This window comes from Zingiber officinale, chromosome 8B (assembly GCF_018446385.1).
Source record: "Zingiber officinale cultivar Zhangliang chromosome 8B, Zo_v1.1, whole genome shotgun sequence".
NCBI lineage: Eukaryota > Viridiplantae > Streptophyta > Magnoliopsida > Zingiberales > Zingiberaceae > Zingiber > Zingiber officinale.
The window spans coordinates 4,592,048-4,661,446 of NC_056001.1; the positions used below are offsets into that span (position 1 = coordinate 4,592,048).

The window sequence follows — 69,399 nt, forward strand, 5'->3', positions numbered from 1 at the left end:
TCGAGATCCAAATAGGCGAGCTGGTTCGTTTACACCTAAGTACATTGTAAGATGGCTAACATCATTTAACAATATCAAGCTCAACACTCTCTTCTCTACTTCTGCATATTGCTCATCTGATGGTAATGTCGCCAAATGGACTTAAAGTAAACTTCAGTGCAGAAATATCAGAAGTCTTCATGACCCTCAACCTCTTAATTGCTGAAGAAAACATGCTGAAATGTGATAAGAAAAAAAGTTACAGAGACAAAAATATGAGCTGCTAAAAGAATGTGAAACCACACTTTAAATTGCTTACGTCCAAGGAGCATCACCAACAATCATTCTGTCACCTTCGTTGTCTTCATAAACCAAAGTGTATTCACCAGTACCATCTAACAAGCCCCTAAACATTTGTTTTGCTGCTTTGCCTTCACTGCGGGGATCACCTGTCGTGGACAAATTTATGAACTGCAGAGTCAAGAACTATACTATCTCTTTAATTTGCATGATTTTACCTGCAAGCAGCCCTGCAAATAGCTCTTCCACAGCCAAAGAGAGCTTCTCATAGCTATCATGGACATTCAAGTCTACTTTCCTTCCAATCGGGACGCCGTCCATGTTGATCTTAACAAGCAAATTCTTCTTGCTGTTGCCCGGTTCCTCAACTTTCGGCGCAGCGACATCTTCGTTTTCAGACTCGATGGGCGGCCTATGTGAGCTGCTCCTAGCCAGGTTCTTTCTGAAGGAACTCAGAGGGGGCCAGCCAACAAGTAATACAGTGGTGGTCCTGCTAAATGATTCAAGGTGAAGTACATATTTGCTGAAATAAAGTAGAAGGCGCATGCAGAATGGAAAGAGACATGAACCTGCTGCTCTGCAGAAACTAGCAGGCAGATTCATGGAGCATCGATGAATTCAAGCCAAAATAATATGGATATGATCATGCATGCCAACCTTGTCAAGGAACCATATGCGCTTCATCTTTCACCTCCATGCTCTGCAGTTGAAGGAATCCAACTTGCTGCTTCAGCTTCGGACCTAAAGAGACAGGAAGATGATACAAAGTGATGGACACATTTTTAAGTGGGAAGAGGAAAAGGCAGGCCCTGGAGAAAAGACCTTTGAAAGTTGAAATGGCTCGAGGCTCGTCTTCTCCTCTGGGAAGCCCAAGCCTCAGTTCCAAGTCTTGCTCATATGGAAGCAGCTGCGGACGCCCTCTGTTCTTGAAATCTTCGTCCATGTTTCTCTCTTCTCGAAAGTACCGAGAACAGAGATACATTGTACATGAGTGAATAATTTTACACAAAATTCATGAAGAAATTGTAACAACACACTAACAAATAACTAAAACACTACATGCTCTCATTGAGCAAAATTCAATCTTGGAACTACAGGAGGAGAAGAAGAAAAAATAGCAATAAAGCTAAAAATGGATACCTTTTATAGCACTCTTTTGCTTCTTTTTATTCCTTTCTCTTTCGTGAGGGACTGGAGCTGAAATATGATCAGAGATCTCTAATACAGCGGAAAGAGAGAAAAATGGTGATATCAGGAATGAGGTGATGCCCGTGTCAGACATCACAAAGGAATTTGACTTGGGCTAAAGCTGGCAACTTCACAGAAGGAAAACTGAGGACCTTATTCCATGCACTATCATCTCTCACGGTGGCGGCGGCGGCGGCGGCATGAATCCGGAGGTGGTGGTCCTCCTCCATGATTAGCCCACAAGTCTACTGATCAGATATTATCTTTATTTCATTGTCGAGAAGAAAAAACAATAGGAGACAGAAGATATACATAAAGAACGATGACAAATATTATCTCCCATGTTTGGAGATGAGAGAGGTGACCCAATTCAATTCATTCTACTGCTAGCTAGGAGAGGTTCACACTACTGGTCGCACATGAAGAACAATGCAATAGAGCAATCAATCATTCAATCCTGCTGCTATTGTCACTGTCAACCAAGTTGCAGATACTGCGAGTTCCCTATTCCACTCAGTCCATGAACAATGAACCTCGTGGATGTCGCAAAAAGTTTCTCACGTTACCATGAGTTTTCATTTTGCGTTTGATACCCCCATGCAGCCTAATAGCCCAAAAGGTAGCCTAAGACTCGATCAATTGTATTGCCCGGTCTAACCCGACATACTCTTGCATCTCTTTAGCCTAACCGATAGACCCAACTAACTCGTCTTGACCAATTGAATCAGCTTTTGCAACTGATTCATTGGGATAGAAAAATACTAACTAAATACACATAGTGAAACAGAAATCCATTAGATAATGGTTGTAGTGCTAGTTTACTTTTGCCATATCTTTTGATCCTCAACTTGAAGATCAGACTCAATGATAGGGATATCTATGAGATCCGATTAAGTGGCACATCAAATTCACACTAGTTCTAGGATCCATGTACCATTTGAAATAGATATTTAATTAGATCAGATAGTAAACTATTAATCGAAGTCAAATTGGACCGCCAGAAATATAGGGATATTTAATTAGTGACAATGCTAAGTTATCTGATTATTCTCTGGGTTGGATTGGGACACTGCCATTTGCCAAAAGCCCAACATTTTTCCAAAAGCTAGATAATGGTTTTGTAAAAAAAAATTTCAAGGATCTTCGATATAAAAAAGGCAATGGTTAGTATCGATTTGAATTACAATAATTAAAACATACCATGAGGGTAGATTATGCATGTTTTAAAGTATCATTTATTATATATCTTGTTGTATTTCATAAGCATAATTTGTATTCGCATATCCTATTCCTTTGGATTTTGTTACTTTCACTCTTCTAGTTCGGAAAACTGTTCTTTACTTGTTTTTATTGATAGAACATGAATCTAGAGATAAAATGGATCATTAAACATTTAAGTCTCATTATCGAGCTGAGCACATGAAGCGCCCATGAAAAAAAGGATTCAAAAGACTATCAAATTGAAGTTTTAATCAAGAGACACACTTCGACAATGTCCCCTGACACAAATGGGTCCATATGAAAGAAATCAGACGCAAAACAACCCCAACATACCTCCCAACGACCCATGCCCAAATTGACCGTTATCTAGAGCCAAACATGGGTACACGTGTCAGGCACCACGGGTCATACTTGGTTCGGCCTACACTGCGGACCAAAAGTAAAATGACCATAACTTTTAGCACAGTTCGAGTTACGGGTCGAACCACCTATGAAAATATAGATAATTTCAAAATCTACAATTTTGATTTAGGATCCAACTTGAGAAAACTGAGTCTAACAATTGAAAAACTCATTTTGGTGGAGCTATGCAAACTTGTAGATATGGACAACTTGGGAGGAGGTAAAAAAGGGTCAAGCATGTTGGGTTACAAAGTTATAAGTATAGTCTCACATTGAAAATATATGAGAAAGATCATGAGTTTATAAGAAAAAAGATATCTCTTGGTATGAGACCTTTTGGATAGAGCTCAAAAGCAAAACCATGAGAGATTAGACTCAAAGTAGACAATATTATATCATTGTGGAGATATCTAAATTCTTTTCGATCTTACAATTGTTCATCAGACTAACCACCTAAGAAGCCAGAGTCGTAGTCCAAGATCGAACCATGTGGGTGAAAATCTTTAACAAAGTAGGGGAGGTCCTAAGTAGGTCAAGAGTGACTCGACGTTTGAGGGGGGATCTGGTCCTAGAAGAAAGATGGTAGAAATATCTAAATTTTTTTCGATCCTATAAAACAAACCCTTGGGCGACTAGGCCACAGTAACTGAGCGATGGATTAATTAGCCATTTGAATGCACTGCAATGGCAACCCCACGATCATTGCAATTCATTATGGCGGCCTGGCCCCACCCTCCTCCCTTGTGTCTCCTTGGCCATTGACAGTTCATTCATTCGTTAGGTGTATACATTATTTTAGACTGTAAATTTATATAATTACTGTATTTTATGAGATCTAAGAGAGCGCTCGGTATACATTCAGCAATAGGAATGATAATAAATTTTGATTGATGGATTAATGATAATAAAAATGAATATTAGATTGATGGTGCTTGGTATAAATACTGGAATTAGTATTACTCTTATTACTGTTGTTTGATTTATCTTAAATTATAGAATGAGAATAAGCCAAAATTCTCATTTTACCCTTATAAATAAAATACAAAAATGATATTTATCGACAAAACCATTTTATAAAAAAATATAATATAGTGAGTATTTTTCGAACATACAAAAGACATAATAGAACACGATAATTATCTTCAAAATAAACTATCGTCACATATTAAATAATTATGTTAATAGTTTTGCATAATCAAAACATATACCAAATAATCAAAATAATGAAAGTCATTCCATATCAAATAATTCATTTCCCTAATTGTTAACATTTGGAGTGCTAAATTATTCTTAAATGTAGTCCACTGATTAGTTGGGTCAATTATCTATATGTAGTCCATTTTAGTCTCGCGTTTATTGTCATCATTTTCACTTTGTTCATCTTCATCTGGGATACACTCTAGAGGATCATAGTTTATGAATTTACGGATCAAGTTCACTAATATCCTGAATGTTCTTCTATCCATTCGAAGTTCACTAATATTTATTTCATCACTCTCTTTTGTAATGCTGAACATCCATTCCATACACTCAATCCGTTTATCCTATTGATAATAGAATTCACTCATATTATTAATGATAACATATAATATATATATAAATATCATTACAAGTGAAAATAGGAAAAATATATAAATTAAGAAAACAATAAGTATTTCCTAATAATAATTATTCTCTAATAACTAAGAAACAAATAACTATTTTCTAATAATAATTATTTCCTAATAACTATGAAATAAATAACTATTTACTTATAATAATTATTTCCTAATACACCCTCTCAAGATGGTGTCCTAGAAATGACACCAATCTTGTTACAAATAGCAAACAGCCGAGATCTAGAAAGCGACTTGATAAGTGCATCAATCAACTGATCCTTAGTAGAAATATAAGTAACTCGTAGTTCGGAGGCTCAAATTATCAGTGAAAAGCACAGCATACATGGTAACGGAAAGAAACAGATCTGTCAAAAGTGACTTAATCCATTGGATCTCAGATGCCGCAGAGGCAATGACGCGATATTCAGCCTCAGTCGAAGAGCACGCAACCGTGCGTTGTTTGGAAAATGAATCAGGAGTATTTGTGAGAAATAGCCAGGGAATGATGTCATCAGTAGCAACCATTGTAGAAGGCGGCCAATGGGTATTCTTTTAGAGCAAAATCCACCAATGCGATCAACGAAACGATGATTTGTTAAATTTTGCCTTTGATGAAAGAAGACAATAACTAGAAGGAGACGAAGTGTTGTTGTTTGAAGGCTGAAATCTGACTTGTCATCGGAATAAGAGCAGCAGAGAGAGAAGGCTGCATTTTGGTGGCTGCATATGCTGGAGCAAAAAAAAAAACTTACTATTTGGCCTATCAGAAGATGGCTAAAACAATACTTATGAAGAAAAAATCGCTATAATACGGCTGCTTCTTATAAAAAACAAACAAACGAAGGAGAGGAGGAAGAGAAGGATGAAATTTGATGTCTTTAAACTTAAGAAAAAAGATAATAATATTGTTATTGCTATGAGTAAAAACAAGAAGAGAAAGAGAAAAGAGGAGGAATTGAACCTCGCTATTAATGGACTTTTTGAAAGAAAAAATAAAATTATTATACGGTGGAAAAGAGGAAGTCAGAAAAGAGAATTTTCTTTAGGACAAAAAAAACATAAGAAAGGAAAATAGGGAAGAAAGAAGATTCTAAGAAAGCTAAAGAGATCATAGAAGCGGCCGGACAGAAAGCTCGAGAAAAGGAGACACCGATGAAGGAAGTGTCACAGATGGACTTGAACCCGTGAAGCAGAAAGCGAAGGAAGCGGTGGAGTCGCTAAATTTGTAGGGAAAGGGGGGCTGATGATACAAGGACGGCGGCGGCGGAGGGACAACAAATTTTTTTTTTGATGGCAATAAGGCCGATGATGGGCGCCTTTGGACGACGATGCCTCCTCTGGCCGTAGTTGGTGTCAATGTCAGAGAAAGGAGAAGAAAGCTAAGGTTTTTTTTTGAATCGTGAGAAAAGTAAACGCCGAAGAGAGGAGAAAAAGAAAGGAAAAAAATTTAAAAAAAAGATTGCTGTTAAACTTATCGCTGATAATAGAATTCATTAATATTATTAATGATAACATATGATATATATAAATGTCATTACAAGTGAAAATAGAAAATTAATAAATTAGGAAAACAATAAGTATTTCCTAATAATAACTATTCTCTAATAATTAAGAAACAAATAACTATTTTCTAATAATAATTAATCTCTAATAACTAGGAAATAAATAACTATTTACTTATAATAATTATTTCCTAATATATTCTCCCCACTTTTTATTTGATGCAAGCATTGTAATTTGATAAAGTACGACAATCAACAAATCATTAGCCGTTTATACATATTCCACAAAGTGCACATTAACTCTAGTCTTGCCATTTTCTTTTTCGGACAATCTTATCATTATTTACTGCCCTCAAACCCCACGAATACAGGAATTTGTATACAGCGGATTACGTGACGCGATTCCATTTTACTAGAAAAGAGTAAAATGAGTATCGCCATCAGTGAATGTTAGATTATTTGATTATTGGAAGATGTTATTTCCAAACTATTATTGAAGCTCAAACTAAATGAGTATGAAAAGTTTGATTATTTTTTTGCTTCTCAGTAAGAGAAAACTCTGCTTGTTGGATGAATTTTCGTATTCGCCCAATATTAAATGCACTACCTTCTGTGTTGTGTACACAACACTTACGTCTTCTTTGACGTACACATAATGGTGTTTGTTTTCATTCACCTTAAGTCCTTGTCTAAGATCTTTGGCATATGGAATTAAGATTGATTAATACTGATACAGACAGTTAATTCTTTGGTCAACGTTCAGTGTTGTCTTTCCTTTACAGTTGTGGGTCTTCCTTATTCTGCCGGCATTCGGATTTCTCCTCTTGCTCCTGCTTCCTCACCAACATTGCCTACAACTTCAGGTATGGCATAATCTCATTTATTGTTATCTTGGATAGTTCTATCTTCCATCATTCAGATGAATTTTACATTCTGCAAGATTTAGTGTTGGTATTTGATTAGATAAGAGATGTCGGAAGAATCCTGCCAAAGCTTCTCAGGTTTTGATTCATATTGGCAAAGTGTCAGATAGTAACACCTTATATCGGATTTTTTGTTATTTTATTTATCATAAAATCTATCTTATTCTACTATATGAAAGTCAATTTCTGAGTTAGTAATAATTTTTGCAGACAATTCTGTTCATCACTCTGCTGGATTTTAGGGACCATGGTTGTTTCTCTTGCTCTGATTATTGTGGCTTTGATGTCATTCATCTCTTTCAAGTCCTTTAAATCAAGGATTCCAACAAAAGATCCTGATCAATCGCCATCTCATAAGTTTCATATCCTTCGCAACAGCAGCTTTTGTCAGGCTTCAGGAAGTCATCTCTGTTGCAATGGAAATGTGAAGTCATCAGCAGTGAATTCAGGAACTCACCAAATCGATATTCCCAAAAGTTAGTTTGCAATAAATTTCAACGGGCATTGTTCAAGATTTTCTGATCGACATTATTTATGAAACTCCCTTGTAAATGTGTTAAGTTTTACATGCTTTTACATAAACCTTCTGGATTCTGCCACAAACAGAGATTACATTAGCATACTCACTCTTTTCATAACTATGCATTCTTTATGATAGGCACAATTGTTTCTTGCAAACAACTGACTTTATTGATGTTACGTAACAATCTTGTCTACTCATAATGTGGTTGCTTTGATCTTCATGCTTTCGAGATGCCGAATTGGCTGATTCTATCAACTCAAAGTTTCATCCTTCAACAGGTACTGCAGGTGATTCCTTTGACATGGAAAAACCTATTGTTTTCGAACATGAAGAAGTACTTTCATGTAGTGATAACTTTTCTGATGTAAATCGATTGGGCCATGGAAAATATGGTTCTGTTTATTATGAGGTCCTCCGAGACCAGGTGTGTAGAAATTTTTGTTTTCTTGAGAAATTCTGACTTTTTCTTGACTATATTCTTGATACAACCTTGATGTTCAGGAGGTCGCTATCAAAAGAATGACTGTTATGAAAACTAAAGAATTTGTAGCAGAGATGAAAGTTTTGTGCAAGGTTCATCATTCTAGTCTGGTAAAAGATAAAGCAGTTAGGCATTTTTTGCTTCTTTATTCCACAATCAATTGGCTTCTACGTCTTTAACCTTTTTCTCTTTATCTTAATTAATTTTAACAAGGTAGAATTGACTGGTTATGCTACAACAAATGATGAGCTCTTCCTCATTTATGAGCATGCTCACAAAGGTTTACTCAAGAATCATCTGCATGATCCCCAAAACAAGGGTATAGTCTCTTTTGATAAGGTTGTTTTAGTGCACAGATTGCTGAAACTACCTTCAAAGTTTCTGCACATGCCGTGACCGAATTTATTAGGCTGAGATCAATTCAAGCAACTAGAGCAACCTATATCTGTGCCATGTAACATAACTTCTTTCTTATTTCCACCTACAGGACAGACATCACTATCATGGATATCAACGCACTTGATGCAGCTAGAGGTTTAGAATACATTCATGAGCATACCAAAGTCCAAAGATCATTACATTCATCGAGATATTAAGACAAGCAATATTTTGCTTGATAATTCTTTCAGAGCAAAGGTGTCCATTAGACTTGTATTCAATTCTCATTTAGGAAGATGAGTTTAAATTTTTTTTTACCTCCTTTTTGTAGATATCCGACTTTAGCCTTGCAAAACTTGTTGCAAAGACTTGCGAAGTGGAAGCTTCTACTACCAAAGTTGTTGGTACATTCGGCTATCTGGCTCCAGAGTAAGCTGATTTATAGTAGTTACATGTTTCTTACAACTAAATATTGACTTTCTATGACTCTTACAGATATTTGCATGATGGTCTTGCATGATGCTAAGCTAAACAAATCTGGAATTTATTAGTATTATACTTCCTCTTTTTCTCAAATAAGAAAAGATATATAGTCACATACATTGTCAATGGTTTTGTGCTACCATGATCCTGAGTTAAAATGCTAAACGACTGTATCATTAGATAAGACTTCACCAATGCTCACATTAAGTTCTTCAACTGGGGTACCTTAGTTATGATATACTTAATTTTACCTTGTCATGAACTAGATGGCCATATTGGCGAAGCACTGCATCGACGAAGACCCCGTACTTCGGCCAGACATGAAGCAAGTAGTGATTTCTGTCTCAAATTCTTTTGTCTTCAATTGAGTGGGAGGCAAACGTTGGCCGGGAACAGCCAAGTTTTCAGTGGACTTGTACAAGGAAGATGAGGGCAAGTCTCTTTCTGGCTTAGTAATTTTGGTTCTCCTCTTTGCTGCTCATGGTGCGATACGTACCAACGGAAGTGTGTATGTTGGCTTCTCTCTGTTGTGCCTGGTCTCTAAGGAATTCCGATTATATATTTTTGAAGAGCATCTCTGATAAACCATGTATCTGACTAAGTTACTATATTACTTCAGCAAAACGTATTGTTAGTTCTTCAAATGAATCAAATTGGATGTTTTCCACTTCAACGATGCGTCTGATCTGAAAAGTGCAAACCGTGTTAGATCAGACTTGGACTATATTAAAAATAATTAATAACAATTTTAAAATTCAAATCAGCATTACTAAAAAAAAATATTATTATTATTAAGCTTTATCAACTATATTTAATATTAAGAGATAAATTTATAAACTTCAATTTTAAAGTCTATTTGTAGAAGTGGGTTTCCGAGCATACCATTTTTAAAAGAAATATAATCAATAAAAATGAGCAGTTTTATTGACTTTAACAGAATATGGATATATTTTAATATCAAGTTCCTAAACCATTTTTCTTATAATCACAATAGAAGAACAATTTCTCCACAAATTATTGTAGAGGCATCACATTCTATCCTTGTGAGACAGTCAGAACACAGATTTTACCTTTTTAGAATGTTATATTTGTAAATTCCACTTCCCTATAAGAAACATATTAAACTTAAGGTGATTGTCCCCTTGGAACAAATAATTCCAAAATTAATAATCATCCATGAATTATCTTTTTTCATCCATGAGTTACTTCTTAGACGAGCAAATTATCTTTTACCATCGTACGTTTGGGATAAACGATATCACTTTTGCTCTAATAAGTTTTTCTTTTTTTAAAAAAAAAAAATTGTTTCGGTTAGGAACGATGAATAATAAAAGGATTTATAGAGATGGAAATTACAAGAAAAGATTACATATTGTACAGGAATAAACATTTACAACCAAGCAACGGCCAAAAACGAATCGAGACCGATGCTGACGCCAATAAACACTGTACAGACTTGTAAGTTCTCTACAAGAAAACGCCCGACAAAAAGTTTCATGCATCATCAACACGCTAGAAAACTCCGAAGACGGTTTGTAATTACCGTCGGGAAGAGTGCACCAAGCCTAAAATAGCTGGCAGGACCAAACTTATGTACTTGCATATAAGATCTGAGGAAACTAAAGCTAGATCATAATCTTCTCACAGCATTGCCCTGACGCTGATTGCGGAAGTAGCTTAGAAGAGCTTGAGCCTGAAAACAAAAACCAAAAAAGAAGGAACATCAAATGTTAATTTTCGTCCATGCATCAAGCACCAGTAGGCAGAGATAGATTCTTCTAAAACCTAAAAAGCTTCTTGTGTGCAACCAATTAAGTCACCTGTATTAGGCAAACCAATCTTGTCCTTGACACAGACAGAAATTGTCAATGGACCATATCTCAACATGACACGTGAATTTATAATGCATCGCAGTACTAGCGAGTTCTATTGACCTTAATCCTGCGCAAGCAGGTACCAAATGGATTTCCTTGCCCTCCCTTACAGATATAGATAGATTGTCCTAAAGTAACTCAATGCATGCCATTTAATCCTTAAACAACTGGAGTGTAGATGAAATACATGGCCAAACATAAACCGCTGGAACTATAAAAATTCAAACAGTAAAAGAAATTCAGGGCGTGCGAAGGGATGGACAGGTAAAGGATTTAGTGAGCATAGAAGTGAAATGCGTATTCATCATCTTTGATTCAAAATTTAAGAGCAAGTTTTGTAATCCAAATAACAAGAAAGATCTTGGCTAAAAATCCAAAATAATTTCTGTAAAATGAATAACAAGACAAGCACACTACTAACAGGATCATATAAGTGCAAGCATATGGAGAAAATATATATATAGATAGCAGAACCTTTTCTTTAGCTCGTGGGGTACCAGACTGTGACAAAGCTACCAATGGGGGCACAGCACCTTCTTGAATAACTTGGCTACAAAATCTACCACTATTAGTACATAGCTGAAGTAAAGCTGCAGCAGCATTTTCTTTTCCTCGTGCAGAGCCCAATTCAACTACCTCCACAAGTACAGGGATGCCATTATTATCTCGACCAATCGCATTTCTCCCTTCTGGTATAGTTGCAAGGTTTGCTAAAACAGCAACAGCCTTGTCAACCATACCAGCGGCCGGGTCCATCAGTTCAACTAAGTGTCTCACAGCTCCAGCTTGTACAATTCGTGACTTGTTCTCATGAAAGATTGACAAATTAAATAATGCTGTTGCTGCATCTTTCTTTCCTCGAGGGCTCCCATTTGCTAATAAGTCTACCAAAGGTTGGATAGCACCCGACCGCCCAATCCTAACTTTGTTCTCTTCGATCACTGACAGACTAAATAATGTTGCTGCAGCATTTTCTTTTGCTTCAGGGTTGCCTATCTCAAGCACATAAATCAAAGGATCTATGGCATCGGCATTTGCAATGGCAATCTTATTGTTGTCATTAATCGACAAGTTTAAGAGGGCAGTAACAGCATTTTCCTGAGTCTTGGAATCTGCTGAATGAAGCAGCCCAACCAATAAGTTAATAGCTCCACAATTTGCAATAACAATCCTATTTTCCATGTTATGCTTAGCAAGAAGGCGAAGTTCCTCTGTGGCAGTTCTCAATTTAGCTATGGAATCACTTTTCAATTCTACAATTAGCTTACAAACTTCAGACTCGACACCAGATAAATCACACCTGGATTCCATGGAGTGGGAAGATATGATTTGGGGGACAGATGGACGTGTCCAAATATTATGGTTTCTAGGATGAACCTCATCCAAGTTTGGTGCAAACTCAGTTTCTCTTTGGGAGGAGGAGGATATAGTATCCTGTACAACTTCACCAGAAGCATCACTGTTGTAATGTGTCAAATCACTCGAAACTCGTGAGAGTTCATTAACATCCCTAGGTCTTTGAACATTCTGTCTCGAAACAGCATTGGGAGCAGATTCAGTCTGCTCATGACGTGGAGATCGCTCATCATCTGTTGAGGGTTCTGAATCTTGTGTTGATTGGTTGGTATTTTGGCTGCCAGAAATTGTATTCCTCTGTTCCAAGTTAGGTTCCCTTGCAGTACTAACTAAGGATAACCTTGAAATGCTTGCATCAGATCCATTCGCAATTTGCAGGGTGGGTAATGAATCAGAATCCAGATAAAGCGAAGTTGCATGGTAGACGCCATTAGAAGAATGGGAGTCCCTTTCTAAAGTAATCACTTTCCCATGTTCTGGAGATCTTTGATGATTCACCTTGGCAGAATTTCCAGATTGAAGAACACTAAAGTCAGTAACACTTGCTTCAGTGGGTTTAAGAAAAGCAGAAGGAACATTCAAGCCCATCATGGACTTCACTGGATCAGGAAGTTTAATGTTGTTTGATTCACACCAGTTTGCAATTAATGCCTTCACCGTGTAGTTTGGAATCAAGTTAGTATGTCCAAGTGTTTGATGAGTCCTCGGACAGACATTAAAACCATCATCAATCCATTTCCTGATAAATGCTCGCTCATATGTTTGTCCAGAAGCCACAATAACTGGATCAGACATTAAGTCCAATGAAAGCGGACAGCAGAAATCAGTAGGGACAGGGACACCATTTATACTATGCAATTGCTTAACTTCAAGGAGGCAGTAATGCATATATTTGACAAGGCCAACCATGTGGCCAATCTTCTCTACTTCTTCCTGATTGTCACTGCAGTCGAGCTCAGTTTTGAGCTTCTCAAGTGCGACATCCTCCATGAGCAATTCTTGATTGCATGACAAGCTTAGAAAGTCAGAAATTCTATCCAAATCTTCAGGTCTAGGCCTATTATTTTCCCTTTGGTCAGTAATGGCCTTTTCAATGACAACTGATATGTATTCATCTGTGCACCGCGTTTCCTGTGCAGTGATAAAAGCAAAATTATCATGTTGGCTCATAGCGAAAAAGGCATGGAATATTCTAAATAGCTCAAAACATTATTTGAATTTGAGAGGTGATAGCATATTCATATATACATTTACCTCAATGCACTTTAGTATGGTACTGTCTATTGGACTCAGAAGCAGAGGAGTAACCAGTTCACTTATTTCAAGTGTGGATGCAGATATCTTGATTACACGAGCTTCTATTTGCAAAACCTGCAAAAAAATAATTCAGTGAGCATGTTGGTAACCATAACAGATATGAAAACAGATTGCATATTATGTCGTGAACTTTTAATAGATTTAACATGCTAGCTTTATTCATCTAGAAGAAAAATAATTAAACAAAACAAATAGACAACTGTATTAGCAGCTCGTATGTGAATAAATAACTATAACACAAGTATATCATCAAACATCATATAGAACAAACAACATGGCTTGTATGTCTCCTGCACTGGCAAAAAAATTTAAATATGTTGTTTTTTTGTTCTTCCTTTAATTCTCATTTGTCCTTGGAGTGCAGATGCCCTGCCTTGGTCTTTTATTAAAAAATCATCCAAAATGGGAAAGAACTATACAAAAGCATAGAAGCAAATGAAAGAAAACAAACTAGGAGTAGGTCTGGTAATTTAGGTATGATAAATTTGATAGAAAAAGATAAAGTAACGGTGAACTCATGATATAATCTCTAAGGAGTAAATTGGTTAATTATTGTGCATCAACAATATCCAAAATTTTGAGGTACAAGGACTCTTTTGTCACAATGTTCACATAAACTTTGTTTATAAAGTGTATAGTCTGGGTTGCTTTCCCAAATTCATTTGCCATATAAATATACAGGAAGAATACTTGATGAAATTTTTGCACCATTTCCATCCAACAAATTTATGATGGTTTTATTTAGGTACAAGAACTGTACAATTGTTTCATTCAGGTTCAACTTTCTAACTTGATCATCAAGTTGCCTGTCCCTTAGGGCCATTAGGACCAGATTCATGTCATTTAAAATCATATAAAATAATATACAACTAGTTAAAATTTTTAATGAATATGATGTAAATTAGTTATACTATCAAGATGGTAATGTGATCAATCCACTACATAGTGCATATGCAATATACGGAGGCATCTGTAGTCTATATTAAATATTATGGATAAAAATAGCTAACATACAAGAAAATGTATTTATTAATGCATCCAATTTATAATTCCACATAATATATATATGTGTGATAATTATAAAATGAACAACACAGAAATATTACAACCAATATTAGTCAGCAATGTAAAATAAATTATAGATATAAAGGGTATGCATAAAATAAATATTCAAGGTGTTTATCACTTGAAACACTAATGTTTAAGTTAACACTTACAAGCTACAAATAGTGTAGTTTAGATCTCAAGTCAATTTGGTTTAGATTGATTCAAATGAACCAAATAGAGTTTAAATAAAATCATGCAAACTGCATATGCCATATGAGATGGTATACAACTGTAACAGTATACTTAATAGTCTAAGGCAAGCATACACTTACAAAGTAAATTCTACTCATCATTGAATGCCAACTTTCAAGAAATTTCCCAGCTTCATTGACTGCAACATCTAGCTCTTTCAACATGTTGACCAGCTGCTCGTCCAAAGATATCTCAGAAGCAGCAATTTCATAACACAGTTGTTTAAAATGCTCAAGGATCTGATCAATTGTTCTACAGTATCTTTGAACCATATCATGTTTCGCATTTTTGCTAGCAGATAAAAGATGAAACTTTTTGATGCTTTCAAGCAGTTCCCCTAGCAATGATGTCCTCATTGTGCCTAGTAAAAGCCAAAGATAAGAATATTCCACAGAATTCGCAACAAAAGTGTACCTTCTTTAACTATAGATGTGAATAGCATTTTTCAAGCACAATACAAGTAATTCTTCAAATATTTGACTTCTAGAACTAACTATGAACCTGTTCTGATGGGGAAAAAAAAAGGAAAAGAACCAAAAAATCAACTTATTGAAGGACTGTTGGACAAAAAAAAAACACTAGAATGACCATCATATGACCATTAGATTGAAGGTACAAAGAATAATGTCATCACCAGAATAATAGATTTTCTTTATTCAAACATGGTGCAAGAAAGTAGTGTCATGCATTATACAGAAAATTCAACACAATGTTTACAAGACAAAATTCCTAGAACCAAGGACAAAATAAACACAATGTCCTAAGTAGGATCCAGCACAAACTTGACTGGACAAAAGCCTGATGTCAATACATGCTTCACATGGGACAATTGCATGAAATATGTAGTGCCCAGGATAAATGAAGGTGCTGTGTGCCACAAGGTAAATAGTCAAGATACAGTCTACCTAACCCCAAAAAGAACATTTCGTCAAAGTCATGTAGTTGAAGACACCATGCTCTTGATGATCAGCTTTCTGTCAAGGCCTAAAGGGCATCATTTGAGCTGGGGTAAACATGAACTACTGCATTTAAAATTTCTGATCCTCTAGATGTTCCTACAATTAGATCTTTGTTGACCACCTCAGACAAGAAGGCAACCCTGCCATGAACAACCACCTCCTTAGTCCTAAACAAATATATGGACTGGCACCCAAATAATCTGAATAACTGGTGTATGTGTGCTTCACTAGGTATCAAGCTTGCTCTGAAAAATATATTTTTTACCCTCAGTATAACCAATTCCATCCAATGTTTTCTAGATTTATTGTTCTTCTTGAACAGAGCAGTTCTCTATCAAATGAGCAAGGACCAAGTTGCTTCAACCATTTGGACTTAGTATTACCACCAGTCATGGCCAAGAGTTAACACAGTCAATAAGAGAGCATAAAAATTGCATTGTATGAGTCAGCATTATGAATATCATTTTTCACATCACATGTTGCAGATGAAAAGACGACCAAGCACTTCATGCAGGAGTTATGACATCATCTTATTAAGCATGTGACTATTCTGGAATAATCTACTCATTGTGGTAGTCGATAAGGCCCACATCAGAGAAAAATCATAACAAGAAACATCTCAAGTCAAATGACCAGGAGAAGTCCTTCAATTTTCAGTATTTCAACGAAGAAGGCTTACTAACAAATTACAATTTCAATTCTAGGAAAGATTCATAACAATAGAAAACAAAAAAGGGACTATTGCAGTTGGAAAAAAAAAAGCATTTGTGCTCAAGTTAATCATATATCAACTACCTAGAGGACAACAACCACAGCAACCATGGCATTTTTTTCTCAAACACCAGAATGGCCAAGTTTCAAAAGCAACCATGATGAACGATGTTGTGATATTTGCAGAAGGCCACAAGAAACTCAGACCATGTTCTAGGCTTGTAATCTAATTTCTTAGTTTTCACATTAAACTGGATTGTGACAATTAGTAAAGGTATTTAAGACAAATAGATCTGAAATCACATCAGAGAATGAAGCTAGCACCAGACCAGCTACATATGCAGCTGAATCATATGATTTTTTGCTACTTTTTTGTATCGAAAATTCATTCTTATTTCTTAAATGAGACTCATGTTCCACAAATTGTTAAGAATGTTAGAATCAATTAGTAGAAATTATAAAATGGATTTTCTAATAACGGATCTCTTCGTTCATATTAAATGACAACAGCCCAATACAATTACCTAGCTCAAATGTGATCCAAGTGCTACATGCCACTACCGAAACAAAATCTCAGCAAACTCTATCAGGGTTACAACTAGGGCAAACACTTCAAAATTTCCCAAATTACAAATACTTCTCTCATACTCTCGTCGATGTACAATCAGATAGAAAAACAAAATATAGGGAGGAACTAATTACCTGCATACCGTAATTTCCGTTACAGAACAACTAAAACCAATAATTACCTAAATTCGATGACGCAGAAAACCAGCTATTACCTAAATCCAAGCATGCGAACGCAAATTCGAACGTGTCAATCCTCAAAAAGAGAGACGACGGACGACCTGAGAACTGTCGGCAGATTCGATAAGCAAAGGAGGAAGAAGAATGAAAGAGAGAGGGGGAAAAAAGGGGAGAGAGAGATCGGCCTCCCTAGAGCGTCGGAGAAGCAGGATGAGGGAGAAAGGGGGAGAAGAGGAGCGGAAGAGGGGTTCACCACCGCACCCGAGGACGGCCAAGGAGGAGGACCCGGGCCCCGGCAGGTTTGTCCTTGTTGACAAGCTGGGTGTCCAGAGTCCGCCACTGGGTTCGCAACCACATTATAGTTTGAATTGGTAATGCTTCGGATTAGTTAGGTTGGTATTGACCGTAACGAGAACACAAAAAAAAGGAAATGGTGTGGCATGTGTTGCAAATGCAATTGTTATGGAAATAAAGTCTGAAATGGCAGCACGTGGGAGAATTTATTGGAGTCGTTTTTTTTTTCACTTCATTCGTCCAAAAATGAGAAACTTTAATATTTTGCAAGTATATGACGAACTAATATTCGTTGGAGCAATAAAAGAATTAATATGCCGTTAGATGTGCCTTCGAATGATATTTTTGTGGAGTTGGATTTGAATACCTAATGTCAGTTAAAAAAATATTAATATTTGTCATGCATATCAACGTTACAGCTAAACGTAAAGCATCGAATACGGGCAAGAGTGTAAATGCATCCTGTTGAATTTAATAAACTTTGTGAATATAAAAAATATATAAAATAAAATAAATAAGTATGAATATTAGTGATAAAGTTTATAAATAATTTATGAATAAATTTAAATGGTATAAATTTTATAATTGAGATCGTGAAGCTAACCAAAATTAAATCTTATATAATGATGATTCAATAACAAATAACTTAGACTGAGAGATTAAATTCAAATCAGAGGCGCTTTTACATTAGTCTGATCTGACTGAGATCAAATTCAATCATTTGACGATTGCTTAGCAAGAAAATAGATATCAACAATCAGGCTTTGACTTGAACAAATTAGACGGCTATAAAAGAGTCTGAACAAATTATTTGTTAACATCTTTTTTCATACTTAAAACAATTTGTCTTATTTTATAAATCATGTATGTAAAAGATGTAAAATATAGCATTATTTTTTTTTATATCAAAGTAAAATATCCCAAAGTAACAAGAAAATTTGCTTTCACCTAACAAATTGACAAACAAGCTTAAGTATGAACATCTGGAAACAGGGCAGGCTTATCTGGTTAGCACATGCATTACTTGAAGAAATCTTATCTAAAGTAATATTCTTTGGAGAACAAATTCCAACAGATTTCATAAAAAGACATTTCAATGTTGGATTTGATATATATAGCTTCTAAAACACCTAGATTATATGCATTGGACCTTATAATGGAAGGCAAATCAGCAAAGCATCTGAACAATGAGCTATGCCAGGGTACAGAGGGACCTTTCCAGTCTTGAATAACTCCCACTAAATTTTCAGAGTTAAGTAGAAGCCGGATATGATGTTTTTTTCTGGTGTCACGATCTAATTCTTGCGATGAAGTTGGTTACCATGCACTGCAGTAATAATACTACCAAGTACTTGATTCTTCCACTGAATACTTAACCCAAGTTATGGGCAAGTTTATGTTCTTCACGGCTTGACAAGCCACAAACTTTGAATTATGACTGAACTTTTGTTCAGTCAGGAGTGCAGTTGTCAATTAAGAGTTTTGAGTCATTGTATGAAGATAGGCAGATCTTGAACAGCAATTGGCAAGAGTAGATTGGCAGCAATGAAGTGGGGATCAATGAAGAGAGAAGCAGACTTGCATTCTCCTAGATTTTATCAAAAACAAAATGTCAATAAAGAACCCTTGTCGTTGGTAAAACTTGAGTCCAGATTGCATGGGCTTTGTTTCTTGTTGCCTTCTTCTCAAACTGGAATACACAGCTTGATGCCACTAAAATACAGAAGGAGACAAGCCCGCTGAACCACTGAAGCTTATGTGGTGCTTTTGAGTAGAATATTAGTCGAGTGAATTATTTTGCAAGACTCATGTGAATACTCATGTAAATCATCCAACGATCTGTGGCCTTCAAAAAGTATTCTTACCTATTGGATACTTCTGAAACTTGAATCGTGGTATGTGCACCATGTATCACTCTCTCTGATGCAATGAACAATCCAGTTTGAGACACAAGTCTTCCGTCTGGCATATATCCTTTACTGTCTAGGCCTACGCCTGCTCCTAGATTTCAGATCCACTACGACTACAGAGATGTTGTCAGAACTGTTTTTCTGGTAAGCCAGCTCAGTAAGGTGATTAGCAACAGCTTGTGCAGGTGATGCCCCATCAACTAATCCATTTCGTCTGTGCCATCGTAAAAGTCGGCAAGCAACGTCTCCAACCTCTTCAATGGACATAACATCCCATAGTCCATCACTTGCTAGAATCAAGCAGTCATCACCTTCATTTCGAGGCATAAAACTGACCTCCGGCACAGGAATAACCCAAGGTCTCAAAAATCGATCACCTGAAAATTAGTGTCTTGAACAGATGTACAAGATAATAATGCACTGCCTGTGATTCAAATACATAGATGATATCTTATAAGGAAAATTAACCACATCATATCGATCTAATCAGGGTAATCTACATATCCAAGATAACTAGCATGCCTAACCAGAAAACTACGTTTAAACTCTCCAGTAGTTTAGCTAGTGGGTCAGGAATGTCCCAGCTGGGAAGCAGTAATCAAAGAGGTTGGTTTTCTTCGAACTGGAAGAATAAATTCATTCAGTCAAGACGAGACTAGTTTTCAATGACAGAAAAGGATGAAAAAGTAATGATGAGGGCAAGTTTAAGCCTTTTAGTGTATCAATAAGAAAAGATGTAATAAATGATTGCCAAAACTTTCTTAACTTAGTCATACTTGGTGTGTTCGTGATTGGTTCTTCCCATCTTATCTAGAAGTATTTAACCTGAGCCAATCAAATCTAGTTCTGAAAAATTACAATAATCCAAGACTCTGGCCTAACACTTGCCTAGATTGTAGCTTGATTGGGAGATACAGCAAATTAAAATAATAAAAGTTATGGGAGAAATAACCTTATAGGAATTTTTAAAAATTTTTAGATAATTTTTGGCATTTAATCGAAGATCGTACGCTATGTATTAATGAGTGGAATTGCTTAGGTGTTAAGTCTGATTTAGAGGGAGTTGATTGAGGAGTTAATAATAAGTTAAGTTAATCAAACCCTAGCTTTAAAGCTGTTGCTACAGTGACCTAAGCTAAAAACGCCGTTTTATCTCTCGCTCACTCTTCCACCCAACTACGCCGGCTAGCATCTGCCTCGACGCCACCCTCAGCACCCGATTGCCCGGCACTGTCCATCCCGGCGTCGGCCGAGCCTCCCATATCCTCTACCTCTCACTTGAAGTCCTACCAGTTGTTCTCCTCTCCCAAATCGCAGCTCCGCACAAGTCGATCTTCGGCCAAGGGGAAGATCCGAGCCCTAGTTTGGCTGGAGTTGGATGTGATCGGCTTTCCATACGGTTACTTCTTCCTCTCGTGCCCTGATATCGAGCTACCACCGTTGATCCCTTCTTTGTCGATCTCAACAGCCATTTGCTATGATTTTGGTTGGGAAGGAAACTGCCGACACTAAAATTGGGTAAGGCATTTCGGTTTTGGATTCTAGGTTTGTAGAGATTTGGTTTTCGATTTCGGTTTGGAATGTTGTGCTAACTGGGAGTGATTGTTCCAGCTTCGTAGTAGCTCCGGCCACGGATCTTCAGCAGGTACCTTCGGCTAGCATTGGCCGGCAGCCACTCTTCCCGGCCCTGGGTCAACAGGGGAGACCTCGTAGTAGGGTAAGGTGTTGGGAATTTAATTCTTGTTTTAGCTTAAATCTGAATTGATGCTGGTAAGATTAGGGGTAATTGATCCAGGTGGTTTTATTTTCGAAACGATTGAGGTTAAATGTTGGATTTAATCTAGAATTCGAGTTAGATCCGATTTATTTGGTTAACCAAGTGATCCGGTGGTAAGAGCCCGGGACCCCCTAACGAGGGGTCAACGTCACGTGGAGGTCAAATGGCCAAGTAGCCCGCCGGAGAAGGGTGAGCCCGCCGGAGAAGGGTGATCCGACCGGACTTGGAAGAAATGGATAAAACCGATCGGCCGACCAAGGGACATTCGGTAGTAAAAGGCGCCCCGACCGGGTCGGGATTCCGACGCTCTGTCGAAACAGTAGTTAAGAGCCGAGCAGAAGAACCAGGAGAAAATGACACTGCTAACAGTCTCTACTTAGCGCCTACTGGAAATTTCCCCAGCACACCAATGTCAACGGCTGGCCGGACGCGAGGTGAGTGTCGTCCGGCCAGCGCATAAAAGGAAGAGGGGCCGGCCGGACGGACTCCCTGTCCAGCCGGTCGGACGCCCCGGAGTATGAGTAGTAAAGAAGGGGGAACGTCTTCTGACAGCCGTCAAGTCACATGGGCTGCAAACACGTATTGTCCCATCGAAGGCGCAATGGGACTGTTGCAGTATGGCGTCAGGTAAGCTCTCTGACAGGTGCATACCGGGGTATGAGCTGCAGACACGTATGCACCTCGGTGGACGTGCATTAGTTCTTTCACCGCTCTATATAAAGAACCTCTCACCTCGCCGGAGGTACGCACGTTACGAGTTTTGGAGCCCTTTTCTCTCTATTGAGCTTTGCCTGACTTGAGCGTCGGAGGGTCGCCGCCGGGACCCCTTCCCGGCCCGACTTCTGTGCAGGATCGCCGGAGCTTCGGAGGCCTGCGCCATCGACTAGGAAAGCACCACGTGCCCAGCGTCCTTTGGTTCGGCGATTCGGACAGGATCAATTTGGCGCCGTCTGTGGGAACGCTCCTGCATCCGATCGGAAACAATGGACGAGGCTGGACGACAACATACGGTAACGCTTTCGAACGAGGAACTCGACGCTCTGATCGAGATAAGGGCCGCCAAACTCGTGGAGCAAAAACAGGAAGCCATAGCCGAGCGGCCGGAGCAGCAAGCAACATCAGCGTCTGGTGGTCGAGCGGAAGCGCCACCAGCCACCGTTGCATTTCATCGAGCCCTGTTCCGCACCCCTGAAGCCGTACCAGCTCACAGAGATAGGGGATCTTCTTCAGATGAAATGCCTAGACGAGATGACAGAAAGGGGAAAGCCCCCCGAGCGGACGCATCGCCCGAGCGGATCAATCGCCAATTTTCAGAGGCTATTCTACGAGACCCCCTGCCCAAGCATTACGTGCCTCCGACGATCGGCGAGTATAATGGGACAACCGACCCAGATGATCATTTGGGTTAGTTTGACAACACGGCAACCCTACATCAATACACAGATGGGGTGAAGTGTCGGGTTTTCCTCACCACCCTCTCCGGGTCAGCTCAACGGTGGTTTCGGAGGCTACCGGACGGATCCATCACGAGCTTCAAGGATTTCCGAACGGCCTTCCTCCACCATTTTGCGAGCAGCCGACGCTACCAGAAAACGAGCGTGAGCCTGTTCACCATCAAGCAGGAAGCCCGTGAATCGCTTCGAGGTTACATCCAGCGGTTCAACCAAGTGGCGATGGACATTCCAACGGCCACCTCGGAAACTATGATGAATGCCTTCACACAAGGCCTAGTGGATGGAGATTTTTTCCGATCGCTCATCCGAAAGCCACTCCGAGATTATGATCACATGCTACACCGGGCTAACGAGTACATTAACGTGGAAGAAGCGCAAGCGGCCAGGAAAAAAGAAACTCCAGCCGAGCGGCCCCCTCCGTCCGAGCGGAAACAACATGCCGCTCATCAGCCGCCCAGAGAACCGAGGGCCGAAGCAATCAGAGCCCCCCATGTCCGATCCCACGTGCAAGAGGTAGCTGCCGCTCGGCCAAAGCCAAAGAAGAAATGGACCCCGATGTTCTACTCCTTCCACCGGACGGATACGCACAATACAAGAGATTGTCGAAGTTTTCCCTTCGTGGCTCATCCCGTGCCCCGGAATGTCGGACGACGGTCTCCCTCAGTCGACAGGCGGCAGAGAACTCATGACGCCGAACGAACACGAACCGATAGGCCACAGCAACAGGCTCCCGATCGGCATCGTTCTCCAAGGCAGGAGAATCGCCGAGCGTCCAGAGAACGATCCCGACCGTCCGCTCGGGAAGAGGAAAATAGAAGCAATACTTCCCGAGGCGAGATCAACGTTATTGCTGGCGGGCCGACCGGAGGAGACTCCAATCGAGCTAGAAAGGCAAGCGTCCGGCAACTCCAAATTCATGCGGTCGACTGCAGCCAAGAGCGGGCGAACGGACCGGAAATGAATTTCGGGCCAGGGGACTTGGAAGGAGTTGAAGTACCCCACGACGATGCTCTGCTCATCAAAGCAGTAATAGCCAATTACACTATTCACCGCGTATTTGTTGACACAGGGAGCTCAGTCAACATCTTATTCAAGAAGACGTTCGATCAGCTGCAAATTGATCGAGCCGAGCTATTACCCATGACAACTCCGCTCTACGGGTTTACGGGTAACGAAGTTCAGCCGGTCGGACAGATCCGACTGGCTACCTCGCTGGGAGAAGAGCCGCTTAGGAGGACAAGGACAACAAACTTTGTGGTGGTCGACTCTCCCTCGTCCTACAACGTCATTTTGGGACGACCGGCGCTTAGCGAATTCCGAGCGGTCGTCTCAACCTTCCATCAGAAGATCAAGTTCCCCGTGGAGGACAAAGTAGGAGAAGTACGGGGAGATCAGCTAGCAGCTCGGCGATGCTACATCGAGATGGTCCGAGCAGAGGCCAATTCCGCTCGGAAGACGCCCCGAATCGAGGTAAGCGCCATCACTGAGAAGCCACCTTCTTTAATTTATAAAGAAAAAGAGGAGGTACAGATTCACCCAACCCGATCGGAGGCCACGACTTTTATTGCATCCGATCTGGAGGAGAAGCAGAAAGAGGAGCTGATCCAATGCCTCCGAAGAAATCATGATGTCTTCGTCTGGTCGACATATGAGCTGTCCGGAATTTCGCCGAGCATATCGCAGCACGAGTTACATGTCCGACCGGACGCTCGGCCGGTAAAGCAGAGAAAAAGAGATTTCAGCGCCGAACAGAATGCCATCATCCGGGCGGAGGTAGAGAAGCTTCTGGAAGCCGGCCATATACGCGAGGTGCAGTTCCCGAGCTGGCTGGCGAACGTAGTATTAGTCTCCAAGCCGGGCAACAAATGGAGAGTATGCATAGATTTCAGGGATCTCAACAAAGCTTGCCCGAAAGACTTTTATCCCCTGCCCCGGATAAATCAGCTGGTGGACTCTACGGCCGGCTGCGAATTAATCTGTATGCTTGACGCCTACCAGGCTATCACCAAGTGCCGCTCGCCCGTGAAGATCAAGAAAAAGTCAGCTTCGTGACGGCCGACGACACTTATTGCTATAATGTGATGCCGTTCGGACTGAAGAATGCGGGGGTCACATATCAGCGTTTGATGAATAAAGTATTCAGAGAGCAGATCGGGCGGAATCTAGAAGTTTATGTGGATGACATTCTCATTAAGTCCGTCCGAGCGGCCGATCTCTTCATCGACCTGGAAGAAACCTTCCGAACGCTACGCAAATATGGAGTCAAGCTTAATCCCCAGAAGTGCCTGTTCGGAGCAAAAGGAGGGCGTTTCTTGGGGTACATAGTGACCGAACGAGGCATCGAAGCAAATCCCAGCAAGGTGAAAGTTCTGCAAGATATGCCGCCTCCAAGAAATACAAGGGAAGTGCAGTGTTTGACCGGTCGGATAATCGCTCTGTCCAGATTCATCTCCAAAACCGCCGACCGGAGCCTTCCTTTTTTCAAAATCTTACGCAAGGCTACAAAGTTTCACTGGGATGAAGAATGCGATCGAGCGTTCGAAGACTTGAAGGCCTATCTGAACTCTCTCCCAGTATTAGCCAAGCCGACTGCTGGTGAGCCACTTTATATGTACTTATCTTCAACCGAGCATGCAATCGGCTCGGCTTTAGTGAGGACGAGCGGAGAAGAGCCCGTGTATTTCCTTAGTCATATTTTAAAAGATGCTGAATCTCGCTACACTGGGCTCGAGAAGCTGGCTTTTGCTCTGATCCTCGCCGCTCGGCGCCTCCGTCCATACTTCCTGGCGCATACTATCATCGTCAAGACCAATAGCCCGCTCGGACGTGTGTTTGAATCCGAAGCATCCGGCGGCTCATCAAATGGACGACGGAGTTAAGTGAATTTGACATCCAATACCCCCGCTCGGCGATCAAAGCGCAATCCTTAGCCGATTTTGTTACTGAGGTGCAGGCCGAGACGGAAGCTATGTGGAGAATATATGTGGATGGGTCGTCCCACTCGGAAGCGGGATTGGAATATTGTTGCTCTCCCTCAAGAAGAAAAGATGCACTTATCCGTCCTACTGGATTATAAGGCTACCAACAATGAAGGAGTATGAGACCCTCATAGTCGGCTTGCAGGCTGCCCGGCATGGAGCCGGTCGGGTAACGCTCCACTCGGATTCGCAGTTGGCCGCCAGCCTCCCAGGTACCTGATCAGCAGCCCCTCTGTGCCCTTCGAGAAGCTGAAACCGATTTTAGAGAAGTTATTGTCCGGAAGATACCCAGAGCAAATCAGCGGATGAGCTAGCCAAACTCGTGAGCTCAATAACGCCGGCCGCCATTCAGCAGCCAATTGAAAACTTTGGTGGCAGACGTCGACCGGATGGAAGGCCTCACATTTCCAAGCTGAGGACGCCCTCATAGAGTTCCTCCGCTCGGGCGCCACACCATCCAATGAGTACGAAGCCCACCGCTAAGGAGGAGAGCCGGTTGGTTCACACTCATCGCGATCGGCTTTATAAAAAGGCTTCTCACGCCCGTTGTTGAAATCGTGAGCTCGAAGACTCGGCTTACATCCTCCAAGAAGTACATCAAGGATCGTGCGGAGGACATCCGGGCGGACGAGCACTAGCTAAGAAGATCCTACTAGCTGGATACTTTTGGCCGACTTTACAAGCAGATGCCGCTCGGACAGTGTCGAAGTGTCTTTAATGCCAAAAGTACCATAACTTCAACCACCGACCGGCAGAAGAAATGAAGGCATCAACAGTTTCCTGTCCGTTCGATCAATGGGGAATGGATATTGTTGGTCCATTCCCGATGGCGACCGGGCAGCGGAAATTTTTGCTAGTGGCGGTTGATTATTTCTCCAAGTGGGTGGAGACCGAGCCGCTAGCCAAGATCACCGAACAGATGGTCAAAAAATTTATCTGGCAACACATCATCTGTCGGTTAGGCATCCCTCGCCGATTGGTCTCAGACAATGGGCGACAATTCACAGGGAAGATGCTAGAGGATTGGTGCAAAAGCTACGGCATCGAGCAACACTTCACGTCCGTGGCTTATCCCCAAAGCAACGGTCAAGCTGAAGTGGCCAATCGGGAAATTCTTCGTATTTTGCGCGCTCGGCTCGACCATTTGGGAGGAAGTTGGCCAGATGAAGTGCCGGGCGTCTTATGGGTCATCCGAACGGCTCCAAAGGAAGGGACGGGCGTCACGCCTTTCCACTTGGTGTATGGCGGCGAAGCAGTCATTCCTGTTGAAGTCGGAGTCGAATCCGCTAGGATCCAAAGCTATGATGAGGGTAACGCTGAGCGGAGGAACACAGAGCTGGATCTGGTCGAAGAGGAAAGAGCCAAGGCGTCCGTCCGGCTGATGGCGTACCGGCAACGGATGAAGCAAAATTACAATCGTCGTGTAATCCCCAGATCATTCCAGGTCGGCGATCTTGTCTGGAAGAAAGTAAAGCCGGTCGGCGACGTCGGCAAATTGGAGGCACCGTGGGAGGGCCCGTTCAAAGTTATTGAAAAGCTCCGCTCGGGCGCATATTATTTGGAGGATGAAGCCGGGCGGCAGCTGGATCGACCGTGGAGTGCAAATCATCTCCAGCCTTATCGAGCTGGATGAAAGGTGCATGAATGTAATTCATTTTTGTGTATATACTAGTCGCTTGCGTCCTTGTAATGCAGGAAGCAAAAAGATGAAAACGCATTGAGCATTATCCGCCGAACGGCTTACTGCGTGAGGACCCCGTGCCGTTCGGCCGGGGCGTATAAATATATAAGGCAAATGCTCGAAGGTGAAGACCCCGCGCCGTTCGGCAGGGGGAATTGTACCCGTACTAAAGGCTCAATATCGAAGGCCCCGGGCCGTTAGGCCGGAGGTATATTGTACGAGCCGCACGCTCGATAGCGAAGACCCCTCGCCCCTCGGCAGGGCGTATATAATCAGTTAAAAGTTAGCCGTAAAGGCCGCATTGCAAGAATCTAGTGCAAACCCCTTTGAAATAAGGCGTAAAGCTAGAGAGGGTTAATTAGAATTAAAAATGTGAGCAAGTGAACGAATGACGTTCGAGCGCCGAGCGGCTACCTAGTTGCATGGCGAAAGATGTTATTGAAGGCAAGCGGCTTGAGTCCACGTTATAGCGTAAAGCCGAGCGGAGGAGTTATAAAGAATACTTAAAATGTGACGAAAGAAAAATTTCTTGTCAAAACGGAAGTTGGAGGAACAGAAAAGACTATCTATTATGCACTGGGTGAACAAAAAAAGTTACTACAAAAATAAGTTGAGCCGAACGGCTGGAATACAAAAAAGTTCAAAAAAACACTTATCACGCGTCAAAGTCAAAAAGAGTGTTTGGGATGGCGCCCATCACGGTCGCGAGGTCCTCGGGGGGGATGGCCAGCTCGGCGGGCAGGTGGCCCTTGGTCTTCAGGTAATCTACCGCCGCCTTGACCGCTTCTTCGAAAGTGAGGGATATCTTGTCAGTAAACTTCTCTCCGAAATCTTCCGAGCGGAGATACGCCTTCCTCACTTTATCCGAACGGGCCGACTCCCCCTCTTGATATTCTTTGAGCGCGGCGTGGGCAGCGTCGCTGGCGGCTTGGAGATCCTTCAAGTCTCCATCAAATCTTTGGAGATCGGCCGAGCGGCTCTCCTTCTCGGTAGCCAGCAGAGCATCCAGATCCTTGATGCGTTGCTCCAGCCCTCGGATCTCCACCTTCATTCGGTCCATATCATCGATGGCCTGGAGCTTCCGGGTGGTCGCCGTCTTGATCTCCTTATCCCGTTGCTTGATCATCGCCTCAAGCCGAACGACCTTGCTCGCCAGATCGGAAGCCCTTTTCCGTTCGGCATCCAGTAGTTTTTTGGCCTTCTCCAGAGCGGCCGTCGACGGCCCGGTACCCCCTGCAGCTTTTTGTTTTTTCAACTCGTCCTCCAGTTCGGCCAATCGATCGCTAATGGCGATCTGCTCCACCCAGTTCTGCTAGCAAATGTGGACAGGTTAAAAACATAATTCAAATACGCAAACAAAGAAACAGAGCATACCCCGGTGGCCTGTTGTAGGTTGCTGTCGCCGAGCTGCCCGGGAGTCATCTTGGCTATTCGACGCCGAGCGTCCACCCAAGCTTGGGCAAGAGGGCCCGTCAAGGTGATCTGCTGCTCGGGGACCATTGGCCGATCAGCAGCAGCCATGTACGCCTCCGAAGGAAGGCGCAGAACGGTTTTAATTAAATTCTGGCCGCTCGGCTCGCTCTGAGAAGCGTCGGCCTTACCGGACGGCCCACCGGTGGACGAGGAGGGAAGCTCGCCCAAGCGCCTGATACGGCGCAGGGTTCTTGTAGGACTGGACGGCGGCACCTCGGAGCTTGCCCTCGGAGAGCCATGTGGGGTCGGGGTACTCTCTAGGGAAACCGTCCCGGACAACACCGGATCACCAAGGTTAACAAATGAATTGGGGTTTTTTTTATTTAAAAAGAAATTCAGTTAGCCATTTGATATGTGGGAGTAGCTTGATTGAACATGTTGTTACAAGACTTTGAGTTACGACAAGCTATTTGACGTGAGGATATTTCTAGGCACGCACTATACTCGAGGCGGGTACTTCTTACCTTGATTTTTTAGTTTTGACCTTAGTGCATGAACTATATTTGGATATATTTACCTTGACTCCACTCGTATTTTTTCTGAACTTGATACTTATCCACTCGATCTTTGAGATAATCGATTTGATGTCTCAAAGATCGAGTTTTTCTGAGCTTGATACAGTCTCTCGTTATCATCTATAATACTTAGCATATACTAGATACCATGTTTACTTGCTTTGATGATTGTTTATTCACATACCTTATTGAGCACGTTGGCTTACTGTAACATACCTGATTTCTGTTTATATATATATATGATCGTTACATCTTACGCATCATATCATCGCATGCATGTCAACGATAAATTCTCCCTTGTGGTCGAGAGTTGTTGACCAGAGCCGCACACTTGGCCACTCATGGGTAGTGGTAGTTGGAGTACGTGTCGCTTGTCCTATCGTGCCCCCACTCGGTCACTCATGGATAGTGGTAGCTGGAGTTGCGAGCAGCAAGGACCCCATTGCTACGTAGCTAGTTAGCTACTTAGCACCTGTCCACTCGGCCACTCGAAAGTAGTGGTAACTGGAGTGTGTACAATTGTCATTGTCCCGGCCTCTCGACCATATAGGGGTCGTGGTGCAGAAGGGTGGGCAGGAGTGACCATCCATGCATATGTTTTTATTACTATATTTGCTTATGTTGTTGATTGCTTATTTATGTAGTTATATTATTATATTTATGTGATATGCTTTCATATGTTGAGTTATATACGTGTTACTTGCGTTAGGTACTGGTTTACTGTTTAGTAGTATGTATATACCTCACATGTTACCCTTGTAGTTATAAGCAGTACTATTATAGTTCCTTACTACCCCTTATTATTATTAGTTTAGTATATGGATTTAGGTATGGACATTCATTATGTTACCTATGTAGTTCTTGATACTTTTACCTATGAGATTGTATACCTTTGGTTATATATATATATATATTATGCTCATGCACTATTTGTCTATTACCCGCTGAGTCCCAACACTCACCACCCCTTGATCTGATTTTTCTTTCGCCAGGAAACAAGTAGATGATACTAGGACACTTGGAGGATCCTAACTACCGGTCTCACGTCACATTCGAGGACAATTTTCTGGTCTTATTTATTACTTTGTTTGTCTTTGAATTTGTGAACTTGGTATTGTAATAACTCGATGTGGATTTGGAGTTTAGTCTTGTGGTTGCGTGTATTTTAGTTTGTTATTGTTATGTCAAGCCGAGCCAGCTCTCAGTTAGTTGTTTTAAGGTTTTGTGATCGTTATTTTGTGACTTCTGCTTGATTTTGTTTCAGCCGTGTGGGCTGTTTATCAACTGTGTGGTTGTGTTTACTTCTAACTGTGTGGTGTTTACATCCAATCGTGTGGGCTGTTGTTAGCTTGTGAGTAGCCTTATGACATTGTATACTGGTTTCATTTGTCACTGCTACAGGAGAGGTGTTGTCCGATTTTCGTTGGACAACCTTACCCTCGGGGCGTGACAATAACTATGGAGTGCAGTAAAAGTGTCCATAATCTTAAATTTCACAATGTTACATCAAAACTCACTTTTAGAAAATGTTCAATAATCATAGTTTCCAAGTACATATAACCATTAAAGTATGATGGTTGTAGGTATCAATATATTTTATTTTGAACAATTATAATTAATTGAACATGTAGTGAAATATTCTGCATGAATGCCCTAATAAAAACCACAAGGTTCTAGTTGAAAGCAAACTGTGATTGATTTAACATCATGAAAAGAAGTAAAAGATCAGGTAAGAAACAAAAACCTATTGATCGAGAGACAGAAAGAAAACCAGAAACCCTAGGCCCTTGCCAATTTATAACTCTTCCTCCTAGGCTCTCAATGCGCATGAGCTCATCTTCTCTATCAGGCTGCAAAAGAACCAATATAAGATGGAAGCAACATGCGCATGTTCATGCTTAATAAAAATATTATCTTTGTGAACATAAGTATATGTGCATTTTCTTTAACCCTTCCATATAACATGTAACGAGAAAATATCCAGACTCAGATGATGTAATTTAAACTAAAAGATGATGTAACTTAGATGAATAATAAAGGTCAATTAACCAGATCGAATGAACTGTCTTTCCTAAGAACTATTTTTGAATGGAAGCTTAGGTTCAAGTTCAGTTGCTACTTATAGTATCGGACCCTATTCTACTAAAGGAATAATATGATGAAGGGTCTAACACATCCATTCACTATATCACCGCCTAAGTAGCAAATAAGGCTCAATCACAAGCGTCTTCATGTTGAAATAGAGCTATCATTATTGGATTGCAAAGAACCATACATGACAAGCAATATTGGTAAAATCATATGATCCTGAGAAACAAGGTGGAATTTATGTGGTTCAGCTTCACATAAATTGAGCTTAATTTAAAACACAAGTCATCCATAACAGATATACTGAATACAAAGGCAGTTTATACAAAATCAAACTCAAGTCTTCAAACCATTGTCACAGGGCTACTTGATTATGGAAATAAGTTGAAGAGGGTATCACAAATAAATAGTAGTTTCAGTTGTAGCAATTCACTTTAGAGTTCTAGAATGACAAAGTGGAAAAAAATAACTAAATTAAAAAATCATATATATCTGAAGCTATTTATCGGAATCATGAGTAGTTGTAGTAATATCTGCAGCCTACAGTTTAGAAGTGTATTCAGTTAATAACATGACGATTAGTTTAGATTCTAGGACTATCTACTAACTATGTTAAGGATTAGCTAACTAAAGTAAAATTTATTACTAAATGATGTCACTCATTAACAAATACAGAAATTATGAATACTATTAGAAGGAAAATGTTGAGACCTTGTGATCAATAGTTAGCTGAATCCTTTGACTTCCACGACAAAGGATTGCCCTGGAATCACCACAATTAGAAGCTATGATTTGGCAACCAGACAAGACTACCACAACAGCAGTAGATCCCACCATATCTGGTGCCACAGCTTCATCAATCACCTCATTATCAACCCTCCCAAAGCCATTATGGAATGCTGCCTCCCACCTTCTTTTCCAACATTCAGGACTCTGAATTTTATCCCATTCCTCGGCCACCACCTCATGAACTCTTTTTGCACAAAAATTAGCCACCTAAATATTTTAAAAAAAGAGGTAATGAAATTATATTTTTCTGGCACTGCATAAATTTCAGAAATACCAGAATCAGATAGGCTATACTCTGATGGAATATAATAGATAATGAGATAAATATTAAAGGGATCTATTGATTTCACAACCTGTAAGGAAATTATTCCATTTGATTCAATCAGTTTCTCATATTAAGAAACATGATAGAATTCATCCAACATTCTTTTACAACAGCAATTTTATAGCCTAGTATACCTAAATAGATTTGCTAGGTGGCCAAGAAATTTGGAAAAGAAAATATTTGAGTGAACTAAATGAATCTCTGTTTGGAGTCTGGATACAATTGAAAGGAGTTTTTGTTTGAAAGTCCGTTTTCACATAAATTTGTTCAGCTAAATTAAATAGACAGTAAAGTGGAAATTTTGGAATAAAAGGGGTGCATAGAACAACCCAAAATCCAAAAGGTATGAGTAAATTGTCCTAAATGTTTTTCATGAAGTAAATCTAGTGAGAGAGATGCGACGAACATGTGAACACCCAGAATACTCAATGTGACTTATGGTTTAGTTTAGACAACTACCAATATAATCATTATAATCATTGCACGTCTTGAGAAAGTCAAACTCATCACAGCCTACAGAACAATTATATAATGACACATGTAAGGCCAAATTTATGTCAGCTATCTCATTGTAAAACGTAGAACTCAGGAATGACACATCAACATCCTTACATATTATTGCATATGGATGGCTGGAAAGTGCCACATCTTCAGGGAAGAAAGGCATTCACCATACCCTATTAAGCATCCTCAAGACATTACAAAAATCTTGTACTCTTAAATTATCTTAGTCTACCTCTAGAAGAGCTACTTCATATTACTCCATAAGACCTACTTAATTACAAAGGATGCTTGGACCTAATTATCAGATCATATGATCAGTGTCGAATGTCAGAGCTCCAATTCTGACAATTGTCAGTAGTCATGTCTGTAATTGAAATTAATTATTACTCCATAATAAATACTAATCATCCTTTAGTTTGCCTACCCCAACACACACATAATTGATACTGGCAAGAATTACTATATATTCACCCCCTAACTCACAAATTATACACCCTCCATAAGTCTCATGTCTAATAAAAGTCGTCCTCTCGGATGGGTCTAGTGGCTAGCACATGAGGTGTTGTCACCAATGAAGTCTAGAGTTCGAATCTCGACAAAGCCGAGGTAAATGTCTCCCTTATGTGCTAGTCAATATTCCAAAGGCTAGTAACCGCTCATGAGTTACCTCCTCCGTGTTGGCCCTGGGACGGATTGACGGGGGCGCTGGGGGCGAGCGTATTCGCCTTTTGCCACCAATGTCTAATAAAAGTCAAATCTTTTGGATGCAAAATAAATCATAATTAGAGATACATTAAATGGGTCTAATCTCACTTGCCTATAACTCCAACCAAAACAGGGATGCCAATTAACCAAAAAGGCATAAACCAATAGGCATTACGTTTTGAAACTTGAATTAAGATGTGCATACCGACAGTTGACATGTAGCTTGACATGTAACACTGATGTCAAATAAGTCAGTCACTCAAACCTAACCCTTAGAAGCTTCGACTATAAAAAATATGTATTTGATGAGCAAGAGATTCACACCAACTCCCATACACTTTCTCGAAATCCACTGACTTAGATCGTTGGTGACTTGGTGTAAAAGCCCGCTGGGTACATTCTTGGACATTTCCACATCTTTCCCTTTCCAATCAGAGGCCGATAGACAAATTATGCAGTTTGGTAGCTTTCAATCTGAATAGATTGTATTGGTATTAAACGGAGAATTCTAACATGAATGCTAAAAAAACCTCCTAAAAGGCACCAGAAATGGGCTTCTTCGAGCGCATTTACCCTCTCTCAGTAGCAACTTTAGTAGGGCAAATATTCTCAACAGAGGTGGAAACTCACAGCACATTTCCTGAACAGATCATCATTTGTCAGGACTTCTGATAAGTGTATTTTGAAATAAAAAGTTATTTTCTATGGAAGTGTTGTCGTATAACTACATTTTTTCCCCCACCCAGATTGCTGGAGATGTTGGAGTGTGCATATATGTGCAATAGACAAGACACAGCCTATTTCAGGAGGGCGAGAGAACTTTGGAACAAGATCAAATAGGTGCCCGAAAAAAATAAAGAAACTACATCTGATCCTTGTTTCACCACCATCAAGTAGGCATCCTCTACTACACAAAAGGACATACGACAGACGTCAACATACCTGGGAGCCGCCATGCCCATCATACACGCCGAAAAACCGCACTGTCGAGATCTCTCCTGACGCCGGCAGCGCGGAGCACCCACCTACCTGCTCGCATGTGACGTCCAAGAAACCTGGAGCCACCGCTACAGCGTCCTCCATCTCCTTGCGCCGCCCCACTGTCGATGAAGACCCCCATGTAACCGCTGCCGCCCCTCCCCTCCTCCACAAGCATCTCTTCCTCGATTCCGGCACCACCGACGCAGGGTTTGTCTTAGCCACCTCCTCAACCGATCCGGACGCGCTCTCGGATCCAGGAGCAGAGGTATCTGCGGCGGGGCAGTCCTCCGTCCCAGTGCGGCCGAGGTCGACGGGATCCGGCGGCGGATCAGATTCCATCGCCGATCGGGAGTAGTAGGCCGAGAGAGGGAAAAAAAAGGAAGGGGATAAAAGGGAAGGCGGAACCAATGGACAAGCCACGCGTCTGTCTTGACGATGACCTCCGGCTCTGTGTTATAACAAATTGACTCACCACCATACAGGCTTACAGGAGCAGCGGTCGTGGCACGCAAGACACGTATTCGAGGATCGAGCAGGACAAGGCGCGGATCGCTTTCGGTGCGAGTAAATGGCAGGTGATGTCAGGCGACTATAAAGGACGCGTCACGTCAATCGTAAACACAAACTCCATCAGCAATGCACACCCAACATCTCCCGTCCCGACGACCAGGGAAAGTATTTTGTGGGTCCTGATTTTCAACGAGTTAAAAAGCGGGTAGCGTGAGCCCCAGAGCCGTTATGACGTGTAGGTGGTAAAGTGATGGAGTAGTCTTGCTAAGGAAGGGACAGGTGGCGAACAATCGAGAGTCTTATGCGATTAATTGATGCGGTTGGGTAGAGAAGAAGTTCCACATGCGGATTTATACGTGGTAGCATGTGAGCATGCGACACGTCGGACGGAATGGGCCGAATGGCGCTGTCTCTGTCTGGGTAGGGATGTCCAAATGGTGCAATCCAATCGAAACATTCATGTGTCAAGCCAGGTTACATTCAGTGTAGTTATTATCGGAAGCCATGTCCCTCACGCGGGTGTGAACCCAAACTGCATAGTATGGCCTCAACCTATCGGGTCAAATTAGGTTCGCGCGACTCGATCTGAAATAAGAGAAGATTTATTTCTATATTATAATTATGAAATACTTTATTTAAAATTATAGAGGATAAAATAAAAATAAAATAAAATAATTTGTGAGGAATACAAGTACCATTCTCGTTTTTATTGGGCCTTCCAATGTTTTAGCCCGACAATTAAACTGACGGAGGCCCAATCAAAACTCGCGTCTCGTACACTTCCCGAACTTTCTTGCTCAACTAACACACCTCACCGCACCGATTTAACCAATCTCACGAACTCTCTCCATTTCTCTGGAGTATCCATAGTCGCCGTAGGATGCATATCTGACGGTTTAGGATCGCACTCAGCTTAATTTGTGCCCCCACACATCCCTTCCAGCGACGCCTCGTATTTCGTCTTCGAGTCCAGTAGCTTCTCTACCCTTCCAGAATCATCGCTGCTTCCCAGTCTATATGAAAGCGGCGTCCTCGCTCCTCCCTCATCCAACGAAAACGAGAACAAAAATCCACCGTCATCGCACACAGAAATCAGCCAGCGATCAACATATCGATTGATTGATCGGAGAATTCCGCCATGAATCCCGACAAGTTCACCCACAAGACCAACGAGGCCCTCGCTGCCGCCCTCGGTCTAGCTCTCGAATCAGGCCACGCTCAGATCACCCCTCTCCACCTCGCCTCCGCTCTCGCCGCCGACGCTGGCGGGTTGCTCAATCAGGCCCTTGCCAATGCTTCCGGAGGCGCCAGCGACTCTGCTGCGCAGTCCTTTGAGCGCGTTGTCTCGGCCGCTCTCAAGAAGATCCCTTCCCAGTCCCCACCACCAGACAATATCCCCCCTTCGACGTCTCTCATGAAGGTCATCCGCCGTGCTCAGTCCTCCATGAAGTCCCGCGGGGACTCTCACCTTGCCGTCGACCAGCTCATTCTCGGCCTTCTCGAGGACTCTCAGATAGTCGATTGTCTCAAGGAAGCAGGAATCAGCTCTTCTAGGGTTCGCGCTGAAGTCGAGAAGCTCCGCGGCAAAGAGGGTAAGAAAGTCGAGAGCGCTTCTGCGGACTCCAATTTCCAGGCTCTCAAGACCTATGGCCGAGATCTCGTCGAGGTTGCGGGGAAGCTCGATCCTGTGATCGGACGCGACGAGGAGATTCGTCGTGTCATCCGCATTCTTTCGAGGAGGACAAAGAACAATCCCGTCCTTATTGGCGAGCCCGGTGTCGGTAAGACGGCCGTCGTTGAAGGCCTTGCACAGCGAATCTTGAGGGGCGATGTACCGAGCAATCTGCTGGACGTTCATCTAGTGGCGCTCGACATGGGCGCACTTGTTGCGGGTGCCAAGTACCGCGGGGAGTTCGAGGAGCGCCTGAAGGCTGTTCTCAAGGAAGTGGAAGAGGCCAATGGAAAAGTAATTCTGTTCATCGATGAAATCCACCTCGTGCTCGGCGCCGGGCGCACTGAGGGCTCCATGGACGCTGCGAATCTCTTCAAACCAATGCTCGCCAGAGGCCAATTGCGTTGTATCGGAGCAACCACGTTAGAGGAGTACAGGAAATATGTCGAGAAAGATGCCGCGTTTGAGCGTCGATTCCAGCAAGTGTATGTTGCTGAGCCTAGCGTTCCAGACACCATCAGCATTCTGCGTGGTCTTAAAGAGAAGTACGAAGGACATCATGGTGTTCGAATCCAGGACAGGGCTCTTGTGATTGCAGCTCAGCTCTCCAGCCGATACATAACTGGTATGTTTCTAAACTCTTTCTCTAAGTCATTCAACTGTTCATCGAACACCTTTTTATGGATTAAAACAATGGACAATTTAGCTAATTTCTAACCTGATTGTGCGTTTGGGTTAGTAGGAATACTATAGTTTGGGGTTATGAATTGTTCTATTGCAGTCAGAATGAAAATCGTGTTATCTATATAGTCCTCTAATGTTTCAAACCGATAGAGTTACTTCGACAAATTAACTGGTACTAGTGTTAAGCTTATGAGAACTACTTAAATCAACAAAATAGCAGCTTGGGCAAATTTGAATTGTCTTAGGCAGTAGAGAACCCAATTGCTAATATTTTTAAAGCTTGTAGACCTGGAGCATCGCACAATTTTGGCAACATTGTAACTTGGTTAGGATCTTCGTTGGAGTCTTTTGTGTTCAGTTTATATACCAAATTGTGAAATGTTCTTGGTATAAAGAAATTAACATCTTGCCGTGGTAGCCATCTGAGTGTTGTCTTAATGCTTTTGACAGGCCGACACCTTCCTGATAAGGCAATCGACTTGGTTGATGAAGCTTGTGCAAATGTGAGGGTACAACTTGATAGTCAGCCAGAGGAGATTGATAATTTGGAGAGGAAAAGGATTCAGTTGGAAGTTGAACTGCATGCTCTCGAGAAAGAGAAGGACAAAGCTAGCAAAGCAAGGCTAGTAGAGGTGAATACCAATCTCACCGTGGACCTTAAGATTTACTTCTTATTCACCATTGTGGCATATTATCTTACATATGTTCTTCAACTCAATACAGGTTAAGAAAGAGTTGGATGATTTGAGGGATAAGTTGCAACCATTAATTATGAAGTACAAGAAGGAGAAAGATAGAATAGATGAGCTTCGAAGGTTGAAGCAACGTCGGGAAGAACTACTATACACTATGCAGGAAGCTGAACGCAGGATGGATTTGGCTCGTGCTGCAGATATAAAGTATTATGACTTGCAAAACGTTGACAATGCTATAGCAAGGCTTGAGGGAGACACCACTGAGAATTTGATGCTGACCGAGACTGTTGGGCCTGAGCAAATTGCAGAGGTATGACTTCAAAGTTCAATTGCTTAACACTGTGGTTATCCATGAACCCTTTTGCTGAGAGTTTTCGATTCCTTGGATAGGTGGTCAGTCGATGGACAGGAATACCAGTGACCAGGCTTGGGCAAAACGAGAAGGAAAGGCTAATTGGCCTTGCTGAGAGATTACACAAGAGAGTGGTTGGCCAAAATCAGGCGGTTGATGCAGTCGCAGAGGCAGTGCTTCGGTCTAGAGCTGGTCTAGGTCGCCCACAACAACCAACTGGTTCATTCCTTTTCCTTGGTCCAACTGGCGTGGGTAAAACAGAACTAGCAAAGGCTCTAGCGGAGCAACTATTCGATGATGAGAACCTGCTTATTCGCATCGATATGTCAGAATACATGGAGCAACACTCTGTGTCACGCTTGATTGGTGCTCCACCAGGGTATGTGTCGCTTCTACTTTGTTATTGGCTTATATTTGCTTCGTTAGTATGTTGATGATGTTAAATTGGTTTCTTATTAATTTGATTTTAGGTATGTTGGCCATGAGGAGGGTGGGCAACTGACTGAAGCGGTGAGACGCAGACCATATAGTGTTATCCTCTTTGACGAAGTGGAGAAGGCTCACATTGCCGTCTTCAATACGCTTCTCCAAGTTCTTGATGATGGTAGATTAACAGATGGACAAGGGAGGACCGTGGACTTCACAAACACTGTTATTATCATGACTTCTAACCTTGGCGCCGAGCATCTTCTTGCTGGACTAGTCGGTGAATCTTCAATGCAGAAGGCTCGTGAGCGAGTTCTGCTAGAGGTACCGTAAACATTTTCATTTTTATTTTCAGTCTTCATCGCAATGTTAAATAATTCCATGAATCTAACTATCATTATGTCATCTTGATTGTGCAGGTGAAGAGGCATTTTAGGCCTGAGCTACTGAATAGACTCGATGAAATAGTTATCTTTGATCCGCTATCGCACGAGCAATTGAGGAAGGTGGCTAGACTCCAAATGAAAGATGTTGCTCTTCGGCTAGCCGAGAGGGGAGTTGCGTTGGCAGTGACAGATGTGGCTTTGGACATAGTGTTGTCGGAGTCTTATGATCCGGTAAGTACATATTTGCCAATTGTGTCTATTTCAATGATCAACCAAGAAGACTGTGAGCTAATAGAATCTCCTGACTACCCCAGGTATATGGTGCAAGACCGATTAGAAGATGGCTAGAGAAGAAAGTCGTGACTCAACTGTCCAAAATGCTGATAAAGGGGGAGATTGATGAAAACACAACTGTCTACATTGATGCCGATAAAAAGAAAAATGAATTGGTCTACAAAGTAGAGAAGAACGGGGGGCTCGTTAATGCCACAACCGGGCAGAAGTCTGATATCCTTATAGAAATTCCTAATGGCGCACCCAAAAGTGAGGCTGCTCAAGCTGTGAAGAAGATGAGGGTACTGCAAGACGTGGAGGACATGGACGAAGAGTAAGCTGTTCACTGGAACAGTCCGTTGAAAATAAATGTTCGGTGTACTGTCTCTCGTCCTCTCTCATTGATGTGAAATGCGTTACATCGTTTGCCAGTGAGATGTCGTAATTGTGGTGAAACTATAAATAAATTTTTGTTTTTTAAATATTTTTAAATTCAAATGAAGAGTCAAGTCCTTACTGAAAAAAGACTCGAGCCTTGTTGATGGATACATGAATGCGACTGTGATTACGCCATCGCAACAACTTTACGTCGCCTTATTTGTCCAATTTGCTAAGCAGCGTAACTCGTCCAGTTGGGCCACTTCCAACAACTCATCCAGTTGAGTCAAGTTTCCCTAGCATGATCTATTTAGGGCGATTTATAGGTGAATATGAGTTTTATCCTTCTTCCTTTTCAACAGCAATTTTCAGAATTATAGAGTATAAAATTTGTAATCATTTTTTTTATAGTGTTAATTTTTAAAAATCAGTAATATCATTTTTAAATATATTATTTATTTTTTAAAATCAATAATTTCATATTGTATTGTTGATTTTTGAAAATGAGTAATAATATTTTTTACTCTTATTAATTTTAATCACTTATCCCATATTGTTATTTGTAAGAACAGCAATAAAAAAAAGTGTTACTGAAACTGATTTTCATAAATTAATAATATTATGGAGTATAATCTCTGAATCATATTTTTAAAAAACAGCAGGAACATAGTACAAATGCTGTTTAGATTTTTTTTAGGATGAATAGTAAAAATGAAAAGAGAGACCTAAACTTTTGTTTATGAATAATAAAAAGGAAGAGAAAGATTATATTATTTAAACATTTCCAAAATCATATATATAAAAAATATATATTCATTGATAAATTATATATATATATATATATATATATATATATATATATATATATATATATATATATATATATTCATTGATAAATTATATATACTAGTGATCGTGCACACGCGTCGTATGTGTAATATAATACATTGAGATCACATTGACCCTTTATAATGAAATTATATTAATTAAAGCATTTTAGCATTAAAATACTAAAGTAGAGTCATTAGGGTAAAGTACTTAACTTTTGAAAATCTGAATTATTTGGATCTTTGAAAATCCAAATGTTTGGATTTTCGAGTATTACCCTTACGTTCAGAATCATCAAGAATTAATTATTTGGGTAAGATTCGTCAGACCCATGCAATAATGAGACTCAGTTACGTCGCCTTATTTTTAGCATTAGATTTCCGCTGCACTAGGAAGTGATTAATTGGAGGCACGACTATTCAACCCTCCTTCTAGTCGGCCACAAGGTCCCCAACAAGAACCTCATGTGTCGGCCCCCTACGTTAAGTGCCGTTTTGGGTCACGATAGAAGAGAGGGGCCGGGCTGACAGAGATCGGGGATCATCCTTTGATGAGGCACCTGTTCGAAACATAAGAAAAAGGAAACCTAGGAAGGACGACTCTCTCGAACAGGTCAACCAACAGTTTTCAAAGGGAATTCTGAATGACCCTCTACCGAAACACTATACCTCATTGACATTGGGGAATATAACGGGACGACCGACCCTGACGGCCACCTGGTCAAGTTTGACAACGCAGCCACGCTGCACCAATACACGGACAGGATAAAATGTCAAGTCTTCCTTACCACGTTATCTAGATCGGCACAACATTGGTTCAAAGGTTTGCTGAGCAGCTCGATCCACGGCTTCAAAGACTTCCGAGCGGCCTTCCTACATCACTTTGCTAGCAATCGCCGCTGCCAGAAGATGAGTGTGAATCTATTCTCACTGAAGCAAGAGCTGTGAGAGGCCTTAATGACATATATCCAACGCTTCAATCATGTGGTGATGGACATCCCCGTAGTCTCCTCATATGTATTGGTAAATTCTTTAACTCAGGGGCTCACTGAAGGAGAATTCTTCTTGTCACTCATTAGAAAGCCGCCAAAGGACTTTTGCAATCTACAAAAAAGGGCCAATGAATACATCAATATAGAAGAAGCCTAGGCGACCAGGAAAAAGGAGGCACCCGCCAAACCAGCGGTGGCGTCGAAGCGACGTCAATCAAGCAGCCATTAACCTCCTAAATGGCCTCGACCGGGAGGAACTCAACCACAACATGAGCTTAGGACGTATGTCATACAGCACGTTGGGTCTGGACACCCAAAAGCCTCCAGGGGAAAAATATGGACGCCTATATTTTGCTCCTTCTATCAGTCGGAGACTCATAATACACGGGACTGCTACATGGTTAGCAGGTCGGCCCCAAGAAGGCAGTATCATCAATCACCGTCGCCCGATCAGAGATATAGGCGCCGATCAACTAGGCAAAGGAAAGACGAAAAGACATCCGTCGAACCACACCGCCATCAATCTCAACGACGGAACAATCCAAGTCCTATTTGGGAGGAGGCCGAACGAAGACGACACTCAGCTCGAGAGGAAGAAAATAGGAGCAACACTGCCCTGGGTGAAATAGGGATGATCGTCGAGTGGCCGACTGGCGGTGATTCCAATCGCCAAGAAAGCTGCACGCGTGGCGACATGAAACTCACGCAGTCGGTTGTAGCAAGGAGAGGGCCGAGGGACTTGAGATCAGCTTCGATCCGAATGATTTGGAGGGGGTAGAGATCCCCCATGTCAGCGCCTTGATTATTCGAGCGGTAATAGCTAATTATGTTATTCACCGTACCTTTGTGTACATAGGAAGCTCGGTGAACATCATCTTTAAGAAAGCATTTGATCAGCTGCAAATTAACCGGAGCTGCAAATTGACCGGAGTGATTTACCGCTCATGACGACTCCACTCTACATGTTCACTGGTAACGAAGTATTGTCGATCGACCAACTGCGCCTGGCTGTCTCGCTCGGGGAAGAGCCGCTTAGAGGACACGGGCGACCAATTTCATCGTGGTGGATGCGCCGTCAGCCTACAACGTTATTCTGGGTCGGCCGACACTGAATGAGTTCCAAGCGGTCATGTCCACTTTCTGCCAAAAAAATTAAGTTCCCAGTGGAAGACAAGGTGGGTGAAGTCAGAGGCGATCAGTTGGCCGCTCGGCGTTGTTACGTTGAGATGGTTAGAACGGAGGCACAAATCGCTCGGAAGACACCTCACTTGGAGGTGAGCGCTACATGGAGAAGCCTCCTGCTCTGTTCTACGATGAAACGGAGGAGATCCAGATCTATCCAAACCGACCGGAGGCGACAACCATTATCGCCGCCGATCTAGAAAGCAAGAAAAAATAGAGTTGGTCACCTGCCTCAGACGAAACTATGACGTGTCCGCCTGGTCGACGCATGAATTGTCTTACATCTCTCCGAAGGTGGCTCAACACGAGTTACATGTCCGACCAGACTCCCGGCCAATTAAACAGAAGAAGAGAGACTTCAGCCCAGAGCAGAATTTAATCATCCGGGCGGAGAAAGAGACATTACTAAAGGCAGACCAGATACGGGAAGTCCAATTCCCAAGTTAGCTTGCTAACATGGTACTGGTCTCCAAACCAGGCAATAAATGGCAGGTCTTCATCGACTTCCGCGACTTAAATAAGGCATGCCCGAAAGACTTCTATCTGTTGCCTCGGATAGACCAAATGGTGGACTCTACAGTGGGTTGCGAATTAATATGTATGCTAGACGCATACCAGGGCTACCAACAAGTACCACTCGCCCAAAAAGATCAAGAGAAGGTCAGTTTCATCACGACCGACGGAACCTATTGTTACAACGTCATGCTATTCGGACTGAAGAACGCCGAAGCAACCTACCAAAGGCTGATGAATAAAGTGTTCCGTAGACAGATCGACCGAAACATGGAGGTCTATGTTGATGACACACTAATAAAATCCCTCCAAGCAGCTGACCTCTGTATGGACGTTGAGGAAACGTGCCAAACTTTAAGAACCTATGGAATGAAGCTGGACCCCAGTAAGTGCCTGTTCGGCATGAAGAGCTGTTGTTTTCTCGGGTATATCGTGACCGAGCAGGGGATTGAGGCAAATCCAAGTAAGGTGAAGACCCTGCAAGACACGCCTCCACCTCACAATTTGAAGGAGCTCCAACGACTGATCGGACGAATCATCGTGCTTTCAAGGTTCATCTCTAAGACATCCGATCAAAGTCTACCATTCTTCAAAGTACTGCGCTAAGCTACAAGATTCCAATGGGACGTAGAGTGCGACCGGGTTTTAAAAGAGCTCAAAGAGTATCTTAACTCTTTGCTTGTGCTAGCTAAGCCGAGCGTCGGAGAGCCTCTCTGGATCTATTTATCATCCACCGAGCATGCAGTCGGCTCAGCATTAGTCAAGCAGAACGACCATGAACAACAACCTGTGTATTTTTTGAGTCATATATTGAAAGATGCTGAATCTCGCTATAATGGTCTGGAAAAGTTAGCTTATGCTCTAGTGCTTGCCGCTCGGAGACTCCGCCCTTACTTTCTTGCTCACTCAATCATTGTCATGACCAATAGTACCCTAGGAAAAGTCCTCCTCAACCTAGAGATATCTGGGTGGCTGATCAAATGGACAATTGAATTAAGCAAGTTTGATATTCAATATTAACCCCCAATGGCGATCAAAGCACATGCCTTAGTTGATTTCCTTACAGAAGTCCAGAATGTGGAACCAGAAGTAACCTGGAGAATATATGTGGGCAGTTCTTCCACCCGGCAAGGGAGCAGGATCGACATACTATTGATCTCACTAATGGAAGATTGAATATAGCTCTCCATTCGGCTGGAATACCCGACCACCAATAATGAAGCCGAGTATAAAACGTTAATCACTGGCTTGCAGGCAGAGCGGTACGTCAGAGCCATAAAGGTCCTCAGTCACTCAGATTCTCAGCTAGCCACTCAGAGTTGTTAGGTACATTTGAAATAAACAACTCCTGACTCAAGCTCTATGCAGAAGCTTTTGAAAAACTAAGGGCAAGTTTTCAAGAAGTCACTATACAGACGATCCCCCAATCAAACATTCATTCGGTAGATGACTTAGCCAGATTAGCTAGCTCATTAACGACGGTCATGATTGAGTGCCCGATCGAGCAGGTTTTACTAGCGGCATACATTGATCGGATGGAAGGCCTCTCCTTCCCTAGCAACTGGAGGACGCCACTCATCGAATTTCTCCGATCGGATGTAACACCATCTGATCAGGAGGCTAATCGTCTACTGAAGAAAAGGGCTAGACGATTTACGTTGATCGGGGATCAACTCTATAAACGAGCCTTTTCCAGACCCCTACTCAAGTGTGTTAGATCAGAAGACATAGAGTACATCCTCAAAGAAGTTCATCAAGGCTCCTGTGGGAATCATCTAGGCGGTCATTCATTAGCCCAGAAGATCCTTCTCGCCAGATATTTCTGGTCCACGCTCCAAGAAGATGTCGCTCGGACGGTGGCCAGCTACATGTCATGCCAGAAATATCACAACATCTCGCATCGATCAACCGAGTAGATGAAAACATTCACGTGTCTTGCTCATTCAACCAATGAGACATGAATATTGTAGGATCGTTTCCCGTGGCAACTGGTCAGCGGAGGTTTCTGCTTGTCGCTATGGATTACTTCTCAAAATGGATGGAGGTCGAACCATTGGCAAAGATAAGTGAATAGATGGTCATCAAGTTCATCTGGCAAAATATCTTGTGTCAGTTCGGCATCCCCCGACGGCTCGTCTCAGACAACGGGAGGTAATTCGTCGGTCGGAGGCTCAAAGAATAGTGCGAAGGCTATGGTATCCAGTAGGTATTCACCTCAGTGGCTTACCCCCAAAGCAACGATCAAGCGGAAGTCACTAATTGAGAGATTCTCATAGGATTGCGAGCTCGGCTCGACCATGTAGGAGGCAGTTGGGTCGACGAATTACCAAGCGTCCTATGGGCCCTGTGCATGACCCCGAAGGATGTGACAGACGTGACACCATTCCATCTGGTGTACGTTGGTGAAGCACTAGTTCCGATGGAAGTCGAAATGGAGTCTGATCGGGTGCAATACTATGCCAAGGAGAACGACAAGCGGAGACTGATGGAACTAGTCTTAGTTGACGAAGCACGGAACAAGGCTGCCATTCAGCTGATGGCATACCGACAGAGAATAAAGTAGAGCTACAACCGAAGGGTTATCCTGTGGTCCTTCCAGGTCAGCGATTTAGTATGGAAGAGGATAAAGCCGGTCGACGATGTCCCTAAACTTGAAGCTTCATAGGTGACACCCTATAAAGTCGTGCAAAAACTCTGCTCAAGAGCATATTATTTGGAAGACGAAGATGACAGGAACAATCGGGGAGTGTGAACCACCTCCAACCCTATAGGGTCGAGTAAGAGGTGTATGAATAATTGTATTTACTTGTATATGCGTACATGTCTTCTAAATGCAGAACAGATATGAATAAAATCACAAACATTCCATACTCATGAGTCGGTCGGACATATTAAGTCGAGCGGTGACCTTAAATCCATGTCTTCATTGATGGTCGAGCGACAACCATAAACCCTTGTCTTTATCAGTGGTCGAGCGGTGACCTTAAACCATTGTCTTCATCAGCGGTCGAGTGACGACCTTAAACCCTTGTCTTCATCGACGGTCGAGCGACGACCTTGAACTCTTGTCTCCATCAGCGGTCAAGCGGCGACCTTGAACCCTTGTCTTCATCAACGGTCGAGCGACGACCTTGAACCCTTGTCTTCATTAGCGGTCGAACGACGACCTTAAACCCTCGTCGTCATCTGCAGTTGAGCGGCAACCTTAAACCCATGTCTTCATCAACGGTCGAGCGACAACCTTAAACTCTTGTCTTCATCAGCAGTCGAGCGAAGACCTTAAACTCATGACTTCACCAATGGTCGAGCGGTAACCTAAAACTCTTGTCGCCATCACTGATCGAGCGGCGACCTTAAACCCACGTCTACGCCATGAAACGGTCGAGCGGAGACCTCAAAACCAGAACTAATTGATTGCCTAAGAAAATAACCCGTTCCGATCGGAGAAACACGAGGCCACACTTGCAATTTGTGCGACAATACTTGATCTAAATACAAGTCGAAAATGCTGAAGGGCAAGAAAGGAGACAAAGAAAAATAGTAGTTCACTGGATGGACGTACATTCATTGATACTTCAAGAAAATTTTATAGAAGCAACTCACAGGCTCACTCCAAAAAATCTAAAACATCGTCGGACAGTGACTCAGTCAGCTTGTCCTGACTTATGACTTTGCTTGTCAAAGTGGTGGAGAGATAGTCACCTTCCTTCAGTTGATCAAGAGTCCCGTCGATAGCAAAGTTGAATAGACGTAGTGCACGATCGGCGACCTTGTTATTAAAAGCGTCTGAGCGGATGTAAGCCTGCTTCATGAGGTCAAACCTGCTCGACTCGGCTTCCTGGTAAGTCTCTAATGTTGGATCGTGATGTTTCGATAGAGGGTGGAGGGTGAATATCGATTAAAGAATTCGTTCAAAAAGAGTTACGCGCAGCAGAAATAAAAACACAACGCTAACACAAATCAATTTTACTTGGTTCAGAGCCTGTGTCAACTCCTACTCCAAGGCCCGCACACAAGGGTGCTTTCGGTGGGCAATCACTAGAAGTTCGAAAAATCATTACAAATTAAGTGCTAAAATGCTAATGAAATTAAAGCGATACCGACAAGAAAATTAACCAAAGAAGAAGGAGAGCGTTGTCGGAACTTTGTTAGCGTCGTAGGAGCGCAGAGTAGCAGAGCAAGCAGTAGAAGATCTCTCTTTTTCAGTTGTATTTGAAGCTCCCCCCTGACCCTCCTTTTATATGATGCTCGGGGCGCTCCGGATCCCTTCCGGGCGCCCTGGTGAGACGTGGCAGGTCCAACCAGCGAGCTCCACGTGGCGACGCGCGATCTGGATAAAAATTGCCTCCCGGGCGTCGGATCCCTTCCGGGCGCCTGGACCTCCGGGCGCCCGGATCCCCTCCTGGCGCCCGGACCACCTTTCTCCAGAAACTAGCTTTCCTGCAAGACAAGGTTAGTCTGAGGCAAATAAATAATGTATATCCTGCAAAACAGAGTGTTAGCACAGTTTATAAGTTTGACATAAAAAGTATGACTTAGATTCCGTCTTTCCGAGACCGAAATCTAGTCACAATCTCGACTTAGAGATCCGAAATGGATCTAAGCCGGATCGACGCCTAATGTTCCCTTCCCGGGAACGCGTCCTCACAGTCACACCCTTCCAGTGACTTACCTTTACTTACCTGCCAGACGTCCGGTCAGCCCTTCGACCCGTCTGGACTTCTCGCCAGCTATCCGGTCAGCCCGTCGACCTAGCTGGACTTCTCGCCAAGCATCCGGTCAGCCCGTCGACCCGCTTGGACTTCTCGCCAACTATCCGGTCAGCTCGTTGACCTAGCTGGACTTCTCGCCAAGCGTCCGGTCAGTCCGTCGACCTGCTTGGACTTCGTGCCAGACATTTGGTCAGCCCGTCGACCTGTCTGGACTTCGTCTGCACACTCAGTCAGAGTGTTAGATCACAACAAACCTAACTTAACATGATTTTTCATTCATCAAAACCTGAGTTAGACCGTTAGTGCTAACTGCACCAACATCTAATACCGTTTGGGAAGCTTTCAGCTCTTCTTTCAATTTGGTCAGCTCTTCATCTTTTTCGACGAGTTGGGTCTTCGCCGCGGTATGGTCAGCCGATCGTTCATCCCGCTCGGCCTTCAAAGTGGCCTCGGTCTACTTTAGGTTTTGGGCCAACACCCGAAACTTCTTATTTTTGATCTCCAAGTCCTCAATGGCTTGGAGCTCCTGGTGTTGGCCAAATTAAGCTTGGACTCGAAGGAGCTGACCTATTTAACAAGCCGAGCCAATTGATGAGCCTGCTCGGCTCCTTTGCTCTTCTCCGCCTCCAGCTGCTCGGTGCTTGCACTTAGATCGTCTCTTAGTTGAGCCATCTCAACCCTCTAGATAAGCCTGGGCAGATGATTGGTTGCTCGGGGCCCGTAGTTGCTTGACTTCCTGCTCTAAAAATGTAAGCCTTTGACACACAACCAGGCTCTCTACCCAATACTACAAGGAAGTAAAAAATTCTTAGGGTTGAGTGGTGACGAATAGTTATATGTAAAAAACTTACCCAAGTGGGCATTTGGATATGACTATCGACAAGCGCCCCTGGAGTCATGACCGCCGCACGGGCCCCGGCATCAACCCATATCTGTGCGAGCGACCCTTGGATGATTATCTGGTGCTCTGGGGCTCGGGACACAGCGTTGTCAACGACATATTGTCCAATCAGTCAGACTTACAGCTTCCTTCGATTAGACTTGAAGGGGAAGCTTATGATGCGACGGTAAGAGCCTATCTAGCACGAGTCAATTGCCACGGTGTAGGTCAAAGTCAAAGGCGGTCAACACTAGGGAAGCAAGTCATTGGTCGATCGGAGAGACCCTTATTCGATCGGCCATCTGAGTAAACAAGCATAATTAGTCCAATCGACAGGATAACAAGCTACGCGGGTCGGGAGCCCAAGCTGAGCGAGCCACCCGTCTGGATCGAAGAATGGCGTTCGTATTATACACTTAATGATGCAATAAATTGATAAAAGAGGAAAAGATGGATAATTAATAAAGGAAAGAGAAAACCAAATTGAACACTCCATCTATTATTAAATTAGAAGAAGTCCAGACAAAAATATCTTCCATCAGTAATTAATATCATTAAACAGGGAAAGATGGAGGGTCACCCGAAAAAAGTATAAAAGGGCCACGCTAGCTATGAAAAAGGGCAAGAAAAAATCTTTATTCTTAGTACTCACTTTTTTCCTCTCCTATTTCTGACTTAAGCATCGGAGGGCCAACGCCAGAGACCCCTTCCCTGGTTTTGTTTTGTTTTGCAGAGAGTGAGGTCTTCATTCAGTCAACGGAACTGCCACCTCCTCGGCTGTCTAGCTTCACGACTTCAGACAGGATCACTGGTCTTTAAAGATCAACAGTATTGGTGCTAGTCTTTAAGGACCAACACCAGCCAGCATTACGTTGATGTTAGTCTTGAAAGACCAGCACCAATCTTGGCAAGTGATAATTTTAGAGTTTAGGATTTAGACCAACACCAATGTTGGTGCTGCTTTGCACACGTTGGTGCTACTTGGCGCAAACAAACACCAACGTACGCAAATCAGCAACACCACGTTGGTGTTGGTTTGCAAAAACCAACACCAACATATGTAAACTAGCACCACGCTGGCGTATGCAAACCAGCACTACACTGGTGTATGCAAACCATCACCACATTGGTGTATGCAAACCAGCACCACGCTAGTATTGCTTTGCACAAACCAACACCAACATGCACAAACTAGCACCATGTGTTGGTGCAGCGGAGACCGGCAAGAGGGGGGTGAATTGCTGAAAACAAGAAAACAAAAACTACCCTCCTCGGATTTCAACTCAGAATTAAATCAGCAATAAAAATAACAGCAACTAAATTAATGAAACAGAAAAAGAAATAGGAACAGAAAAGATTCAGGGATTTAACCTGGTTACAACCAAGGAGGTTATTAATCTAGGACAGTAGAAGAGAGCGCAGTAAGAAAAATCTCCTTCTCTGAAGGCGGAGAAGCTTTTTACACTTTTGAAGCTCACTAGTTGCTTAGGAATTGCTTACAGATTGATTGCTTGAGTTGTTCTTGAATTCCTAGCTCCAGGGGCCTTTATATAGGCCTTGAAAATCTAATCCCGAGAGTCCAAGGCGCCTCCAACAGGGTTCAAGGCGCCTCCAACTCGATCTGCGGATAAAACTTTATCCGCAGCGCAAACGGTCAAACTGGCCTGCTCAAGGCGCCTTTAAGGCGCCTTCAAGGTTCCTGCTACAGTAATTTTTGCTACAGTAACTTCCAGCCTTTTTTGATTCCTTTTCTTCTTCACTTTGTCTTCCGAAGCTCCGTTTGTTTGGGTGATTTCGGCCAACCGAAATAGGGCTCACCCGAACCCAATTTCCGGCCTTCCTCGAGTAGCCTTCCGTCCCGGCTTAACGTCCCTCGAATGCCGCACACGCTCTTCACGCCCACCGGAGTACTCTTCCACAGCTCTCTCGTCCTTCGGACGCACCGAGCCCGTCGGCTCCCTTCCCGTGCCGTCCTTCTCACTAGCTGCGTATTCCGCTCGACTTTCTGTGTTCCTAAGCTTCTGCACACTCAGACACAGGGATCAAACACAGCAAGATCTAACCAACTTGGTTGATCACATCAAACCTACCACGGGGTCCAACAATCTCTCCCTTTTTTATGTGCATCAACCCAAGTTCAAGTTAGGGTTAAAATAGACATAAAAAGTAATTTTAAAGAAAAATTACTAAACTAACAAGTTAAGTATAATTTTTGCAATTAGTAAAATTGCAACAAAAAATAGAAAAAGAAATTTAAATTTTAAATTTTTTATAACTCCCCCTAAACTTGTACTTTTCTCTCCCCATTTGATCACAGCAAAAACGGGGTTAATAAAAATAGAGAGAATTATCCAACAATATGTTAGGTAAAATAAATGGTTCAAAAATATTCCAAGTAAGAATGAAATTTTGAAAAATTTTCTAGGTAAAATTTTGCAAGTCAAAAAGTTTCTACAAAAAAGTTTTCAAGTTAAAAATGAATTTTTGGGAAAAAAAAATTGCTAAGTTAAAATGAATTTTCTAAGAAAAAAAATCCTAAGTAAATGTTCAAGGGTTCCCAAAAAAAATTTCTAAGTCAAGTAAAATGAACTTTTAGAATTCTCTAAAAAAAAATTTCTAACCCAAAAAAAAATTAAGTTAGAAAAAAAAATTTCTTAGGAATTTTTGTTTATTTTAACAAATATTTGATAAACTTTCAAAGCATTATTTAATACTTGTTTAATGCATTTTCAGAAAGTTAATTAACTATTTTCTTTCAATATTTTAGCTTTCAGGTCGTGGCGAGGCACTAGACCTTCTTGGTTATTGGAGCAACAACCACTTCCTTAGACAAAGCTTCCATAAAGAATTTCAATGTTTAATTTTCTCACTGTAAGCTTTTTAATTTTTGAAAAATTAATTAAGCACAGATTTTGGAACCCAATAGAGGTTCTTTCCTACAGGATTATTCAAAAATCTAGGGGGTACATAGTTTCTTGGTATTTTTCTAAGTTGACCTTGATGCTTCCTTATATACCAATTTAATTTACCATAAATTCTTAATTTTGAATTTGGAAATTGATTTAAGCATGCATCAGATTTCAGTTTTTCAATTTCTAATTTCAAATTTTCATTTTCTGATTTTAGATGATCATACATTTCTAACGGGCATGCTCTTGTTAGGTTCAACTTTAGTTCAGCATTCTCTTTTTCTAATTGATCTAACTCTTTAGAAAGAGACTTGATAAATTTGAAAGATTGAGTTGGGGTTAGATTGCGTACCTTACTTACCTGGTCTGGTGACGCTCCCCCTTCACTGCTGCTTTCTTCTTTTGATGTTCCTCCCCCTTCATCGATGCTCATCTCTGAGCTTGAGTCTTCTTCCGGTTGATGGTTCGCCAATAGCGCTAACCCTGAGAATTCTTCGATGTCCGACTCAGAGGTTGACGAATCTGACCAAGTAGCCTTCAGATTCTTGTGCTTGGAGGGTTCTGGTTTCTTGTATTTTGGCTTTGCCCTTTCTTTCTCCTTTCTCTTTAGCTTTGGGCAGTCATCTTTGATGTGTCCCTCTTCGTTGTAGTTGTAGCAGCGAACCGTCCTCTTCTTTCGATGATGCCTCTGCGATTTAAATTTATTAGTACTAAAAAACTTATTGAAGCGTCTTACCAGTAGTGCCGCTTCAGATTCGTCGACTGAGGCTTCGGAGTCAGAACCGTTTACATTTGCCTTTAGAGCTATGTTCTGACTGGTCTTCTCTACTCCATTTGGCTCTGAAACTCGAGATTCGTAAAGTTCAAAAGTCGAAAATAATTGTTCTAACGTACTTACCTCGAGGTCCTTAGAGATGTAGTACGCATCTACTAAGGAGGCCCACTCTGGAGTTCTCGGGAAGGCATTGAGCGCGTATCGGATAGAATCCCGGTTAGTTACCTCTTCTCCAAGGTTCGTTAGTTGCGTTATCAGCTCCTTGATTCTCGCTTGGAGTTGCGCTACCTTCTCGCCTTGGTTCATTCGGAGGTTCATTAACTGGTTCCGGAGGATGTCGCGCTTCGCTAGCTTCGCTTCGGAAGTACCTTCGTGAAGCTCCAGGAATTTTTCCTAGAGATCTTTCGCTGAGTCGTAGCTTCCGATCCGATTTAGCACACTGAGCAGGTGGAACTCTGCCTTTCCGTTGGCGACGAAATCGGCTTGCTCCTTCTTGCTCAATGTGTTTTCTTCTTTGTCTTTCGGCGCTGCAAAACTATATTTCATTGTAATAAGAATATCAAAATCTGTTTTAAAAAATACCTCCATTTTGCGCTTCCATGTGGCGAAGTCTCCGTCGAACTTCGGGGGATGGATGTTCGCTCCAGCCATCGTCTTGATCGTAGTGCTTCAGTTGGCGGTTAGTCCTTCCGAGGCGATCAGGCTCTGATACCACTTGTTGGTGCAGCGGAGACCGGCAAGAGGGAGGTGAATTGCTGAAAACAAGAAAACAAAAACTACCCTCCTCGAATTTCAACTCAGAATTAAATCAGCAATAAAAATAACAGCAACTAAATTAATGAAACAGAAAAAGAAATAGGAACAGAAAAGACTCAGGGATTTAACCTGGTTACAACCAAGGAGGTTATTAATCCAGGACAGTAGAAGAGAGCACAGTAAGAAAAATCTCCTTCTCTGAAGGCGGAGAAGCCTTTTACACTTTTGAAGCTCACTAGTTGCTTAGGAATTGCTTACAGATTGATTGCTTGAATTGTTCTTGAATTCCTAGCTCCAGGGGCCTTTATATAGGCCTTGGAAATCTTATCCCGAGAGTCCAAGGCGCCTCCAACAGGGTTCAAGGCGTCTCCAACTCGATCTGCGGATAAAACTTTATCCGTAGCGCAAACGGTCAAATTGGCCTGCTCAAGGCGCCTTAAACAATCCATTCAAGGCGCCTTCAATGTGTTTAAGGCGCCTTCAAGGTTCCTGCTACAGTAACTTCCAGCCTTTTTTGATTTCTTTTCTTCTTCACTTTGTCTTCCGAAGCTCCGTTTGTTTGGGTGATTTCGGCAAACCGAAATAGGGCTCACCCGAACCCAATTTCCGGCCTTCCTCGAGCAGCCTTCCGTCCCGGCTTAACGTCCCTCGAACGCCGCGCACGCTCTTCACGTCCACCGGAGTACTCTTCCGCAGCTCTCTCGTCCTTCGGACGCACCAAGCCGGTCGGCTCCCTTCCCGTGCCGTCCTTCTCGCTAGCTGCGTCTTCCGCTCGACTTTCTGTGTTCCTAAGCTCCTGCACACTCAGACACAGAGATCAAACACAGCAGGACCTAACCAACTTGGTTGATCACATCAAAACTACCACGGGGTCCAACACCATGTTGGTGCTGATTTACATAAACCAGCACCAACGTATACAAAGCAACACCAATGTTGTGCTAGTTTACGCAAACCAGCACCATTGTTGGTGCTAACCAACACCACTGTGGTGTTGGTGCTACTCTTGAAAACTTGGCTAGTGCTAGTTTCAAACTCTGTTGGTGCTGGTCTTTAAAATGAGCACTAACGTCGGTTTCTACAAACCGGCACCAGCGTTTGGTGTTGGTTTGCGCAAAACAACACCAGTGTGTTGTTAGTTTGCGTATGTTGGTGTTAGTTTGCGTAAAGCAACTAGTGTGGTGCTGGTTTGCACACGTTGGTGTCGATTTGTACCAAGCAACACTAGCATGGTGCTGGTTTGCACATGTTGGTGTTGATTTACGTAAACGAGTAGCAACATGATATTGATTTACGTATATTTCTGCTAGTTTGCACCGCTAAGGCTGGTACTGGTTTCAAACCAGCACTAGTGTTGGTCTTTAAAGACTAGCACCAACGTTAGTGCTTATCTTTAAAGACTAGCACCAAAGTTGGTACTAGTCTTTAAGACCAACACCAAAGCTGGTGCTGGTTTGGTGTTGGTGCTGGTCTTAAAGACTGGCACCAACGTGATGTTGGTTGGTGCTGGTTTCAAACCAGTATTGGTGTTGGAATTTAAAGATTAATATCAATGTTGGTGCTGATATTTAAATACCAACATCACCTTGTATGCAGAAAAGAAAAGTGAATTGCATGCAGATAAGAGAGGAAAATAAAAAAAATATTCTTAGTCACGTCAAAGCATCCACGTTGGATGTCGCCCACGGTTGTGCAAAGTAAGTTGCACAGGATATCATATATATATATATATAAAATATGTTAATATCTTTTTTTTTCTTCTCGTACTACAAATAATTTTAAAACTTATTAGTAATTTTTTCTGGTTATTTTATATAAAAAATATGCATTATAATAGTTCTATTTAGTCTCACATCTTAGGATTGACAATACCACAATTGAAGAAGTGTCTATAAATACCTTGGGTCGGTGACGTTAGAAAGTATACTTTTCTCGACTTTTTGATTAAAATCAAGTGTAGTTTCTGTTCTTAGTTTAATATTTGATCTAATAAATTAAATTATTTTTTTACGAGGGAGAGTTGCTCTTGCGTTGCACTCAGGGGCGTAGCCACCTTAAGGAGAGGGGGTGCGACCGCCCCCTCTCACATTTTATTAAAAAATAAGAATATATATATATATATATATATATATATATATATATATATATATATATATATATATATATATTTGGAAGTCCTTATCGTCATTCACCATTCAATGTCTAAAACAGAAATTGATCTTATATTTTGAAAGTTCATGATCTAAGTTATCCATTAGTACCATTTCTATGAGGAAATATCACGTTTTGAAATGTTAAATATTGAATTTTAAAAATAAAATATATAATAATAAATAGCTGAAATAAATAGTAGGCCATAAAGTAAGAAAACTAAATTAAAATTGAATCGAGTTTGAACTAAATTCAACGGGTAGATATGGAGATAAGAATTATGTTAGTTCTAATTGGAATTATTTGAAGTTGAATTATGACCGAACCAAGTTTAATGTTTAAATGAGTTCAAACGATTTAAAAAGAATTAGGATATTTTTGATGAAACCTTTCATTTTTTTCTCTCCCTCTTCTCTCTACGCATGTTACATCCCAATGTGTCCCCTCGGGGCGGTGCGATGGTTAAGACATGGGGTGTTGCCACATGAGGTCTTGGGGTCAAAACTCGGCGTAACCGAGCATAACTCCCCCATGTCTTGGCCATTTGCATTAATGGCTAGTAGTCACCCGTGATTTACCTTCTCCGTGTTGACCTAGGGACGGGTTGGCGGGGGCGCTGGGGGCGAGCGAATCGCCTTTTGCCACATGTTACATCCTAACGTACCGTATGTCAACACTTCACCCATTCCTCTCTTTTATTTTTTTTCTTCCTCTTCTTCCTCATTTGCATCTTCTGCTTCTCTTCTCCAACGTTAGTAAACCTACAATTTTTTCCTCTCTTCTTCTAGAGCACACGAGCTTTTTTCTTCTCCTTTCTCTTCTCCAGCAAACAAGAAATACAACACCAGTTGCTGTTCTCTTCTCCAACGTTAGTAAACCTACAATTTTTTCCTCTCTTCTTCTAGAGCACACGAGCTTTTTTCTTCTCCTTTCTCTTCTCCAGCAAACAAGAAATACAACACCAGTTGCTGCCGTCTTCTAACAACAAGATCAAACAGCCATCAATCCCCTTATCTTCTTCCTCTTCTGGTATTTTTTAGGATTTTAGTGGCACAACAAAATAGTCATGTTTTGTCTTACCTTGCTCTCTTTGTGTTATTATCGAGCTCGCCGAAACTAGGTGATCCGGTGGTAAGAACGGGGGCCCCCCTTTTTAGGGAAGTCAACGCCACGGGGAGGTCAAAGTATCCGACGTCCAACCGGAGAAGCGGAGACCGGTCGGCCGAACGGGGTCACAGCTGAACCAAAGACGACCCGACGGGACTAGGGGTTCCGACGCTCGTTGAACAGAGGCATATGGCCGAGCGGACCCTCATGGGCGGAGGGTCAAAGACACGTGGAGGTCAACCCCAAGTTCGCGCCGAACGGAAGCATGCCGGGCCGAACGGAAGGATGCCGGGCCGAACGGAAGGATGCCGAGCCGACCTGACATTCGGCCAGGAGCTTCCCGGGCCGGACAGAAGACAACCCGACCATGGGCGGGTTTCCGACGCTCATAGTGAAAAGGGTCACCTGGCCGAGCGGATAGCCCGCTCGGCCGAAGCATAAAGCATCGTTGCTGTGGAACACTCTCAGTCGAGCACCCGGTCGGACCGATACCTACGGCCGATCAGACCTATGCCTGCTGAGCGGCCAGGCTGGCCGCTCGGCGCGGGAATAGAAGAGACAAGGGCAAAGGAAACATCGGGGGAACATCTCCTGACAGCGGGTATGTTCAACGACCAGGCCATACGCAAGATCTTACAACAGAGGATCCCGCTGTCCCATCATAGATGTGCTCGGACTGTAGCAGTATGGTGTCAGGTAAGCTCTTCTGATAAGCCCATACCGAGGTATGGACAGAGGACACGTATGCACCTCGGTATGTGTGCACGAGCCTCTTCACAGCTCTATATAAAGGGTCCTCACCCTTCGCCGGAGGTACGCATTCTCGGAGATTTGGAGCCATTTCTTTGTTGTCCACTTGCCTGACTTGAGCGTCGGAGGGTCGTCGCCGGGAACCCCTTCCCGGCCCGACTTCTTTGCAGGTTCGCCGGAGCGCCGTCCGACCGGCCGAAGATCTACGTCAGCGACAAGGAGAGCACCACGTGCCCAGCGTCCGTTGACTCAACGATTTGGACAGGATCACTAGGCAAGGTTATTAACGAAGAAAGTAAAGTTCTTCTTTTTTACTTCTTCCTCTCTATTTTTCTCAAAAGCAATGATCTTCCAAGAATTGTAAGTTATTCCTTTCTCGTTTCATGAATTTTTAAAAATTGCCTCTCCTAATCGAAAATTCTGACTACGCCCCTGGTTGCACTACAGTATGAGTCTATATCAAGTCTAATTTTTGAGTCTGAAATACTAATTTATACGTATTCATATATTATATTACACAGATAAAGTACGACAAAAAAACAAAATCTAAAAAATATTAACTTAGACACCTATCAAATAAGGTTAACTATATTAATTAAATTATATATAAATAGTAATTAACTTTAAAGTAGTTATATGATTTGAATTAGAAATTTATTATTTATAATCTCACAACATTTACTAATTTTGATTCAACATCCCCTTCTCATTTTATCTACTTTCCTCTCTTGGGTGGGAGCCTTCTTCACTATTTATATGTTTGCAATATAATCGGATATATACCACATGAATTAAATAGAACGATTCTTTCGGAAGAAAACATTTTATTTATCTTTATTAAATATCATAGCTATTATAAAAGTAATTAACTGTCCTCTAAGTCTATGTTTTATCTGTCAAAATAATAAAAAAGATTGAATTCTGGGCAATTTAAAATTCCTCAAATGCCCACCGGCTTCCGTGCGTTTCCACTCCCAAAGTATCTTTATTGATTATATTGAAGATAAATACTAAATATTCAAATAACTTTTGATTTCGCACGTCCAAGTAATTTTTTTTTTCGATATTCAAAATTAGAAAATTCACGTTAGTGGGGCAATTGCAGTTGAGTCTCACCTGACATATAAACTTTCTTGAATCTTATCATCAAGTCAACTGAAATAATTCCTTTTTATTTTATTTAATCTATTCTCTTTCATGAATCCGGTATGTTTGAGAAAAAGAAGGATCCAGTTTAATCCTCTTCATCTTGCGTTATTTCGATTTCTCATTTCGATTTCCATGTTCTAATTCTCACGAATTCATCGTCAGTTCTTCCAGAGTGCGATCGCCGCACGATTTGTGATCCTCGCGAATCCGCTCGCGTTTTTTTCTTCTCTTTCTTTTCCTTAATCCTTTGGGTGAGAAACGCTCGTCGAATCGAAAGATCACTGATTTAGAAGCGCCCGGAGATCGCATTTAATTTCTGCGGATTCGATGGAGTTAACGAGGGCAAAAGGCCAATTTCCGATGGAGAAGCGATGGGCGTGGCCGCTGTTTCTCATCGCGGCCCTCCTCGCCGTCGCCATCATCTCCTCCAACATCAGCATCATCTCCTCCTTCCGCACCATGTTCGTCGTCGTCCGCGCCGCACCCGCGGCGGATCCTCCCCCGTCCCCGGCGCTTCCTCGACTCGCCTACCTGATATCCGGGTCGAAGGGCGACCTGGACCGCCTCTGGCGCGCGCTGCGGGCGATGTACCATCCCCGCAACCTCTACGTCGTGCACCTCGATCTGGAGTCGCCGGTGGGGGAGCGGCGCGAGCTCTCCGCGCGCGTCGCGGGGGACGCCGTCTTTGCGGCCGTCGGCAACGTGCGCGTGATCGAGAAAGCCAACATGGTCACTTACAGAGGCCCGACGATGGTGGCCAACACGCTCCACGCTTGCGCCATATTGCTCAAGATGGGGAAGAACTGGGATTGGTTCATCAATCTCAGCGCATCGGATTACCCCCTTGCTACACAAGACGGTGAGTCTCTTCATGCTTACAAATCCTTTAAAACCAAGCTATTCCTGTAGAATCATTAAAAACAAATCATAAAAATGATGTCAGACCGGATCAAAGATACTTGTTCATGTTCTTTATCATCTCTGGTCTCTGATTGGGATTTCGTTCTTACCTGTAGATATATTACATGCCTTTTCATCTCTGCCGAGGAACATAAGCTTCATGGAGCATACAAGCAGATTGGGGTGGAAAGAGTTAGTATAAACTTATCTTCGTATCATATAAATTGGCTTCGACTCTGGTCCTTGTGTTTGCAGGCTGAAGAGAGCAAGGCCTCTGATAGTCGATCCAGGACTGTATTCCGTTAACAAATCGGATATCTTCTGGGTTACACCCGAGAGAGGGTTGCCATCCGCATTCAAATTGTTCACAGGTACAAAGTTTACTGTGCGTGATTTTTTTCTTCGTTTTAAGGAAGATGTTCCTCCAACCTTCTTCTTAACAGGGTCTGCGTGGGTTGCGATCACCCGAGAGTTTGCTGAGTTCTGCGTGTGGGGATGGGACAACCTGCCAAGAATCCTGCTCATGTACTACACCAACTTTGTCTCCTCGCCGGAGGGATACTTCCAGACAGTAATCTGCAACTCGCCTCAGTTCGCTCGCACCGTCGCTAACCATGACCTCCACTACATCTCCTGGGACAGGCCTCCCAAGCAGCACCCTCACGACCTCACCGTGGATGACTTCCCGAAGATGGTCGGGAGCAATGCCCTCTTCGGCCGCAAGTTCAAGCGTAACGATCCCGTGCTGGACAAAATCGACGCGGAGCTCCTTGGCAGAGGCAAAGGAGACTTTGTCCCCGGTGGATGGTGTCGAGGCGATCCTCCATGCTCGAAAGTAGGCGATGTCACGAGACTTGTGCCTGGGAATGGCTCCGAGAGGATAGCTTCGCTTTTCGACAGAACTGTTCGATCGAGAATGTTTTCACGAAACCAGTGTAGATAGAACTACTGCTCTGCCAGTGGATCGAAAATGTCTTCTGGTGCGATAGTGCGTCATCATCCCAATAATGCAGCATCTTAGTGAATTTCTGGTGCTGCTGAAACTCAATGTTAGAATGTCACGGAGGATAGAATATTTTGAAGTTTAGGTGGAGTGTGTAAGTTATAGAAGCATAGCTGAAGTAGGATCTAGATTGAGTTGAGTTTTCAAGCATGTTATCAGAAGGAGCAATTGAATAACCTCTGTTAGAACAAAAGGAATGGCCTGTTAATTTTGATAAAACTCGAGCTTAATTTGAGCTAAAAAGTTTGAATAAGTTCGATAGATAACTAAATTAATTAACTTGAACATAACTAAACTTAGCTTATTCGATTGCATCTATTTTTAATTTTTTTTTTAAAGAAAATTATTCTATTTGCTCCAAATCTGCTACCAATCCACGTAAACTCTGGAAATGTGATTGATCCTATTTGGAAGCTATGTGAGAGATAGAATTTCGATGAACTTGTGAGGAGGTGGCACCGTCGGAGATTCCTGTTGGTGTAATCAATCTCTAGAATTTTAATGTTTAACAATATATCTAAGATGGGTCAATTTGACCAAAGGTATTACCCAATCAGAACTTAATGTTTATAAGAAGGAAGTCTAGGACTAGATAAACTAGTAAGAATAAGTCATAACTAGAGATCAGACAGGTGAGAAGTTTACTAGGTGACCAGTCTTAACTGGAGGTTAGGCAAAGAAAAAATCTAATTAGTGAAGCTAAGCTCTAGTGAGTGAAGCTACATGGTAGAAGTCGTGAAGTCAGGTAATAGAAATCCTAGTTAGTGAAGCTAGGTCCTAGTGAGTAAAATTAGATGGTGGAAATCCTTGTAAGTAAAGTCAGACAGTGGAAGTTTTAATAAGTGAAGCTAGGTCCTAGTGAGTGAAGCTGGGTAGTAAAAAATCCTACGATGAGGTAACCCTGAGTAATGAGAAGTCTTGAAAGAGTAAACTCCAAGCATATATGATCAAATAATTTCCGATCGACTGCATGCAATCGATTGGATCAACGGATCTTGAAAGCTGCAACTGTTGATTTGTTTTAATAGTTTATATATATTGTGCTAACTTAGTGTTGTAAGAAAGTCTTAGTTTATTAGGTTGATCAGACACTAAGCATGATTAAAAAAAGGTTAAATATGTCCGGAGTACCATATGTTTGACAGGTAAGGTCATGTAAGTAACAGGAAGAAAGATATAGTGAGACGTGTTTCTTATTGAGGAAATTATACACGTCGATCTGATTTAGAATTTCAACAAAATCTATAATTAGGACTGGATAGTTATGTAACTGTCAAACTATTTATTTTTCATATTATGCAAGTTTTGCTAATCCTGTGAGGTAGGACATTGAAGCTAGAATCTAAATGAAAAAAAAAAAAATCCAGGCACTCGAAAAGAGATCTGGCGCCTGGAGGTCAAAGTATTCGAAGTGAGTCCAGGCACTTGTATGATCCTGCCACTTGTTTTCGTGAGTAGGCGTGCTCCAACTGATCGGCACACATCAACATCCAGATACTCGAGGTAGTCCAAACGTCCGATAATGAATAAAGGCTACTAGATGGAATTTTACTAAAATACAACTATATCACTAGATAGAACTTTGCTGATATACAGCAATATCAATATTTCAAGTGCCTAAAAGAGGATAACCCAACGTCAAAACAGGATTTAATAGACCTTAGCCCATATGCCTAGGAAAAGCCTAAAAAATAAAGTCAGCGACAACTTTTAAAGACGACGTCTTTTCGGATGACAGGTGGAGAGTGTAAGTTATAAAAATCGTAGGTCAAGTAACTAGTAAGATCTAGATTAAGTTGAATTATTCTATTTGCCCCAGATCTGGAACCAATCCATGGAAAATTCGGCCACTCAACACGTAAACTCCGTGAAAATGTGATAAAAATAAATACAACTCTGAACGCGTTCAATATCTCGTTACAGATGATGACTAGGAAATTCCCATGAAACTCAAATACCTTTCATAAAGAAATTGAAAGATTCATTTCGTGAACCAACTCTAACACAATCTTCGGTCAAATCTTTATTTTTTTCATCGATGAAGCCTTTGAGATCGCCCAAAGTATAGACATCATCTGCAAGAGATGCATTATAGGGTCCGAGTAATGTTCTTGAACTCATTGAGGCAAGACTGTAGGATCTTTTGGCGCTTGTTAAGTGACTGCCTTTCATTTTGAAGAATGTCGACAGCACCAGGTGCCACGAACATGTCCATGAACTTTTCATCGTTTACGGCAAATAGTTCGAGGCCGAGAGCAACAAACAGTCTTTCTCTACTGCAGCATTGAACAGAATATCTTACAAGTTAACAAACATCCAACAGCACTGGAAGAGAAAGTGGAGGCATAGGAAGCATACCAGGGAGTTAAGAATCCAGCACTCAAGGCCGAGAGGACATTTCTCTCGATCAGAACTTGGCGAATCCTAGCGAAATGTTGAGCTGACATGGAACAGATCTCGGCATACGAAGATCCAGCTTTTGAGCCCATAGTACCTGCCCCAAACAATATGCTGTTGTTTTGGTATCTGTTAGCATCTACATTTCTTCCACCAGCAAGTCTTGCTTGCCGTTTCCTCCCTCCGACATCCATTAGGTTCCCAATTTCCTTCTTCTTGATCCCGAAATCATCACTTGGCTGATCAGGTGAAGGTGTTTCGGGAACTGTCAATTGGCTTTCTCTAAGCACATCCTTTGTTGTTTCAGTTACTTTACCAGGCGTTGAGTGTTGTTGATCTTTAGGCGCTACATTCTCTTGATCAGCACCAACTTCATCTGTTGCACTGTCTGACAGTTCGGGGAAAAATGAAGCGGCAGGAAGCTGACTATATCTCCCGGCATCAGCTACAAGATCATTCTCATAGCAGACTTGGGAGTAGGGGCTAGTCACTGAATTGAGATGGTGTTGCACTATTTGTTTGCATTGCTTGGATAGATCATGGATGAAGTTGTTGTAAGAACGCCTTAGAGCAGCATGAAATCCAATGTACCCATCCATATCACCATTTTTCTTCCGGTCTGAACCGATATGAATAGATTAGTAGGATAAAAAACACTTATAAAAATAGTGTCACGAAAACAAAATAATTACTGTAAGTCAAGACCAAGATAAATTTTTAGTATTATATCGCATCTAGACAAACCCAAATAACTACAACAAACATAGTTTGATGACAATGATGACGACCATGATGATTATCTGAACTGAAGGATACAATGGACAAGTTCATACACAAAGTATCAAGTATTTCTGAATAAGACTATTCAAATGAGCATTGAGGTGCAAAACATTCATTTCTGAAATGAGGCAACAGCAACAACATAAAAAATTTGACAGATTCTAAAGAATTTTGTTTACTTACATAGTTTAGTGCATGGAAATGCAGAATACCAAAGACAGAATACCACCAATACTAGAAAATGATATACCCCACATCAGTGACTTGTTGGAAACATGTGAAATGTTACTCAACTTCACGAAAAAGTAATGTACACTCCAAGGGGGTTTATGTTTTCTGTGCGGCTTACTATAATCAGCTGTCAGCTAAGTAACAATCAAGTGCTAAAGAGAGTATGCATTTACTTTCACAATTCATATTGTTACATATATAACTTTTTATTGGAGTTAAGCATGTAATTAACTAGAGAACTTTATTCAAAGAAATTTAAGAGAAAGATGTTTGCAATCTTAAGGAGCAAGTTGTAAGAGAAAACAGCTACTCATAATTTGAGAAACAATATATTACTTGAAAAAAAAAACTTATTCAAGATCTTCTATCCCCAAAGTTTCCTTCTTATGAATCCAGGCATTAAATGAACCTCACATACATAAAGTAAATATTACCCAAACAGTGAAAAAGGATTCTAACACAACAAAATGACCAGTTAGCAACTTACACTCAGAGTCATGACTTCGGTTGCGCACCAAAGCAAGGTCAAAAAGGCTTTTAAGAACAAATGAAAGGCGTTCACATGCTGTATCCAGAAGAGGAGCAAGCCAAGCTCGTGCAGCAGCACGTGCTATTTCAGCAGCTGCCTCAGATAAACCTCCACCCCCTCCTCTTCCAGCATAAGCAAGCAGTATATTTGCAACCTGAGTGCCAAGGGCATTGTTGAAATAACTTAACAATAAGCTTGCAACAATTCAAATTTACTCAAAAGTCAGAGAACCAGCAACTGTAAATTTAGTTTTACTTTCTCTCTAGAAACTTGTGGGCACTCAATAGAATATGTAGCACATCTGAATTCATGCATTACTCTCTCAAACGCTGCTCCTCCATAAAGTCTAAGGGTGTGATTTGGAGGCTTTAGGGCCACAGTGACTCCAGGCCAGCTTGCGTTACCACTCTCTGACCGCTCTTCACCAGTGGTTTTACCCCATTGCTCAGGAGCTGGATCCGCTGCTCCTTCAATTAAGGTCACCTAAAAGAATGCAGAACTATCATCTGATGTACAAAAATAAGTACAACGTGAAGAAGAAATGAACTCAATAATGGAGATTCAAATACATCTGTACCATATGACTGCAGATAGAAGCTACATACAACATAGCTGAATGCCTAAGTTGGGTAACATCAGAGGTTGCCTGTAACTTGGATTCTATCCTGACTAATTCAATGGACACTTCGTTACAACGCTGTTCTAATTGCGCAAGTGTAGCCGGAGCCGCTTCCTTGTAGCGATTTTGAAGTTCAGTTTCTAAGAATTCACGTAGACGACTAAATCCAACATATGGTCCAAACTTTTCCTCATTAAATCCTCCCTTAACATTATCACGCAAATGGCGATGTACTTCCGCATCTACCTGAGAAATCTGTCTACGGAATTCCTCATTTGTAACAGTTCCACGATCCTTGGGCAGAGCCACAAAAAAAGGGTGAACATTTTCGCCAAGGTATCCACTTGCACTTAGATAGTTATCTACTTCCCATCGTTCAGTAAATTCCTAAAGGCACACATTAAAACAAAAAAAATAATGTAATGAAGTTAAACAGAATTATCAACAATTAAATGGGGGAGATTCTGACACCTTCAAGCGATTATCAAACTTAGAAATGACTATAAGTGTTCGTTTAAAGTTTGGATCAATCTCACGGACTGCATCCAACCATAGGGAAGAACACCATTCCACACTGCTCTGCTGAAGGAACAGGAGAAGGCGATGAGGTGGGCTTGCTAACGACTTCACCATTGACAAAATCTCACTAGGAGTGCTCTCTGGTTCTCCTTTCTTTGCCTATAAGAGAGAAGTTTAAGACGCAATGAATGAGAAAAAATGGAAGCTTAATTTTATTTCTTTAGCAAGTTTGCTGAAATAAATAAATCACCTTCAGGACAAAGCCAGGGGTGTCGATAATGGTGAGATTAGGACAATAGGCATATTCAGCTCGCATCACAATAGGTTTAGAGGAAACAGCAGCCTGAACCTTTCTTAGATGCGTTTCTGTTCTTGATCTTATAACATCAGCTATTGAAGGAGCCAAAACAATTGGGGCTCCATACTCTTCTGAGTCTTCTTCCTGTTGTTATAAAAGTCCGGCAATGAGCATACCATTCATCAAACCTATATTACCAAATAAAGAAAGGCGAAATCTTGATAAAAATAAAAATAATAATAAAAAAGACAATTTTTGTCACACGATGCAGAAACCTCTGGACAATTTACAGGCTATGAAATATAAAGGAGATAAACCCTAAAAATTGAGAGAAACGTAAAAAGAAATCTAATACTCCAGGTATTTACACCTGAAATCTGCATCGAGGTTCGAGGGCGGACGGATCGTGGACCATCTGGAGTACGAGGGGTCTCCGGGTGCCCATCTCCACCTCCCGCACGTTGAACCGGAACCCGAGGAGGGCTTCAAGAAGTGAGCTTTTGCCATCAGATTGACCGCCGAGGGCGACGATCTCGGGAATGGGAAGCTTCTCGCCGAAGGCGACGGCGGCTGCTTGCAGGCGGTTGTAGGCCTCAAAGCGGGTCCTGAAATCGGAGGACGCAGCGCTCGAGACAGAGGATTCCATCTGCGCAGGAGGCAGAGCTCTCCGGGAGGCGGAGGAATGGGTCTTTGAGTTCGGGGTTTTCACCGGAGTAGAGCCCTGGAATCCATTGGCCGCCATGAGACAGCGAGAGTGAGAGAAAGAGAGAGATTCGGAAATTTGAAATGAAGCGAACTGGGATCGGGAGGGATAAGAATAAAAGAGAAACAGGCGATAGCCGGTGGCCCGGTGGGATGGTAAATGGATTGGGCTTTCATAATAGCCCATATCACGAAATAAAGATATAGAATTTTTATCTTCGCCTTCAACTTCAAATTTATTTTGCACCTGTAATTATTCGATTTACATACTTTTCCAATTCTTTGAAATTTTTAGTGGAAAAAAGGTGAAAGGCCGTAATTTATATAAAGTTTTGACTCTTTTAAGTAAATAGTCTACACAATACTTGGTAGATTAGAGTGAAATGATTGGGAAAAATAAATTTCCACATGAATTATGGTAGATTAAGTGAAAATGAATATATGATAATGAACTTTAAAAAAAATACATATATTTTTAGATATTTTTTAAGTAGTCCATGTAAAATTAATTAGATCTGAATTTAATCACATTCTTTTAGATTATTGATGGTAAACTACTGTTGAAAAAAAATTGAATATATTAAATAGGATATCGTTGCACTTTTAATATTTTTTAAAAATTTAAAGATGTTAGATTCGTATTAAATAAACATCATTGTACTAATATTATTCCGTTGAATATAATCATATGTATTTAATTATTTTTAAATTATATAAGATCCTTAAATATTTTTAACTAGGAATTTGACAAGGGGACGAAGTGGCATTTAGAAAAACAGATATTTCATTTTTTTAAATTTTAAAAAGCTAAGTAAGATGTACCCTTTTATATACATACTATTTATATCCTAACAATAACTGCACAACATTTGTACATTTAAAAAGTATAATTTTGTTGTAATACTCAATAATAAATATACACAATAAGGTAATATTTTTAATCAACTCACAGAAAATAAAAGGTTTCCCAGAATATAAAAACCTAATATTTAAAATTTTAATAATTATCAATGTAGAATCAGAGTGATGTACTGCTGTAAATTCTAGTACCATAAGGATAAGTTTAGTTGATTATTAATAGAAATATATATTAAAATTGAAATATAAAATAATGCTCTAATATATATCCATCTTAATGTGTTATTCTAAATTATAATAACTAAAGATAATTAATCGAGAAAGGTCAAAGATATACATCTTTGACTCCTCTAATCATCGTGGCAACACTTCTCCGTGAATCAGTAAACACTTCATTAGTTGACATGCATCTATTAAGATAAACTCATCAACAATTTTATCCCTAAAAACTGGAGCACTATAAATTTCCATTATTTCTATCACTAAATGTACAGAATCCTTAGGAACAGTTCGTCCACCATCCTATCTGATTTCTCTTGCACTTTTCATATCTTTTATTCTTCTGCCCGCATCAGCTTCATCAAATGAAGAAAGAAGGGTAATCATATTGCAATTGTAAATTTAGTTTGTAAAAATTGTTATTTAATCTATTTTAAATCAATAAATGTTGCAGATTTATATTGTGTATATGGGAGCTCTACATTCATCAGAGTATCCAACCTCTGAACTCCATCTCAATTTGCTCAAACAAATTCTTGTAAAAGGGTAATAATTAAGTTGATATACGTACCTTATTTTGTAAAAAGTTAATTATATTTTGTTGAAATTTGAGACTAAAACAATTTATAATGCAGTTCCCCCAGTGAGTCATTGGTGTATAGCTATCAGAGGAGTTTCAGTGAATTTACTGCTAAACTTACGACTGAAAAGGCTGAAACATTTAATGGTATATTGAATAGTTCTTATTTTGACGATGATAGTAGATATATAATAAATAAATAAATAATAATAATATAAACATAAATGAATTTCAGGAATGAAGGGAATAATTTAAATGTTTCCTAGTAAAATCATGGAGTTTCGTACAACGAGGTCATGGGATTTCCTCAACTTTACGCAGATAGTTAATAGGAATCCACAATGGAAAGTAACGTCATCATTGGAATGTTTGATATTGGAATTTGGCTGGAATCCAAATCTTTCAATGATAAGGGATTGCGACCTCCGCCAAGGAAATGGAAGGGTGCTTGCGTAAACATGACATGTAAAAGTATATATGTTAATTTATAATTATTTGACTGAATTTATTATATATGTTTAAAGTTGCGACTAATATAAATTTATGGTTGATTGAATATATAATTAAGCAAAATTATCGGCGCGCGTTACTATAATGGCGGAGGCCTTTACCAGTCGGACGAAGCATCTCCGCTCGACTTCATAGGTCACGGGTCGCACACATCTTCCATCGCCGCCGGCCGGAGCATCTCCCAGGCCAGCCTCTACGGCCTCGCGAAGGGCACTGCTCGGGGGGCCGTGCCGTCGGCGAAGCTCGCTGTGTACAAGGTGTGCGCGTCGTTCTTGTGCTACGAGCATGACATCTTGGCCGGATTTGACGATGCAATCTCCGATGGCGTCGACATCATCTCCGCGTCAATCAGCTACCCCTACCATGCCCATGATTACTTCGACGATGCGATAGCAATTGGTTCGTTCCACGCCATGGCGAACGGGATTTTAACGTCGACCGCCGCCGGGAACTCAGGGCC

The 69,399-nt window shown here is 41.7% G+C and overlaps 7 protein-coding genes and 2 pseudogenes across 10 annotated transcripts in view; 5 read left to right on the forward strand and 4 right to left on the reverse strand.

Annotated features, from left to right (window-relative positions):
* Positions 1-25: 25 nt before the first annotated feature.
* Positions 26-1,739, reverse strand: LOC122017371 (auxin-responsive protein IAA7-like). The gene is made up of 6 exons (XM_042574969.1): positions 1,420-1,739; positions 1,102-1,230; positions 937-1,020; positions 498-769; positions 299-428; positions 26-215 (listed from the first exon to the last, which is right to left on the reverse strand). The coding sequence occupies exons 4-6, from the start codon at positions 598-600 to the stop codon at positions 113-115; spliced, it is 336 nt and encodes a 111-aa protein (XP_042430903.1). The 5' UTR covers positions 601-769; positions 937-1,020; positions 1,102-1,230; positions 1,420-1,739; the 3' UTR covers positions 26-112.
* Positions 1,740-5,100: 3,361 nt separating this feature from the next.
* LOC122015695 lies at positions 5,101-9,015 on the forward strand (annotated as a pseudogene).
* Positions 9,016-10,289: 1,274 nt separating this feature from the next.
* LOC122014837 (U-box domain-containing protein 4-like) lies at positions 10,290-17,613 on the reverse strand. 4 transcript variants are annotated; one of them, XM_042571281.1, is made up of 6 exons: positions 17,503-17,613; positions 17,277-17,349; positions 14,905-15,185; positions 13,463-13,579; positions 11,327-13,339; positions 10,290-10,671 (listed from the first exon to the last, which is right to left on the reverse strand). In XM_042571281.1, exons 1-6 carry the CDS (start codon positions 17,596-17,598, stop codon positions 10,609-10,611), a joined length of 2,643 nt encoding a protein of 880 aa, XP_042427215.1. In that variant the 5' UTR covers positions 17,599-17,613; the 3' UTR covers positions 10,290-10,608. The 4 variants fall into 4 exon arrangements, with proteins under 4 accessions (XP_042427215.1, XP_042427214.1, XP_042427217.1 ...); XM_042571280.1 differs by having other exon boundaries at positions 17,244-17,349; XM_042571283.1 differs by having other exon boundaries at positions 17,495-17,564.
* A 922-nt stretch (positions 17,614-18,535) lies between these two features.
* LOC122016221 (probable protein phosphatase 2C 6) lies at positions 18,536-35,149 on the reverse strand. Its single transcript, XM_042573456.1, has 4 exons — positions 34,677-35,149; positions 32,123-32,407; positions 31,068-31,173; positions 18,536-19,822 (listed from the first exon to the last, which is right to left on the reverse strand). The coding sequence occupies exons 1-4, from the start codon at positions 35,052-35,054 to the stop codon at positions 19,512-19,514; spliced, it is 1,080 nt and encodes a 359-aa protein (XP_042429390.1). The 5' UTR covers positions 35,055-35,149; the 3' UTR covers positions 18,536-19,511.
* Positions 35,150-36,222: 1,073 nt separating this feature from the next.
* On the forward strand, positions 36,223-40,195 carry LOC122014718 (chaperone protein ClpB1). Its single transcript, XM_042571103.1, has 7 exons — positions 36,223-37,522; positions 38,032-38,213; positions 38,305-38,586; positions 38,667-39,007; positions 39,099-39,378; positions 39,474-39,671; positions 39,755-40,195. Exons 1-7 carry the CDS (start codon positions 36,364-36,366, stop codon positions 40,049-40,051), a joined length of 2,739 nt encoding a protein of 912 aa, XP_042427037.1. The 5' UTR covers positions 36,223-36,363; the 3' UTR covers positions 40,052-40,195.
* A 15,365-nt stretch (positions 40,196-55,560) lies between these two features.
* Positions 55,561-55,723, forward strand: LOC122018188 (annotated as a pseudogene).
* A 3,065-nt stretch (positions 55,724-58,788) lies between these two features.
* Positions 58,789-60,890, forward strand: LOC122016629 (beta-glucuronosyltransferase GlcAT14B-like). Its single transcript, XM_042574002.1, has 4 exons — positions 58,789-59,653; positions 59,811-59,886; positions 59,950-60,065; positions 60,138-60,890. Exons 1-4 carry the CDS (start codon positions 59,122-59,124, stop codon positions 60,635-60,637), a joined length of 1,224 nt encoding a protein of 407 aa, XP_042429936.1. The 5' UTR covers positions 58,789-59,121; the 3' UTR covers positions 60,638-60,890.
* A 1,658-nt stretch (positions 60,891-62,548) lies between these two features.
* On the reverse strand, positions 62,549-66,852 carry LOC122014314 (dynamin-related protein 5A-like). The gene is made up of 8 exons (XM_042570510.1): positions 66,441-66,852; positions 66,023-66,214; positions 65,725-65,931; positions 65,212-65,640; positions 64,890-65,117; positions 64,593-64,788; positions 63,056-63,713; positions 62,549-62,973 (listed from the first exon to the last, which is right to left on the reverse strand). Exons 1-8 carry the CDS (start codon positions 66,810-66,812, stop codon positions 62,787-62,789), a joined length of 2,469 nt encoding a protein of 822 aa, XP_042426444.1. The 5' UTR covers positions 66,813-66,852; the 3' UTR covers positions 62,549-62,786.
* A 1,850-nt stretch (positions 66,853-68,702) lies between these two features.
* The window catches only part of LOC122015697 (subtilisin-like protease SBT4.8), a 1,725-nt gene continuing 1,028 nt past the window's right edge, over positions 68,703-69,399 (forward strand). The window contains exons 1-2 of the mRNA XM_042572711.1: positions 68,703-68,881; positions 68,998-69,399. The exon at positions 68,998-69,399 is cut by the window's right edge and continues 112 nt beyond it. Coding sequence (XP_042428645.1) covers positions 68,703-68,881; positions 68,998-69,399 — 581 coding nt within the window. The remainder of the gene's footprint in view (positions 68,882-68,997) is intronic.

Excerpts from the sequence above, each read along its gene's own strand:
- LOC122017371 (XM_042574969.1), bottom strand. The coding sequence starts at position 600 with ATGGACGGCGTCCCGATTGGAAGGAAAGTAGACTTGAATGTCCATGAT. Across the intron at positions 429-497 it reads ATTTGCAGGGCTGCTTGCAG|GTGATCCCCGCAGTGAAGGC; the intron begins GTAAAATCATGC and ends TGTCCACGACAG. Across the intron at positions 216-298 it reads GTTGGTGATGCTCCTTGGAC|CATGTTTTCTTCAGCAATTA; the intron begins GTAAGCAATTTA and ends ATCACATTTCAG.
- LOC122014837 (XM_042571280.1), bottom strand. The coding sequence starts at position 17,598 with ATGTGGTTGCGAACCCAGTGGCGGACTCTGGACACCCAGCTTGTCAAC. Across the intron at positions 13,580-14,904 it reads TGATGAGTAGAATTTACTTT|GTTTTGCAAATAGAAGCTCG; the intron begins GTAAGTGTATGC and ends ATTTTTTTGCAG. Across the intron at positions 10,672-11,326 it reads CCCCACGAGCTAAAGAAAAG|GCTCAAGCTCTTCTAAGCTA; the intron begins GTTCTGCTATCT and ends TTTTGTTTTCAG.
- LOC122016221 (XM_042573456.1), bottom strand. The coding sequence starts at position 35,054 with ATGGAATCTGATCCGCCGCCGGATCCCGTCGACCTCGGCCGCACTGGG. Across the intron at positions 32,408-34,676 it reads ATGGGCATGGCGGCTCCCAG|GTGGCTAATTTTTGTGCAAA; the intron begins GTATGTTGACGT and ends TAAAATATTTAG. Across the intron at positions 19,823-31,067 it reads TTCTGTCTCTCGATCAATAG|GTGATCGATTTTTGAGACCT; the intron begins GTTTTTGTTTCT and ends ACTAATTTTCAG.
- LOC122014718 (XM_042571103.1), top strand. The coding sequence starts at position 36,364 with ATGAATCCCGACAAGTTCACCCACAAGACCAACGAGGCCCTCGCTGCC. Across the intron at positions 37,523-38,031 it reads CTCCAGCCGATACATAACTG|GCCGACACCTTCCTGATAAG; the intron begins GTATGTTTCTAA and ends TGCTTTTGACAG. Across the intron at positions 38,214-38,304 it reads GCAAAGCAAGGCTAGTAGAG|GTTAAGAAAGAGTTGGATGA; the intron begins GTGAATACCAAT and ends AACTCAATACAG.
- LOC122016629 (XM_042574002.1), top strand. The coding sequence starts at position 59,122 with ATGGAGTTAACGAGGGCAAAAGGCCAATTTCCGATGGAGAAGCGATGG. Across the intron at positions 59,654-59,810 it reads CCCCCTTGCTACACAAGACG|ATATATTACATGCCTTTTCA; the intron begins GTGAGTCTCTTC and ends TCTTACCTGTAG. Across the intron at positions 60,066-60,137 it reads CGCATTCAAATTGTTCACAG|GGTCTGCGTGGGTTGCGATC; the intron begins GTACAAAGTTTA and ends TCTTCTTAACAG.
- LOC122014314 (XM_042570510.1), bottom strand. The coding sequence starts at position 66,812 with ATGGCGGCCAATGGATTCCAGGGCTCTACTCCGGTGAAAACCCCGAAC. Across the intron at positions 65,932-66,022 it reads CCCCTGGCTTTGTCCTGAAG|GCAAAGAAAGGAGAACCAGA; the intron begins GTGATTTATTTA and ends TCTCTCTTATAG. Across the intron at positions 65,118-65,211 it reads CTTCTATCTGCAGTCATATG|GTGACCTTAATTGAAGGAGC; the intron begins GTACAGATGTAT and ends GCATTCTTTTAG.